This window comes from Hemibagrus wyckioides, linkage group LG13, assembly GCF_019097595.1.
Source record: "Hemibagrus wyckioides isolate EC202008001 linkage group LG13, SWU_Hwy_1.0, whole genome shotgun sequence".
NCBI lineage: Eukaryota > Metazoa > Chordata > Actinopteri > Siluriformes > Bagridae > Hemibagrus > Hemibagrus wyckioides.
The window spans coordinates 3,730,515-3,802,603 of record NC_080722.1 but is presented as its reverse complement, the minus strand read 5'-3'; the positions used below and the strand labels follow the sequence as shown (position 1 = coordinate 3,802,603).

The 72,089-nt window shown below is 37.5% G+C and overlaps 2 protein-coding genes and 2 long non-coding RNA genes across 4 annotated transcripts in view; 3 read left to right on the top strand and 1 right to left on the bottom strand.

Annotated features, from left to right (window-relative positions):
- The first annotated feature begins 17,800 nt into the window (after positions 1–17,800).
- Positions 17,801–19,816, top strand: LOC131364067 (CD226 antigen-like). The gene is made up of 3 exons (XM_058407133.1): positions 17,801–18,201; positions 18,324–18,626; positions 18,929–19,816. Exons 1-3 carry the CDS (start codon positions 17,895–17,897, stop codon positions 19,015–19,017), a joined length of 699 nt encoding a protein of 232 aa, XP_058263116.1. The 5' UTR covers positions 17,801–17,894; the 3' UTR covers positions 19,018–19,816.
- Positions 19,817–27,185: 7,369 nt separating this feature from the next.
- LOC131363290 (uncharacterized) lies at positions 27,186–33,148 on the bottom strand. The gene is made up of 2 exons (XR_009206298.1): positions 33,011–33,148; positions 27,186–28,899 (listed from the first exon to the last, which is right to left on the bottom strand). It is a non-coding gene; the product is annotated as an uncharacterized LOC131363290 (long non-coding RNA).
- On the top strand, positions 30,141–36,720 carry LOC131363291 (uncharacterized). The gene is made up of 3 exons (XR_009206299.1): positions 30,141–30,555; positions 30,809–33,746; positions 34,048–36,720. It is a non-coding gene; the product is annotated as an uncharacterized LOC131363291 (long non-coding RNA).
- A 34,381-nt stretch (positions 36,721–71,101) lies between these two features.
- The window catches only part of LOC131364007 (CD226 antigen-like), a 2,014-nt gene continuing 1,026 nt past the window's right edge, over positions 71,102–72,089 (top strand). The window contains exons 1-2 of the mRNA XM_058407040.1: positions 71,102–71,503; positions 71,626–71,928. Coding sequence (XP_058263023.1) covers positions 71,197–71,503; positions 71,626–71,928 — 610 coding nt within the window. The 5' untranslated portion in view covers positions 71,102–71,196. The remainder of the gene's footprint in view (positions 71,504–71,625; positions 71,929–72,089) is intronic.

The window sequence follows — 72,089 nt, the reverse complement described above, 5'->3', positions numbered from 1 at the left end:
CACTGGTTTGAAGGGGTTTAAATTTGCAGTAATTCTCTGTGAATATTAACACATAATTTACAGTGATTACTACATTGATTAAATTTATAGTAGTATTTTATTCTGGGGACTGAAGGAGACACCGCGTTAATCAGAGCTTCTGTGTTTCATTTTGGACAGAAGGGAGATTCCTCCCATAATGTAGAGTTCACTTACAGTATGTATGAATTAATATTTTTCTCATGCAGGAATATCAATGAATTCAAGCAGCTGCTCAATTTAGAGGTGTGTGTTATATTAAGATAATGTAAAATTACATGACATCCAAAAACACTTAAGTCATGTTGGTCCAATAATCACACTGTAATGTCTTCATGTTCACATCTAAATGTTTCATCAGTCTAATCTAAAGTCTAATCCAATAGTCCAACTCCACAGTAGACCTGCCCTGTTTACTGAGATATTCTAGTTTCAGGTGTATACATTTCATTACACACAAGGTACTGATGGAGTAAAGTTCAGAGTATCACCTAAGCAGCAGTGTACATGTGCTTCTTTCAGAGAAAGTTGTAGTCACTAGTGTGAGATCTTTGTTTAACATTCTCAAAAGTCTGCAGCGTTTGTTTCTGGAACCTGGTGAGTTTTGTCCCTTGGTTCTGTTTGTTTAAACATATACAAACACAGCAATCACACTCAGATCCACACCAAAACACTCAGGCCGAGATCACCTGAACGGGATCACCTGAACGAGATCACCTGAACGAGGATCGATTTCCAAATGAAACAGCTGTAAACTCTGGACAGGAAACTGTTCTGACTGGAGTGTGTCACATGTTCAAAATGTCTATTCTGATCTGTTCTCTGATCTGTTAGTTTACCTGCTGATGGAGCAGTGCCAAGCCTTCATCTTCAGAGAGTCGATGGTGAATAAACCCCTGACCCTCCCATGTAGCTGCTCAGGACATTGTCCAGAGGTTCGGTGGATCCGCTTCATTCCTAAAAGAGCCGTCGTTGCTCCGAGTGGGATGTGTCCCAAACAACAGCATTCACAAAGCAGATATTCAGTGTCAGGAGATACAAGCAGAGGAGATTTCTCCCTGACCATCAGTTCAGTAACCTACAATGATGCCGGCTCCTACATGTGCAGCTGTAACGGACAATCAGTTACTGAAGTAAAGCTGAAAGTTATCGGTAAATGTGCTTGCTGTCATCAGCAGAAAATTCTGTCACTCTTAACATGTCTGTAGTAAAGTATGACCAGCCACACTAAATGCTAAAAGTAATAAGGTGATCTGTTTTTGTTTACCTGGAAGTTCCGACATTTGTAAAGGCTTTGGAGGGGGAGAACGTCACCCTCCCGTGCTACGGAGACACTCGACATGACGTTAAAGATGTAAAATGGATGAAAGATGGACACAGGGTTCTGCTGTACACTCCTGCTAACAGATTGGTGACTACTGAAAGCAAATTTACGATGTCAGTAGAAGGCTTTCTAGACGGTGATCTCTCTCTCCACATCAGTCCAGTTCACCCGTCTGATGCAGGATTATATCAGTGTCTCATCCATGATGAATCTCAGGACGGAGAACCAGGAGCTGTTTTACTGAAGGTAGAAGGTAAATGGATCTCTTATTCTAATGATACTTCCAGACCTTGTACACTGAAAGGTAAAGGTTTTGTTAAGTTACTGTGAACTGAGTGAACATTCCAGTCTAGTGTTTATTTGTAAATGCAGTCCCACTTTGTACTGTTTTGTACTGATGTACTGTATAGTCAGTCTCCATGCATGTCAGGTAGCGTGTTAACATCCAAACAGACACAAAAAATCCCTCTTAGTGTTGACGCTTCTACAGTTTCTCAGTCTACAGCTTTGAATATTTCCTAATAAATAATGTAATTGTTGTTGTTTTTTATCCAGGACTACAATTCACAACCAACAACAGCGCTCAAGTTTCAGTACTGCATGTGCTACTAGGATTGTTCCTCATCACTGTGTGAGAAAGCAGAGACTGATCCAGATTTAATCCAAAGTATGAATTAATATTTGGCTTTTATTTTGTTGTGTCATTGTCCTGTGTGTTTATTGTACTGTATCATGTATAATTGCACTTTATTCGATCTTATGTACTGTTACTTGTTGCACCATGGTCCTGGAGTCATTTTTGTTCCATTAAGTTATATAGCAGTGATGTGCTGTGGGGTTCATGGCTGGTGAGGCACTGTCTCTTACAGAGTCAGATTTACAAATACATGAATTTAATAGAGTAGATTAAATTCACCATTCAGTTGGCTGCTTGCACATTGATTAATGGTTATTTATTACGTCCTGTTTTGAGTGGAGTGGTCATACTGAACGAAGAGGAAACACAGAGGTTCAGAAGAGGTCATTCAGAGGTCCTACATAAAAGGTCTGTTCTTTAACCAGTGTATAATCTGGAAGTGGAGGAGCAGCAGCATTTCATTTTCTTATCAGAAAAGAAGAAATATCACCACAACATCTCTGCTTTATAAAACAACACACTGTGAAGTGTTTTATTTCCATTGTTTAAAAGTGCATATACTGTATTTTACTATGCTTTTATGATGCTGATTGAAGGAACAAAATATTATAATCCTGTACTTAACTGTAAGAGAAACTCTGATTCTGTATACTGTTGTGGTGATATTTGTATCATCTAGGCTGTGTGATTGTCTTTAGTGATTTGCTTATAGTAAAGTGATATAAAGACACAAGAAAAACTGTTTAAATCATATTTTGTATCTGAATAAAATGGAATTGAAATATTTTGAATGAGAACTTGAATACATAAGTAATCACGTAATTTGTTAAGATTGTCCACTAGATGGCAGTAGAATACACAAAAGATTCTAGCCTGCATCATTCGAGTTTGTGTTTTTTTCCTATTTCATTTATTTTTCGAAAAAGCATTCTGAAGATTCAGAATTGATTCCACACAGTGACGGAAATATTGCTAGTCTGGAGATGTTCGGATTGAAAGACATAATTAGACAAAGCTAGAACATAACAGTTAGAAGCTGTTTTTTATTATACATATATTTAATTAACATTGCACTGTTTATTTTATTATATCTCGTTTCCTGTCTTTCCACAAATGTTTCAGAATCGACTCAATTGATTCAGATTCATTGAAATCAATGGAGTCATTTTCTCATTTTGACCATCCTAGTTCAGGTACAATGTCATTAGAGAATGTGGTTCTAAAAGGGTTGGATGTCTCAAATCCGGTCTTGTGAGTTGATTTGAACTTGTTTCCAAATCAGTAAGATTTATTTGGATTTGTACTTGGACTTGTTTTAGTCTTGAGCCTTGATAATTATAAAAATATTCTTTGTGTTGTCTTTTCTTTTGCAAAATGTTTGTCAAGAAGTGAAACTGCTTAATCCCTGAGCAATGTACGAATGAAACCAACTAGTTGATGTGAAGTGTAGACCTCAAAAAGGATTCGATTCTCTTGATCTTTGACTCTTTGACCCTTTCATTTGACTCTTTGATGCTTTCATTTGGTCCTGACTCAGTCTCAGGTAGTTCTGGTCTTAGACTTACCTTCTACAATGCCGTTCTTGACGACAGACATACTTATTATTGTTTATCTATTTGTTATCAAATGTAATAAGATTGAAACTATTTTAAACACAAACTCTTAACGATACCATAATCTTGTGGTACTATTGGCTGAATTTCATATACAGAGATCTGAAATTTGTAACACAAAAGCCTTTAGACAAGCTGGATAAAGTGGGATGTTTTATTCAATTTTGTCAGAAAACACTCATTAATTATCTTTATGACCTCTGGTATGAACACAAAGGAAATAAAGCACAAAACAACAAGGCAGGTTAATGTCCTGGGATGAATATATCATGTGATAATGACTATTATTTGTTAGCTGCTGTTGGTTAGAAGGATATTTACTTCATTGACAGATGAAATAATCTGAAGCAGTGAGTTATGAACTAAATCACGGGTCCAGGATTTTAAACATGGGGGTGGCAAAGGTGTGAATGAATGAATGTCATGGTAACAGTGGACAATCCGTAAGCTAAAAATTTATAATACATTATCATCGTTTGGCACATATTAAAACAAAAATGTACTTGATAATGTTCATTTTTTTATTTTTACAAAAATTAAGCATTATTTAATTGCATAGTTATTCAAATGGTTGTAGGAGAACAAAAATAATACAAACAACAACAGGAGCAGGAAAAAGAGAAGATCAAGCAGGACCACTGGAGGGGGTGCTGGCAGGTGAATCACTGGAGTCTGCTTTGGCATCTGTATTTTGTGCCACTCCTTCCCCATTGTTCTCCTTCCTGTTGTATCACTTGTTTCCCATTAACCTTAATGTGTAGCCCTATTAATAGGGATCCTTGTGTACCTGTCCTCGTTGGTCATTGTTGATTGTTTGGTGTTATGTTACGTCATGTTCATGTTCAGGTTTAGGCCATGTTTTATTCTTTGGTTTTCTGTTTATATTTTAGATTCAGTTAGTGTCATGTCTAGTTAGTCTACCCCATGTCTCGTGTTTATGTTAATAAAGCAGTGCTTCTTTGAATCCCGGGTCTGTCTCCATGGCACTACCACGGAGGTCAGAGTTCGAGCCCTGCACAGGGCAGGGGCGCCCGGACGTGACAAACAGCACCAATATTTCTACTGTAAATGTTTCATAATCTTAATTTTCATCATGTTTTTCAATTATTAAGATATATATATTTCAGTGTCTAGAAATATATATAACTTCAGATATATATATATATATATATATATATATATATATATACACTATATTGCCAAAAGTATTCGCTCACCTGCCTTGACTCGCATATGAACTTAAGTGACATCCCATTCCTAATCCCTAGGGTTCAATATGACGTCGGTCCACCCTTTGCAGCTATAACAGCTTCAACTCTTCTGGGAAGGCTGTCCACAAGGTTTAGGAGTGTGTTTATGGGAATTTTTGACCATTCTTCCAGAAGCGCATTTGTGAGGTCACACACTGATGTTGGACGAGAAGGCCTGGCTCTCAGTCTCTGCTCTAATTCATCCCAAAGGTGTTCTATCGGGTTGAGGTCAGGACTCTGTGCAGGCCAGTCAAGTTCATCCACACCAGACTCTGTCATCCATGTCTTTATGGACCTTGCTTTGTGCACTGGTGCACAGTCATGTTGGAAGAGGAAGGGGCCAGCTCCAAACTGTTCCCACAAAGTTGGGAGCATGGAATTGTCCAAAATGTCTTGGTATGCTTAAGCATTCAGAGTTCCTTTCACTGGAACTAAGGGGCCAAGCCCAGCTCCTGAAAAACAACCCCACACCATAATCCCCCTCCACCAAACTTTACACTTGGCACAATGCAGTCAGACAAGTACCGTTCTCCTGGCAACCGGCAAACTGAGACTCGTCCATCAGATTGCCAGATGGAGAAGCGCGATTCGTCACTCCAGAGAACGCGTCTCCACTGCTCTAGAGTCCAGTGGCGGCGTGCTTTACACCACTGCATCCGACGCTTTGCATTGCACTTGGTGATGTATGGCTTGGATGCAGCTGCTCGGCCATGGAAACCCATTCCATGAAGCTCTCTGCGCACTGTTCTTGAGCTAATCTGAAGGCCACATGAAGTTTGGAGGTCTGTAGCGATTGACTCTGCAGAAAGTTGGCGACCTCTTCGCACTATGCGCCTCAGCATCCGCTGACCCTGCTCCGTCAGTTTACGTGGCCTACCACTTCGTGGCTGAGTTGCTGTCGTTCCCAAACACTTCCACTTTCTTATAATACAGCTGACAGTTGACTGTGGAATATTTAGGAGCGAGGAAATTTCACGACTGGATTTGTTGCACAGGTGGCATCCTATCACAGTTCCACACCGGAATTCACTGAGCTCCTGAGAGCAACCCATTCTTTTACAAATGTTTGTAAAAACAGTCTGCATGCCTAGGTGCTTGATTTTATACACCTGTGGCCATGGAAGTGATTGGAACACCTGATTCTGATTATTTGGATGGGTGAGTGAATACTTTTGGCAATATAGTGTATATATATATATAAATGTGTAAAATCTAGGTTAACATACGTAATCATGATAAAAATGTTTATTTTTTTATTTAAAGGTCCCTATAGGTTTTAGGTAGCCCTGGTGTAACACAGTGGTGGCCTTCACCTAATGCTTGGAAGAGGTATGCAAAATAAAAATACAGTGAAATAAAATAAAGTGAGTACAGCAACTTTAACTGACCTGGCTTCTACATGCACACCTTCAAATGAGAAATAAAAATAACAATGAGAAACCACCTGTATTCCTCTATGACTCTGAGTCTATGACTCTTATGAAGAAAGATCTGAACTGTCATTTAACATTTTTTGCATGTTTTAACAACCTTTTAACGGGAGCACTCAACAACACTCGCCTCTCCTCAGCAAGGCTTCCACCAAGATTTCACCAAAATCCAGACCATACTGCTGAATGAATCAGTCAAAGGGCAGCGCCCGTCCTCAACACTGAATATAAATACACATTACACACATTACTCAGTCCTGACTGCTTAGTAGACGAGATGCTCGAGGAATGGAAAATGGCCCAAGAGGGCCAGAGGATTTCAACACTGTTTTTTTTTTTTTTAATTGTGGTTGTGTAAATTTCCCCAGCACTAATGCTAAGGAGGCACTTTGTGAACTCTTTGGGGCTATTAGTGATCTGCAGAATGCTCACCCTGGTGGATTGTTTATTATCTCCGGAGATTTCAACAATGCAAACATTAGATCTGAGAAGATTTTCAAAATTGTTAACTGAGCTCCCCACCACCAACACAGAGTGACCATTCTCCACTAAACACTGACGGGTCCAACATGGAGATCGTCAAGTTCAAGTTTTAATTCCTTGGTGTTCACCTGGCAGACAACCTCACCTGGTCACTCAACACCAGCTCCATCACCAAGAAAGTCCAACAGCATCTCTTATCTTCCACCTCCCATCCTGACCACCTTCTACAGAGGGACCATCGAGAGCATCCTGGCAAACCGGAGTGAGAGAGAAAATATAATGAGTTTAATGAACTCCTTTTTTAGTAGCAAGACTCTGCAATGATGGGAGGAGTCAGAAAAACGATGGGACTGAATGAAAGTTTATAAAGTTGCATACTATTTGTGTGAATTTGTGTTTATTATTAAACATTACATGAAAATGCTCATGTGAAACGTGTTATTTTTGCTTATCCTCTCTCCCTAATTAGCCCCTGATGTTTCTGGCTCAGCCCCTGATGCTTTAAATCCTAGAAACGCCCCTTGTACAGTCCATCAAAATTTTATCTTTTAACCCATCACACGTTTTTCTTTTAATTTTTATTGGATGTTATGTAATTTTACATTTTCTTTATGTGACACTTTTTTCTCTCTCTTTTAGGAGGTGATAGAGAAGTCCAAAGCAGGAGAAGTCTCATGATCTAGTTCATTATTTTTTTTCTCTCTTTTATTTATTTAAGACAGGCAAATAATACAACAATCAACACACCTCTAAATTGTTCAGCTGCTTGAATTTAGGGCACTAAAACTGTCTAATGGATGTTAATGCTGCAAGAATGATTTCTGCCAGTGGGAAAGCACCTTAAACGGGCTTTACATTAAGAATAATATTAGATTACTTTTAGATTTAATTGACTATAGACTTCTTATCTCAGAAGATATTATGATGTTACTTATTGACTTTTATAAAGTATTCAGTGATATTGAACAGGTAGAAGGTATTAAACATGATCAAAATCAGTGATTATTTTGGCTGTTTTTCCTCAGAAAGTAATTTAAACGCTCGATAATGGCAAACAATAAATACATGATTACAGAGAATTATTTATTTTGTTCATCTATCCTGTTTCCCATTAAGAACCGTGTTGAAATCACCGCCACAAATGACTTCCTTCAGCAGAGTTTTAATTATAATTGATTAATATGTCTTTCAACATTAAAAATTTTTTTTTAAAAAATTGAAACATTCGTTTTTTTTATTTAATCTGCTTTACATCAACTAGAAGAATGATCCAACAACACTGATCAAATATTCTGTGATTCATTACCGGTCCGGAAAAGGAGTCTGTTTAAATACCGCCACCTATTTACTGTTCTACTGAAAGCGGTGAAGGTTTAGAGAAGAAGAAGTCAAAGCATATTTCCACTTCTGGTTTCACTCGTATACCCCAGTGGGAGCAGCAATGTTTCCCGGCAAGTTTTGCATTACATTGTGAAACTGTAAGTTTATTTTATTCTTTTCATGTTTGTTTTGTTAAATAATAATAACGCTTAACAAGTAAATACGGCCAAAATATTGTTATCGCTAGTTATCTTCCTGTGTAGTGATACTGTAAAAATCCGTATTTAACTGTTTTAAGAAGCTCTCAGTTATCTCATAGAGCATTAGTGATAAAGTTTCTGTTTTTCTTTACAGTGCGTCAAATAACTCTGTAGGTCTGCTGTTCTGAAACATCATGAAGTGGTTTTTAAGTCCTGTCTTTCCTGTGATGGGTAAGTGATACTGTTAATAATTCTCTATAAAACACATAATGATGATTAAAACAGAAACAGCAGGAGAGATGGGGAAGAGAGCTGAAACGGAAATACACTACATTCCACAGCAGAGAAGTCTCCACACTCGCGCTGTTCCCGTTCGAGTATTGTGATTACCCACTAATGTTACCTCTATTCAGACCAGATTCCAGTTTCAGTGAATAGCATCAAGAAATCTGGACTGTCCACTGGTTTGAAGGGGTTTATATTTGCAGTAATTCTCTGTGAATATTAACACATAATGTACAGTGATTACTACATTGATTAAATTTATAGTAGTATTTTATTCTGGGGACTGAAGGAGACACCGCGTTAATCAGAGTTTCTGTGTTTCATTTTGGACAGAAGGGAGATTAACATTCTCAAAAGTCTGCACTCTTTGTTTCTGGAACCTGGTGAGTTTTGTCCCTTGGTTCTGTTTGTTTAAACATATACGAACACAGCAATCATGCTCAGATCCACACCAAAACACTCAGGCTGAGATCACCTGAACGGGATCACCTGAACGAGATTACCTGAACGGGATCACCTGAACGAGGTTCGATTTCCAAAAGAAACAGCTGTAAACTCTTGACAGGAAACTGTTCTGAGTCGAGTGTGTCACATGTTCAAAATGTCTATTCTGATCTGTTCTCTGATCTGTTAGTTTACCTGCTGATGGAGCAGTGCCAAGCCTTCATCTTCAGAGAGTCGATGGTGAATAAACCCCTGACCCTAATATCACCAGAGCACCTCTGCTCTATAAAACATCACATTGTGGAGTATATTAATATGCTTTTATGATGCTGATTGAAGGAACAAAATATTATAATCCTGTACTTAACTGTAAGAGAAACTCTGATTCTGTATACTGTTGTGGTGATATTTGTATCATCTAGGCTGTGTGATTGTCTTTAGTGATTTGCTTATAGTAAAGTGATATAAAGACACAAGAAAAACTGTTTAAATCATATTTTGGATCAGAATAAAATTAAATTGAAATATATTGAATGAGAATTTGAATACATAAGTAATCACGTTTGTTAAAAAGTATGTCCACTAGATGGCAGTAGAATACACAAAATTCTAGCTTGCATTATTCATTTAAATCTGTTTTTTCCCCTATTTCATTCATTATTCGGTAAAGCATCATGAGCTAAATCACCTGTTTTTAACAACAAAGAAGTTCTTCATAAGAGGATTATGACTGGGTTATAGAAAGAGCTATTATTTTAACTCACTTCAAGACAGTGAGGATTCAAGAGTCGATTCTGAATCTTCAGACTCGATTCCACACAGTGACGCTATTCGTAAATATTGCTAGTCTGGAGACGTTTAGTTTAAAAGACATAACAGATAGACGCTGTATTATACGTAAATTTAATGAACATTGCGCTGTTTATTTTATTATATATTGTTTCCTGTCTTTCCATAAGTTTGTCGGAACTCAGAGCCCCCTCCGAGTGGACATATCACAGGGTGGAATTTTAGTTTGTATCTATTTCTCTTAGCTTTCCCAATAACCTCCACAATCTATAAAACTTAGCCGAAATAAAAGAGATCTCAGTCAACAGATGAGAAGAAGCGGGTTTCTTTATTCAGTCATGCAGTCAACAACAATGCATATCTGAAGAGAGCAGCTGGTCTCAAAACCCCGAAAAAGTCCCCTCTACTTATACCCCAGGCGCCCCGGGGCGCCTCCCCAGTTCCCCTTATTTTTAGACTAATTTGGAAATTTTTAAGAAAAATAGTGCCTACATATAAGCGCCCACTTCCTTATCAACTTTATTTGAACGCAACCTTTCAAGTTGCTCACACGGATCATCTTGACCTGCCTTCCATAACAATGTGTAAGTACCCTGACCTTTTCTCTGTCATTTTTGACATTTATCTAAGTTGGATGCACTTCTATTTTTAAGTAAGCCTTACCATTATACTGTTTCACATCCTCTGTGCTTCATTGCTATTAGTTACTGATGTTCCAGTGCTGTTGATTACCATACACCAGGTCACGATGCCCTAACAGCCTACTACTGTTATTTCCCTGTAACCTAGCTTACTGCACACACTGTCTTCTCTCACCTTGGTGCTTATTCTGGGCCCTGAAATTTCCCTTTCCTTCTTCCAGTCTCAGTGTGGTTATTACACTAGTACACTAATATTAATGTTTCTGCATGATTATTATAAAGACTATGAGGCTATATCTGATTATAATAGCTATTATTAATCAAAGTTAACTACTTAATCAGTGGCTAAATAATTCTTGATAGATACACACTACTCTTAGGCAGAATATTGCTAAGTCAGAGCTTAGAGCATTGAGTACATTATTACTTAAGCTACTTTTTAGGCTAGGTATATAATTCAAAGCTGGGTATATTATATTTTCTCCGACAAGTTGTTGTGCAGAATCGACTCAACTGATTCATATTCACTCGAATCAGAATCGAAGTCAAGTCCAGAATTTCTCATGTTGAGCAGCCTAGATCAGGTACAATGTCATTAGAGAATGTGGTCATAAAAGTGTTGGATGAGTCAAGTCCAGTCTCGAGCTGTCTTATGTACTGATTTGTATTGATCAATAATATTTATTTGTATTTGTACTTGGACTTGTTTCAGTCTTGAGCCTTGATCTCACCTGAGAGTTTGTAAAAAAAAATATTCTTTGTGTTGTCTTTTCTTTTGCAAAATGTTTGTCAAGAAGTGAAACTACTTAATCCCTGAGCAATGTACGAATGAAGCCAACTAGTTGATGTGAAGTGTAGACCTCAAAAAGGATTCGATTCTCTTGATCTTTGACTCTTTGAGACGCTTTCATTTGGTCCTGACTCGATCTCAGGTAGTTCTGGTCTTGGACTTACCTTCTACAATGCCGTTCTTGACGACAGACATACTTATTATTGTTTATCTATTTGTTATCAAATGTAATAAGATTAAAACTATTTTAAATACGAACTCTTAACAATACCGTAATCTTGTGATACTATTGGGTGAATTTGATATACAGAGATCTGAAATTTGTAACACAAAAGCCTTTAGACAAGCTGGATAAAGTGGGATGTTTTATTCAATTTTGTCAGAAAACACTCATTAATTATCTTTCAATCTTCTGTGACCTGAACACGGTATGAACACAAAGGAGATAAAGCACAAAACAACAAGGCAGGTTAATGTCCTGGGATGAATTTATCATGTGATAATGTAACATGACTATTATTTGTTAGCTGTTGTTGGTTAGAAGGATATTTACTTCATTGACAGATGAAATAATCTTAAGAAATGAGTTATGAACTAAATCACGGGTCCAGGATTTTAAACATGGGGTGGCAAAGGTGTGAATGAATGAATGTCATGGTAACAGTGGACAATCTGTAAGTTAAAAATTTATAATATATTATCATATTAAAACAAACATCTATGAAAACTAAAGATGTGTAATTTATTTAAAGGTGTTGTAGAGACATGAGCTTGTTTATACTTGATGAGGTTCATTTTTTTTATCCATTTGTAACAACATAAGTGTTATATTTGAGAGAATAAAAATATTCTTTACAAAAATTAAGCATTATTTAATTGCATAGTTATTCAAATGGTTGTAGGAGAACAAAAATAAAACAAACAACAACAGGAGCAGGAAAAAGAGAAGATCAAGCAGGACCACTGGAGGGGGTGCTGGCAGGTGAATCACTGGAGTCTGCTTTGGCATCTGTATTTTGTGCCACTCCTTCCCCATTGTTCTCCTTCCTGTTGTATCACTTGTTTCCCATTAACCTTAATGTGTAGCCCTATTAATAGGGATCCTTGTGTACCTGTCCTCGTTGGTCATTGTTGATTGTTTGGTTTTATGTTACGTCATGTTCATGTTCAGGTTTAGGCCATGTTTTATTCTTTGGTTTTCTGTTTATATTTTAGTTTCAGTTAGTGTCATGTCTAGTTAGTCTACCCCATGTCTCGTGTTTATGTTAATAAAGCAGTGCTTCTTTGAATCCCGGGTATGGGTCTGTCTCCATGGCACTACCACGGAGGTCCGAGTTCGAGCCCCGCACAGGGCAGGGGCGCCCGGACGTGACAAACAGCACCAATGTTTCTACTGTAAATGTTTCATGATCTTAATTTTCATCTTGTTTTTCAATTATTAAGATATATATTTGTAGTTATATATATTTCTAGACACTGCAAAGTGCTGCAAAAATGTGTAAAATCTAGGTTAACACACGTAATCATGCTAAAAATGTTTATTTTTTATTTAAAGGTCCCTACAGGTTTTAGGTAGCCCTGGTGTAACACAGTGGTGGCCTTCACCTAATGCTTGGAAGAGGTATGCAAAATAAAAATACAATGAAATAAAATAAAGTGAGTACAGCAACTTTAACTGACGTGGCTTCTACATGCACACCTTCAAATGAGAAATAAAAATAACAATGGACCACATGAGAAACCACCTGTATTCCTCTATGACTCTGAGTCTATGACTCTTATGAAGAAAGATCTGAACTGTCATTTAACATTTTTTGCATGTTTTAACAACCTTTTAACGGGAGCACTCAACAACACTCGCCTCTCCTCAGCAAGGCTTCCACCAAGATTTCACCAAAATCCAGACCATACTGCTGAATGAATCAGTCAAAGGGCAGCGCCCGTCCTCAACACTGAATATAAATACACATTACACACATTACTCAGTCCTGACTGCTTAGTAGACGAGATGCTCGAGGAATGGAAAATGGCCCAAGAGGGCCAGAGGATTTCAACACTGTTTTTTTTTTTTTTAATTGTGGTTGTGTAAATTTCCCCAGCACTAATGCTAAGGAGGCACTTTGTGAACTCTTTGGGGCTATTAGTGATCTGCAGAATGCTCACCCCGATGGATTGTTTATTATCTCCGGAGATTTCAACAATGCAAATCTTAGATCTGAGAAGATTTTCAAAATTGTTAACTGAGCTCCCCACCACCAACACAGAGTGACCATTCTCCACTAAACACTGACGGGTCCAACATGGAGATCGTCAAGTTCAAGTTTTAATTCCTTGGTGTTCACCTGGCAGACAACCTCACCTGGTCACTCAACACCAGCTCCATCACCAAGAAAGTCCAACAGCATCTCTTATCTTCCACCTCCCATCCTGACCACCTTCTACAGAGGGACCATCGAGAGCATCCTGGCAAACCGGAGTGAGAGAGAAAATATAATGAGTTTAATGAACTCCTTTTTTAGTAGCAAGACTCTGCAATGATGGGAGGAGTCAGAAAAACGATGGGACTGAATGAAAGTTTATAAAGTTGCATACTATTTGTGTGAATTTGTGTTTATTATTAAACATTACATAAAAATGCTCTTGTGAAACGTGTTATTCTTGCTTATCCTCTCTCCCTAATTAGCCCCTGATGTTTCTGGCTCAGCCCCTGATGTTTTAAATCCTAGAAACGCCCCTTGTACAGTCCATCAAAATTTTATCTTTTAACCAATCACACGTATTTTTTATTGGATGTTATGTAATTTTACATTTTCTTTATGTGACACTTTTTTCTCTCTCTTTTAGGAGGTGATAGAGAAGTCCAAAGCAGGAGAAGTCTCATGATCGAGTTCATTATTTTTTTCTCTCTTTTATTTATTTAAGACAGGCAAATAATACAACAATCAACACACACCTCTAAATTGATCAGCTGCTTGAATTTAGGGCACTAAAACTGTCTAATGGATGTTAATGCTGCAAGAATGATTTCTGCCAGTGGGAAAGCACCTTAAACGGGCTTTACATTAAGAATAATATTAGATTACTTTTAGATTTAATTGACTATAGACTTCTTATCTCAAGATATTATGATGTTACTTATTGACTTTTATAAAGTATTCAGTGATATTGAACAGGTAGAAGGTATTAAACATGATCAAAATCAGTGATTATTTTGGCTGTTTTTCTTCAGAAAGTAATTTAAACGCTCGATAATGGCAAACAATAAATACATGATTACAGAGAATTATTTATTTTGTTCATCTATCCTGTTTCCCATTAAGAACCGTGTTGAAATTACCGCCACAAATGACTTCCTTCAGCAGAGTTTTAATTATAATTGATTAATATGTCTTTCAACATTAAAATTTTTTTTTTAAAAATTGAAACATTCGTTTTTTTTATTTAATCTGCTTTACATCAACTAGAAGAATGATCCAACAACACTGATCAAATATTCTGTGATTCTTTACCGGTCCGGAAAAGGAGTCTGTTTAAATACCGCCACCTATTTACTGTTCTACTGAAAGCGGTGAAGGTTTAGAGAAGAAGAAGCGCAAATTTCCCCCTCTAGTTTTACTCGTATACCCCAGTGGGAGCAGCAATGTTTCCAGCCACGTTTTACACCTTACATTGTGAAACTGTAAGTTTTTTTTATTCTTTTCATGTTTGTTTTGCTAAATAATAATAACGCTTAACAAGTAAATACGGCCAAAAAATTGTTATTAGTTATCTTCCTGTGTAGTGATATTGTAAAAATCCGTATTTAACTGTTTTAAGAAGCTCTCAGTTATCTCATAGAGCATTAGTGATAAGTTTCTGTTTTTCTTTACAGTGCGTGAAATAACTCTGTAGGTCTGCTGTTCTGAAACAACATCATGAAGTGGTTTTTAAGTCCTGTCTTTCCTGTGATGGGTAAGTGATACTGTTAATAATTCTCTATAAAACACATAATGATGATTCAAACAGATGCGGAGGAGAGCTGATAGGAAAGTCCACTACACACCACAGAGAAGTCTCACACCCTCTCTGTTTCTGTTCGAGTATTGTGATTACCAGACTGTAATACCAGAGGTGGGTAATGAATTACATTTACTTCGTTATATTTACTGGAGTAAGTTTTTTGGGTAACTTGTACTTTTAGAGTATATTTAAAGATGTGTACTTTTGCTCTTACTCAAGTACATTTTAGTGAAAAAGTTTTACTTTTACTTCGCTACATTTGGCGGCGTTCCTTCGTTACTGTCAAATGTTAATAATTAATATGAGATTTTTAAGATAATTAGTTTATATGGCTTGTTCGCAAGTCTCGCGAGACTTTGGAGAGGCTGCTTCGCGAGAGTCTGTTACGGATCTCCTGCTTACGTTTAGCGCGTTCAGAGGAAGATGATGAAGCTGAAGCAGAGGAAGACGTGTGCGAATTAACGGAGGAAGATCAGCCATGACCTCAAGTTCAGTCTATGTTTTCACTCCAAGATGTCAAAAAGAATAGTTTCATAATGCGATGCATGCTGTGTTCACCAAAACCTACTGACATCCCAGAGTCCAAGAATTCCAGCTCCAACCTGAAAAACACGGAGCAGTGTCACAGTTAGGTCTATTTCAACACTATTAATGGTCATTTGGTAACTATGGGCACACTGACCTTATTTTAATACCAGATTTCACACACTGTCCGAATGTTTTTCTTCATATGCCCTCTCGTGCAGGAAATGACCAATATCTTGTGAACCCTACAAACAGCACAGGTTGATGAACAAACCATTGCCATTTCATCTGACAGCAAAGAACTAGTGTTTATAATGACCTTAGAAACTACAATGACCTAATAGTTCCTCATGGTCATTGATTGCTGTTGTAGAAAGGACATTAATCAGCTACAGTTACATTATTTACTCTTTAGTGTCACCCAAATGAGGATGGGTTCCCTTCTGAGCCTGGTTCCTCTCAAGGTTTCTTCCTTTCCATCCCAGGGAGTTTTTCCTTGCCGCCGTCACCACAGGCTTGCTCATTAGGGATAAAATAGTCTAATTATAGAATTTAATAATTTATTCTTATTTCTAGTTAATTAGTTTTTTTTATTTTTTATTATTATTTTTCATTTTCCCCTCCTTTTTCTCTGTTTTCTTCTTTTGTAAAGCTGCTTTGAGACAATGTTCATTGTAAAAGGCGCTATACAAAATAAACTGAATTGAATTGAATTAAACAAACGTTCGTTCTAAATGTCTGGACAATTTCACACCCATTTTCCACAAAACTAAATGTGAAATGTGAAAATAAAGACAGAGTTAACTGTTAGAAAATCACTTGGGTGTGTTTGAGATTTTATTGCAAATGACAGGTCATGTAATGTTAATGTGCCCATCACTGGACTGAGATGTGGCCTTCACTGGACTGAGATAGGCTACTTTACTTCAACCTGTGTTTTATATAAGCAGAACATGGAGAGGTGTGTGAAAGCTCTTCAAGGAGTTTGAATGTCTGGGTTTTCGTTTCATATCAATCAGATCAGAAGTAACTAGCTACTTGGGGAGTTTTTTCATTAGATACTTTTTTACTCTTACTCAAGTAACTATTAAGATTGTTACTTTTACTTTTACTTGAGTAAATATTTCTATAAGTACTTGTACTTTTACTTGAATACAGATTTTGGATACTCTACCCACCTCTGTGTAATACATTAATGTTACCGCTAGAGATCAGATTCAGACCAGATTCCAGTTTCAGTGGATAGCATCAAGAAATCTGGACTGTCCACTAGTTTGAAGGGGTTTAAATTTTCAGTAGTTCTCTGTGATTATTAACACATAATGTACAGTGATTACTACATTGATTAAATTTATAGTAGTATTTTATTCTGGGGACTGAAGGAGACACCGCGTTAATCAGAGCTTCTATGTTTCATTTTGGACAGAAGGGAGATTCCTCCCATAATGTAGAGTTCACTTACAGTATGTATGAATTAATATTTTTCTCATGCATGAATATCAATGAATTCAAGCAGCTGCTCAATTTAGAGGTGTGTGTTATATTAAGATAATGTAAAATTACATGACATCCAAAAACACTTAAGTCATGTTGGTCCAATAATCACACTGTAATGTCTTAGTGTTCACATCTAAATGTTTCATCAGTCTAATCTAAAGTCTAATCCAATAGTCCAACTCCACAGTAGACCTGCCCTGTTTACTGAAAGATATTCTAGTTTCAGGTGTATACATTTCATTACACACAAGGTACTGATGGAGTAAAGTTCAGAGTATCACCTAAGCAGCAGTGTACATGTGCTTCTTTCAGAGAAAGTTGTAGTCACTAGTGTGAGATCTTTCTTTAACATTCTCAAAAGTCTGCAGCGTTTGTTTCTGGAACCTGGTGAGTTTTGTCCCTTGGTTCTGTTTGTTTAAACATATACGAACACAGCAATCACGCTCAGATCCACACCAAAACACTCAGGCCGAGATCACCTGAACGAGATCACCTGAACGAGATCACCTGAACGAGATCACCTGAACGAGGATCGATTTCCAAAAGAAACAGCTGTAAATTCTGGACAGGAAACTGTTCTGACTGGAGTGTGTCACATGTTCAAAATGTCTATTCTGATCTGTTCTCTGATCTGTTAGTTTACCTGCTGATGGAGCAGTGCCAAGCCTTCATCTTCAGAGAGTCGATGGTGAATAAACCCCTGACCCTCCCGTGTAGCTGCTCAGGACATTGTCCAGAGGTTCGGTGGATCCGCTTCATTCCTAAAAGAGCCGTCGTTGCTCAGAGCGGGATGTGTCCCAAACAACAGCATTCACAAAGCAGATATTCAGTGTCAGGAGATACAAGCAGAGGAGATTTCTCCCTGACCATCAGTTCAGTAGCCTACAATGATGCCGGCTCCTACATGTGCAGCTGTAATGGACAATCAGTTACTGAAGTAAAGCTGAAAGTTATCGGTAAGTGTGCTTGCTGTCATCAGCAGAAAATTCTGCCACTCTTAACATGTCTGTAGTAAAGTCTGACCAGCCACACTAAATGCTAAAAGTAAAAAGGTGATTTGTTTTTGTTTACCCGGAAGTTCCGACATTTGTAAAGGCTTTGGAGGGGGAGAACGTCACCCTCCCGTGCTACGGAGACACTCGACATGACGTTAAAGATGTAAAATGGATGAAAGATGGACACAGGGTTCTGCTGTACACTCCTGCTAACAGATCGGTGACTACTGAAAGCAGATTTACGATGTCAGTAGAAGGCTTTCTAGACGGTGATCTCTCTCTCCACATCAGTCCAGTTCACCCGTCTGATGCAGGATTATATCAGTGTCTCATCCATGATGAATCTCAGGACGGAGAACCAGGAGCTGTTTTACTGAAGGTAGAAGGTAAATGGATCTCTTATTCTAATGATACTTCCAGACCTTGTACACTGAAAGTTAAAGGTTTTGTTAAGTTACTGTGAACTGAGTGAACATTCCAGTCTAGTGTTTATTTGTAAATGCAGTCCCACTTTGTACTGTTTTGTACTGATGTACTGTATAGTCAGTCTCCATGCATGTCAGGTAGCGTGTTAACATCCAAACAGACACAAAAATCCCTCTTAGTGTTGACGCTTCTACAGTTTCTCAGTCTACAGCTTTGAACATTTCCTAATAAATAATCTAATTGTTGTTGTTTTTTTATCCAGGGCTACAACAATTCACAACCAACAACAGCGCTCAAGTTTCAGTACTGCATGTGCTACTAGGATTGTTCCTCATCATTTGCACTGTATGAGAAAGCAGAGACTGATCCAGATTTGATCCAAGATATGAATTAATATTCAGCTTTTATTTTGTTGTATTATTGTCCTGTGTGTTTAGTACTGAATAAAATTAAATTAAAATATTTTGAATGAGTATTTGAATATCAAGTAATCACACTAACGTCCAGGTCGTTTTATTTGTTAAAAAAGACTATGTCCACTAGATGGCACTAGAGTACACAAATTCTAGCTTGCATGATTCATTTAAATCTGTTTGATTCTTTTTTCTCGATTTCCTTCGATAAAGCATCATGAAGAGAAATCCCCGGTTTTTTTTCTTTTCTTTTTTTGTTTTTTTTTTTTAAAACAAAAAAGTACTTCATAAAAAGGATTATGTTTGGGTTATAAAAAGAGCCACTATATTAACTCGACTTAGGACAGTTGGGATTCAAGAGTCGACTCAGAATCAGATTCAGAATCGATTACTCACAGTGACGCTATTCGGAAATTTTGCTAGTCTGGAGATGTTCGACTTGAAAGACATCACAGCTAGAACATAACGGTTAGAAGCTGTATTACACGTATATGTAATTAACATTGCAATGTTTATTTTATTAATTCTCGTTCCTGTCTTTCCATGAATTGTTGTGCAGAATCGACTCAAATGATTCAGATTCATTCAAATCAGAATCAGAATCAACTCTCATTTTGACCATCCTAGATCAGGTACAATGTCATTAGAGTATGTGGTTCTAAAAGAGTAAGATTTATTTGTATTTGTACTTGGGCTTGTTTCAGTCTTGACCTTTGATTTATTATAAATTATATATTATTAAATATTCTTTGTGTTGTCTTTTCTTTTGCAAAATGTTTGTCAAGAAGTGAAACTGCTTAATCGCTGAGCAATGTACGAATGAAGCCAACTAGTTGATGTGAAGTGTAGACCTCAAAAAGGATTCGATTCTCTTGATCTTTGACTCTTTGACGCTTTCATTTGACTCTTTGATGCTTTCATTTGGTCCTGACTCGATCTCAGGTAGTTCTGGTCTTAGACTTACCTTCTACAATGCCGTTCTTGACGATAGACGTGCTTATTATTGTTTATCTATTTGTTATCAAATGTAATAAGACTAATGATTTTAAAAACTATTTTAAATACAAACTCTAAATTACACCATGATATAGGTCTTGTGGTACTACCGGCTGAATTTCATATACAGAGATCTGAAATTTGTAACACAAAAGCCTTCTTTTGTGTGAATTCTTTGGGGAACTACAATTACTCATTTAGTGGCTCCAGTTAACACTGAGTGTGAATCACGCTGCCATTTTACCAAGCACATATATGAATATACCAAAAAAAAAATGTTTTGATAGACAACATGTTTCATCATCAGCATGGGTCATTGTTGACTGAAGGGCAGTTGATTACGATTTGATTTTACACCAAAACATACATTTAGATGCCCTTTTTATTCAAGGCATCAACCACTGGACAAATACTAGAATGGATACCGTGTTATAAATCACTAGCATAAAAAACAAAGTTTACACAATTGTGTCTGTAACACTTTTCATAAAAAAGGCCAGAACTCATGCTATGCTTTTGCTACATCTGTGTGAAATATGAAAAACAGAACTTTTTCCTTAGAGATACTTGGAGCTTTCCAATGATATAGTCTGTTGAGATTTTAGGTTTATAAAATGATATTTAGTGTTTTTAATATGAAATAAAGGAGTAGGTGATTTATCTTCATGATGCTTCGCCTCCCCAAGTCACAATACTCTGATACAAAAAGATCAAACTCAAGGTGTAGCACAACATCCCAATTTTATTGTCCTAGCATGGACCCTCAGAATTAAAAAACACTAATTAAAACATCTGTGTGTCAGTAGTAAAAAGCCATAAAAGTAAGAAATCTCCAAGACTCAGAAGGGTTAGGCCTGCTCACATGCACCACCTGTAAGAGAGAAAAGAAAGAAAGAACACTCACAGCATGCACTGCAACCAAACAAATCTTATCTTCACCACTATAGTGCCAACCGTCACAACACAGCCAGCACCACCCCACAGGGATCACCTACACAAAGGAGGCTAAGTGTTGATGCAGGCCCAGCCCTGTACAAAACCACAAAACACTAACAAGTGAGGAGGGAAACCACACAGGTAAAACCACACAAACTACCCACGCACTGTCATATGTGATCTTTTATCGTCATTCCTAACTCCATTTTTGAGAAGAGTTTTGTACATTTCATTGTGAATTTTTTTATTTTTTATGTTTGTTTTGTTAAATAGTAGTAACACTGTAAATAAAGCCACAAACTAACTTTAAATGCGGTTTCAGCCTAGTTGTCTTCCTGTCTGGTGATATTTTATCATCCGGTTTAGTGATATTTTAAAAATCCTTATTTAACTGTTTTAAGAAGTACTGAGTTATCTCCAAGGGTTACTGATTCACAATGCAAGTTGAAAAATGTTCCTCAAAGACTAGCTGGATGCACCAGTGGAAACACTGTGGAACGCGCCTCCTCTCCCCAACAAAACATGACTTATGAAATATGATATGATAAGGAAAAACTAATGCATATTAATTCCAGTTTCGTCGGAACATCCGATCTCTGCCCACTGGACAGAAGTGACAGAACTCAACACTGAATATAAATACACATTACTCAGTCCTGACTGCTTAGTAGACGAGATGCTCGAGGAATGGAAAATGGGGCAAGAGGGCCAGAGGATTTCAACACTGTTTTTTTAAATTGTGTTTGTGTACATTTCCCCAGCACTAATGCTAAGGAGGCACTTTGTGAACTCTTGGGGCTACTATCGGAATGCTCATCCCGACGGATTGTTTATTATCTCCAGAGATTTCAACAATGCAAATCTCAGATCTGAGAAAATTTTCAAAATCAACTGAGATCCCCACCACCAACACAGAGTGACCATTCTCCACTAAACACTGACGGGTCCAACATGGAGATCGTCAAATCCTTGGTGTTCACCTGGCAGAGAACCTCACCTGGTCACTCAACACCAGCTCCATCACCAAGAAAGTCCAACAGCATCTCTACTTCCTGTGAAGGCTGAGCAAGGCTTATCTTCCACCTCCCATCCTGACCACCTTCTACAGAGGGACCATCGAGAGCATCCTGGCAAACCTGAGTGAGAAAGAAAATATAATGAATTTAATGAACTCCTTTATTAGTAACAAGACTCTGAAATGATGGGAGGAGTCAGAAAAACGATAGGATTTTATAAAGTTGCATACTATTTATGTGAATTAGTGTTTATTATTAAACAACATTACATAAAAATGCTCTTGTGAAACGTGTTATTCTTGCTTATCCTCTCTCCCTAATTAGCCCCTGATGTTTCTGGCTCAGCCCCTGATGTTTTAAATCCTAGAAACGCCCCTTGTACAGTCCATCAAAATTTTATCTTTTAACCCATCACACGTTTTTCTTTTAATTTTTATTGGATGCTATGTAATTTTACATTTTCTTTATGTGACACTTTTTTCTCTCTCTTTTAGGAGGTGATAGAGAAGTCCAAAGCAGGAGAAGTCTCATGATCTAGTTCATTATTTTTTTCTCTCTTTTATTTCTTTAAGACAGGCAAATAATACAACAATCAACACACACCTCTAAATTGATCAGCTGCTTGAATTTAGGGCACTAAAACTGTCTAATGGATGTTAATGCTGCAAGAATGATTTCTGCCAGTGGGAAAGCACCTTAAACGGGCTTTACATTAAGAATAATATTAGATTACTTTTAGATTTAATTGACTATAGACTTCTTATCTCAAGATATTATGATGTTACTTATTGACTTTTATAAAGTATTCAGTGATATTGAACAGGTAGAAGGTATTAAACATGATCAAAATCAGTGATTATTTTGGCTGTTTTTCTTCAGAAAGTAATTGAAACGCTCGATAATGGCAAACAATAAATACATGATTACAGAGAATTATTTATTTTGTTCATCTATCCTGTTTCCCATTAAGAACCGTGTTGAAATCACCGCCACACATGACTTCCTTCAGCAGAGTTTTAATTATAATTGATTAATATGTCTTTCAACATTAAAAAAATAAAACATTTAAAACATTCGGGTTTTTTATTTAATCTGCTTTACATCAACTAGAAGAATGATCCAACAACACTGATCAAGTATTCTGTGATTCATTACCGGTCCGGAAAAGGAGTCTAATACCAGGAGTTTAAATACCACCGCGGTGAAGTTAGCCTGATATTCAGACATTAGACAGACATTCGGAAGCGGTAGTTTAGGGACCGTCGACAAATTTCTGTACGACTGAAAAAAAACCCCACTTTCTTGAAATGAAATGAAACAGCCTTTATTTGTCACATATACATTACAGCACAGTGAAATTCTTTCTTCGCATATCCCATCCTTGGAGGTTGGGGTCAGAGCGCAGGGTCAGCCATGATACGGCACCCCTGGAGCAGAGAGGGTTAAGGGCCTTGCTCAAAGGCCCAACAGTGGCAACTTGGCGGTGCTGGAACCCCTGATCTTCCGGTCAACGACCCAGAGCCTTAACCACTTGAGCCACCACTACCCTATTCTTCAATAGCTTTTAAAAATAAAAATTAAATTAAAAATAAAAGAATAGATTTTTTGGGATACAAAGAGGTGTACCTTGTGGGGGTGTCCAAGTAGATTATTTTGGTACTAGTTTGGGGTCACAGGGTCACATGACCTAGAAGCTATTGAAGAAATAGTGTTTTTTAAATAAAAATTAAATTAAAAATAAAAGAAGAGATTTTTTGGAATACAAAGAGGTGTACCTTGGGGTGTCCAAGTAGATTATTTTGGTACTAGATTTGAGTCACAGGGTCACATGACCTAGAAGCTATTGAAGAAATAGTGTTTTTTTTTCAGTCGTACAGAAATTTGTCGACGGTCCCTAAACTACCGCTTCCGAATGTCTGTCTAATGTCTGAATATCAGGCTAACTTCACCGCGGTTTAAATACCGCCACCTATTTACTGTTCTACTGAAAGCGGTGAAGGTGAAGCAAATTTCCCCCTCTAGTTTTACTCGTATACCCCAGTGGGAGCAGCAATGTTTCCTGCCACGTTTTGCACCTTACATTGTGAAACTGTAAGTTTTTTTTTTATTCTTTTCATGTTTGGTTTGTTAAATAATAATAACACTTAACAAGTAAATACGGCCAAAAAATTGTTATCGCTAGTTATCTTCCTGTGTAGTGATATTGTAAAAATCCGTTTTAAAAAGCTCTCAGTTATCTCATAGAGCATTAGTGATAAGTTTCTGTTTTTCTTTCCAGCGCGTGAAATAACTCTGTAGGTCTGCTGTTCTGAAACTACATCATGAAGTGGTTTTTAAGTCCTGTCTTTCCTGTGATGAGTAAGTGATACTGTTTATAATTCTCTATAAAGAGAGCTGATAGGAAAGTCCACTACACACCACAGAGAAGTCTCACACCCACTCTGTTTCTGTTCGAGTATTGTGATTACCAGACTGTAATACCAGAGGTGGGTAATGAATTACATTTACTTCGTTATATTTACTGGAGTAAGTTTTTTGGGTAACTTGTACTTTTAGAGTATATTTAAAGATGTGTACTTTTGCTCTTACTCAAGTACATTTTAGTGAAAAAGTTTTACTTTTACTTCGCTACATTTGGCGGCGTTCCTTCGTTACTGTCAAATGTTAATAATTAATATGAGATTTTTAAGATAATTAGTTTATATGGCTTGTTCGCAAGTCTCGCGAGACTTTGGAGAGGCTGCTTCGCGAGAGTCTGTTACGGATCTCCTGCTTACGTTTAGCGCGTTTAGAGGAAGATGATGAAGCTGAAGCAGAGGAAGACGTGTGCGAATTAACGGAGGAAGATCAGCCATGACCTCAAGTTCAGTCTATGTTTTCACTCCAAGATGTCAAAAAGAATAGTTTCATAATGCGATGCATGCTGTGTTCACCAAAACCTACTGACATCCCAGAGTCCAAGAATTCCAGCTCCAACCTGAAAAACACGGAGCAGTGTCACAGTTAGGTCTATTTCAACACTATTAATGGTCATTTGGTAACTATGGGCACACTGACCTTATTTTAATACCAGATTTCTCACACTGTCCAAATGTTTTTCTTCATATGCCCTCTCGTGCAGGAAATGACCAATATCTTGTGAACCCTACAAACAACACAGGTTGATGAAGAAATGTTCGTTCTAAAAGTCTGGACAATTTCACACCCATTTTCCACAAAACTAAATGTGAAATGTGAAAATAAAGACAGAGTTAACTGTTAGAAAAACACCTGGGTGTGTTTGAGATTTTATTGCAAATGACAGGTCATGTAATGTTAATGTGCCCATCACTGGACTGAGATGTGGCCTTCACTGGACTGAGATAGGCTACTTTACTTCAACCTGTGTTTTATATAAGCAGAACATGGAGAGGTGTGTGAAAGCTCTTCAAGGAGTTTGAAATTCTGGGTTTTCGTTTCATATCAATCAGATCAGAAGTAACTAGCTACTTGAGTAGTTTTTTCATTAGATACTTTTTTACTCTTAAGTAACTATTAAGATTGTTACTTTTACTTTTACTTGAGTAAATATTTCTATAAGTACTTGTACTTTTACTTGAGTACAGATTATGGATACTCTACCCACCTCTGTGTAATACACTGATGTTACCGCTAGAGATCAGATTCAGACCAGATTCCAGTTTCAGTGGATATCATCAAGAAATCTGGACTGTCCACTAGTTTGAAGGGGTTTATATTTGCAGTAATTCTCTGTAAATATTAACACAATGTACAGTGATTACTACATTGATTAAATTTATAGTAGTATTTTATTCTGGGGACTGAAGGAGACACCGCGTTAATCAGAGTTTCTGTGTTTCATTTTGGACAGAAGGGAGATTCCTCCCATAATGTAGAGTTCACTTACAGTATGTATGAATTAATATTTTTCTCATGCAGGAATATCAATGAATTCAAGCAGCTGCTCAATTTAGAGGTGTGTGTTACATTAAGATAATGTAAAATTACATGACATCCAAAAATATTTAAGTCATGTTGGTCCAATAATCACACTGTAATGTCTTAGTGTTCACAACTAAATGTTTCATCAGTCTAATCTAAAGTCTAATCCAATAATCCAGCTCCACAGTAGACCTGCCCTGTTTACTGAGAGATATTCTAGTTTCAGGTGTATACATTTCATTACACACAAGGTACTGATGGAGTAAAGTTCAGAGTATCACCTAAGCAGCAGTGTACATGTGCTTCTTTCAGAGAAAGTTGTAGTCACTAGTGTGAGATCTTTCTTTAACATTCTCAAAAGTCTGCAGCGTTTGTTTCTGGAACCTGGTGAGTTTTGTCCCTTGGTTCTGTTTGTTTAAACATATACAAACACAGCAATCACGCTCAGATCCACACCAAAACACTCAGGCCGAGATCACCTGAACGAGATCACCTGAACGAGGATCGATTTCCAAAAGAAACAGCTGTAAATTCTGGACAGGAAACTGTTCTGACTGGAGTGTGTCATGTTCAAAATGTCTATTCTGATCTGTTAGTTTAGCATCTACCAGAAGTGAAAATAGTAGAATAGTTGAATTTGTCCTGGACACATGGAATTTTGTTCCATTGTATACAAGCTATAAAGAAGAATGAAAATAAACCCCACTTGACTTGATGTGTTTATTTGTGTACTGTACAATAATGATTTATTTTTGTAAAAAATAATTTTTTATTCCGTCAAATATAATAGTTATGTTTTTACAAATGGATAAATAATGAATCTCAAGTATAAACAAGCTCATGTCTCTACAACACCTTTAAATAAATTACACATTTTTAGTTTTCATAGATTTTTGTTTTAATATGTGCCAAACGATGATAATGTATTATAAATTTTTAACTTACGGATTGTCCACTGTTACCATGACATTCATTCATTCACACCTCTGCGACCCAATGTTTAAAATCCTGGACCCGTGATTTAGTTCAAAACTCATTGCTTCAGATTATTTCATCTGTCAGTGAAGTAAATATCCTTCTAACCAACAACAGCTAACAAATAATAGTCATGTTACTGTAACGTCTGGGACCCCCGCCCTATGCGGGGCTCGAACCCAGACGCCCGTGGTGTGTGTGCGCACGCCAGCACACGGTGTAATGAGACCCATGCGCAGGATTCAGCGAAGCACTGCTTTTATTACATTTAAGACGCGACATAGGGAAACAAACGTAACACAAGACATGGCGTGGATAACTAAACAAAACCTAGACCTTAGCTTGGACACGGAACCTAGCAAACAAAAGCCCAACAGAAACCACGCTACAGATAACAATCATGGACAAAGACACAAACACAAGGATCCCTATTTATAGGGGTAGACATTAGGGCTAATGGGATACAGGTGACAATCAGGATAGGAACAATAGGAAGGGCGTAACAAGAGATACACAAAGAAGCAGGCTTCCAAGGTTCACCTTCCAGCGCCCTCTCTGGGCCTGGCAGGGAACTGTCCAGCTGTTCCTGACAGTTACATTATCACATGATAAATTCATCCCAGGACATTAACCTGCCTTGTTGTTTTGTGCTTTATTTCCTTTGTGTTCATACCGTGTTCAGGTCACAGAAGACTGAAAGATAATTAATGAGTGTTTTCTAACAAAATTGAATAAAACATCCCACTTTATCCAGCTTCTCTAAAGGTTTTTGTGTTACAAATTTCAGATCTCTGTATATGAAATTCAGCCAATAGTACCACAAGATCTATATTATGGTGTTGTTTAGAGTTTGTATTTAAAATGTTTTTTTTATTTTATTTTATCTGTCATCAAGAACGCAATTGTAGAAAGTAAGTCCAAGACCAGAACTACCTGAGATCGAGTCAGGACAAAATGAAAGCATCAAAGAGTCAAAGATCAAGAGAATCGAATCCTTTTTGAGGTCTACGCTTCACATCAACTAGTTGGCTTCATTCGTACATTGCTCAGGGATTAAGTAGTTTCACTTCTTGACAACCGTCTTGCAAAAGAAAAGACAACACAAAGAATATTTTTTACAAACTGACCACATACTCTAATGACATTGTACCTGATCTAGGCTGCTCAAAATGAAAAATTCTGGACTTCACTTCGATTCTGATTAGAGTGAATATGAATCAATTGAGTTGATTCTGCACAATAATTTATGGAAAGACAGGAAACGAGATATAATAAAATAAACAGTGTAATATTAATTAAATACACGTAGGCTATAATACAGCTTCTAACTGTTATGTTCTGGATGTTATGTCTTTTAAACTTAACTACTAACTGTAATGGTTTATGAATTCTTGTCACGTATTTTAATTGTTTTTAAATCAGACATCCGTATGCATATCTTTATCAAGGTGATTTGATCATACAGTTATCGATGATTGGCACCTGGTTGAGATTTTCTGTGTAAACAGTGAGGTTTTTCAGAGTCGACTCTTGAATCTCAACTGTCTGGAATCGAGTCAAAATAATATACCTTCATAAAAGGTAATAAATAACCAGTAATCAATGTGTAAGCAGCCAGTTGACTTGTAAATTTAATCTTCTCTATTGAATTATTACAAATAATTATATTACAAATATATTTGTAAATCTGACTCTTACTTGGAAAGTACATAAGATTGCATAAATTGCAAATACAGAACAGTATGAGATGAGTACAGGACAATAAAAACACAGGACAATAAAACAACAAAATAGAAGCTAAACATCCCGCAGTCGTGGATTACATCTGGATCGGTCTCTGCATGTTTTCACAGTGTAAATGATCAGGCTGATGATCCCTCCACAGATGAACAATCCTAGTAGCACATGCAGTACTGAAACTTGAGCGCTGTTGTTGGTTGTGAATTGTTGTAGCCCTGGATAAAAAACAACAACAACAATTAGATTATTTATTAGGAAACGTTCAAAGCTATAGACTGAGAAACTGTAGAAGCGTCAACACTAAGAGGGATTTTTGTGTCTGTTTGGATGTTAACACGCTACCTGACATGCATGGAGACTGACTGTACAGTACATCAGTACAAAACAGTACAAAGTGGGACTGCATTTACAAATAAACACTAGACTGGAATGTCCACTCAGTTCACAGTAACTTAACAAAACTTTTACCTTTCAGTGTCTGGAAGTATCATTAGAATAAGAGATCCATTTACCTTCTACCTTCAGTAAAACAGCTCTAAAAAAGCTTGTAAATCTGCTTTCAGTAGTCACCGATCTGTTAGCAGGAGTGTACAGCAGAACCCTGTGTCCATCTTTCTTCCATTTTACATCTTTAACGTCATGTCGCGTGTCTCCGTAGCACTGGAGGGTGACGTTCTCCCCCTCCAAAGCCTTTACGACTGTTGGAACACCTGAAACTAGAATATCTTTCAGTAAACAGGGCAGGTCTACTGTGGAGTTGGACTACTGGATTAGATTTTAGATTAGACTGATGAAACATTTAGATGTGAACATAAAGACATTACAGTGTGATTATTGGACCAACATGATTTAAGTATTTTTGAATGCCATTTAATTTTACATTATCTTAATATAACACCTTTCTCTCTCTTTTAGGAGGTGATAGAGAAGTCTAAAGCAGGAGAAGCCTCATGTTCAAAATTATTATTTTTTCTTTGTTTTATTTATTTAATACAGGCTAATAATACAACAACCAACACACACAGCTGCTTGAATTCATTGATATTCCTGCATGAGAAAAATATTAATTCATACATACTGTAAATGAACTCTACATTATTTGAGGAATCTCCCTTCTGTCCAAAATGAAACACAGAAACTCTGATTAACGCGGTGTCTCCTTCAGTCCCCAGAATAAAATACTACTATAAATGTAGTCAATGTAGTAATCACTGTACATTATGTGTTAATATTAACAGAAAGTTATTGCAAATATAGTCGCTGCTGTTATCTGTCCGAATGAAACCCATTCAGACCAGTGGACAGTCCAGATTTTTTTTAAACAGATGATAAGGTGAAGATGCTATGGTAACTAGAAACTCTTACATGGTATAACACAGTTAGGGTAATACACAATAGCGCTACCTGAAGGAGGTGGCATTCGAACCGGGTCTGTGTGGATGGGAGGGGGACTTGAATTATTTGTGATTTTTTGGTAAAAAAGTACAAAACAGGCGCATATAAATCTTTGCTTTCTTCCTTTCTTTCTTTTCTCTTCCTTCCCCTTCTTCCCCATTTTTTTCCTTTCTTCCCCACCCGAAACAGACTATTGTTCCCCAGGTTCACCAGCTTTGGCTCTGTAAAGGCAACGCGCGCGTTGTATAACAGTATAACAGAAACCGGACTTAATGACTTAAACGACTTTTTCGTGACGTTGGTTTAGAATAGCCGCATGGACCAATCACCACGGCCATCTCGTAAAAGAAGGGGCGGGAGTTTAGTCTTGGCTGTTCTGATTGGTCGAGATTGTTTGCACACGCGCGCTTACCCATTCGAGAAGTCATATATGAACTTATTCAGAAGAAACTCCTCCTCGAGACACCAACTCCACTGTATTAAACATTTTGTACCTTACATTGTGAATCGCTAAGTTTTATTTTCTTTTTATGTTTGTTTTGTTAAATGGTATTAACACTTAACAAGTAAATAAAGCCACAAACTAACTTTACCGCTGTGAAGTTAATCCGTTTTCAGCTTATTTATCTTCCTGTGTAGTGATATTGTAAAAATCCGTATTTAACTGTTTTAAGAAGCTCTCAGTTATCTCATAGAGCATTAGTGATAAGTTTCTGTTTTTCTTTACAGCGCGTGAAATAACTCTGTAGGTCTGCTGTTCTGAAACTACATCATGAAGTGGTTTTTAAGTCCTGTCTTTCCTGTGATGAGTAAGTGATACTGTTTATAATTCTCTATAAAACACATGATGATGAGAGATTAAAACAGAAACTGCAGGAGAGATGCGGAAGAGAGATAACACGGAAATACACCACATTACACAGCAGAGAAGTCTCCACACTCGCGCTGTTCCCGTTCGAGTATTGTGATTACCAGACTGTAATACATTAATGTTACCTCTATTCAGACCAGATTCCAGTTTCAGTGGATAGCATCAAGAAATCTGGACTGTCCACTGGTTTGAAGGGGTTTATATTTGCAGTATTTTCTGTAAATATTAACACATAGTGTACAGTGATTACAACATGGACTACATTTATAGTAGCATTATTTCAGGGGACTGAAGGAGACACCGCGTTAATCATTTTGGACGGAAGGGAGATTCCTCCCATAATGTAGAGTTCACTTACAGTATGTATGCATCAGTGGCGGACCGTGCATTTCACACCTAGACCTTCACTGGTGTCCTTCCTGAATTAATCGGCAATAGATACTAACCAACCGTTAAATAAGTAAAAAAGAAATTAGGCTACAGTATTTCACACCTCACGAGGAATAGTCAATTTTATTACGGTTACTTTTCTCAAAAAAAGTCATTCTTGATGCCGTATGCAGCAAACTGCAATCTCCGGAGGATGCAGCATCCGAAATGAGACACAGTGAATATAGAAACACTGTATAACAGTGCGCTGTGTCACAGGCTCTTGTAGTGAACATGAATAAAATTACATTACGAATAGCAAAAAAAACAAACAAAAACAAATTAACACAATTCAGTCTAACAAGTCACCTTTCACTGCAGCAAAAAATCCCATAGTCCACCCCGGGATCTGGAATGAAGGCAAACTGTTTGTTTTGTGCAAAAGAAAACCCAAAAGCATAAATGGTTCTTGAAAAGCTTACCAACTATTCTGAAGAATCAAAAGGATTTTCTTGAAAAGTCCGCCTTGAAAATGCATTTGTAAGGATGTCCGCGACCAAATCGGTTTCTTCTCCTCTTTCAGGCATTGTGACTTAAAATGTATTATTTAGTTTGTGCGGTTATCCAATCAAAGGACTGGAAATTGCCGACGTAAACGTATACCTGCTAGATGGTCCCAGTGACGCCAACTCGAAATCTGATTGGTTAATGGATCTGTTTCATTGACACTTATTTTAAGCTACGGGCGCCTGCACTTTTAATTCTGAAAGCCTTACGGCAGATTTTCACTCTGGGAATACATGATGTCAGCCACTAGCTGAAATATGATTGGATAAATACTCATCATAAATATACACTACTGGAAGCAGCGCAACCAAGAGAAAACCTATGTAGAGAATAGACTATTGGGAATAATTTAATACACATTCATGGAAAAATATTTTAATTATATTAAAATGCAAGTCAGTGATTCAGATCACTGCTGTTTAGGCCAGCAGAGAAGGCCTTGCTAGCCCTGACGGTCCGCCACTGGTATGCATTAATATTTTTCTCATGCATGAATATCAATGAATTCAAGCAGCTGCTCAATTCAGAGGTGTGTGTTATATTAAGATAATGTAAAATTACATGACATCCAAAAATACTTAAGTCATGTTGGTCCAAAAATCACACTGTAATGTCTTTCGTTTCACATCTAAATGTTTCCTCAGTCTAATCTAAAGTCTAATCCAATAGTCCAGCTGCACAGTAGACCTGCCCTGTTTACTGAAAGATATTCTAGTTTCAGGTGTATACATTTCATTACACACAAGGTACTGATGGAGTAAAGTTCAGAGTATCACCTAAGCAGCAGTGTACATGTGCTTCTTTCAGAGAAAGTTGTAGTCACTAGTGTGAGATCTTTGTTTAACATTCTCAAAAGTCTGCAGCGTTTGTTTCTGGAACCTGGTGAGTTTTGTCCCTTGGTTCTGTTTGTTTAAACATATACGAACACAGCAATCACGCTCAGATCCACACCAAAACACCCAGGCCGAGATCACCTGAACGAGATCACCTGAACGAGATCACCTGAACGAGGATCGATTTCCAAAAGAAACAGCTGTAAATTCTGGACAGGAAACTGTTCTGACTCGAGTGTGTCACATGTTCAAAATGTCTATTCTGATCTGTTCTCTGATCTGTTAGTTTACCTGCTGATGGAGCAGTGCCAAGCCTTCATCTTCAGAGAGTCGATGGTGAATAAACCCCTGACCCTCCCGTGTAGTTGCTCAGGAAATTGTCCAGAGGTTCGGTGGATCCGCTTCATTCCTAAAAGAGCCGTCGTTGCTCCGAGTGGGATGTGTCCCAAACAACAGCATTCATAAAGCAGATATTCAGTGTCAGGAGATACAAGCAGAGGAGATTTCTCCCTGACCATCAGTTCAGTAGCCTACAATGATGCCGGCTCCTACATGTGCAGCTGTAATGGACAATCAGTTACTGAAGTAAAGCTGAAAGTTATCGATAAATGTGCTTGCTGTCATCAGCAGAAAATTGTCACTCTTAACATGTCTGTAGTAAAGTCTGACCAGCCACACTAAATGCTAAAAGTAATAAGGTGATCTGTTTTTGTTTACCCGGAAGTTCCGACATTTGTAAAGGCTTTGGGGGGAGAGAACGTCGCCCTCCCGTGCTACGGAGACACTCGACATGACGTTAAAGATGTAAAATGGATGAAAGATGGACACAGGGTTCTGCTGTACACTCCTGCTAACAGATCGGTGACTACTGAAAGCAGATTTACGATGTCAGTAGCAGGCTTTCTAGACGGTGATCTCTCTCTCCACATCAGTCCAGTTCACCCGTCTGATGCAGGATTATATCAGTGTCTCATCCATGATGAATCTCAGGACGGAGAACCAGGAGCTGTTTTACTGAAGGTAGAAGGTAAATGGATCTCTTATTCTAATGATACTTCCAGACCTTGTACACTGAAAGTTAAAGGTTTTGTTAAGTTACTGTGAACTGAGTGAACATTCCAGTCTAGTGTTTATTTGTAAATGCAGTCCCACTTTGTACTGTTTTGTACTGATGTACTGTATAGTCAGTCTCCATGCATGTCAGGTAGCGTGTTAACATCCAAACAGACACAAAAATCCCTCTTAGTGTTGACGCTTCTACAGTTTCTCAGTCTACAGCTTTGAATATTTCCTAATAAATAATCTAATTGTTGTTGTTTTTTATCCAGGACTACAATTCACAACCAACAACAGCGCTCAAGTTTCAGTACTGCATGTGCTATTAGGATTGTTCATCATCATTTACATTGTGTTAGAAAGCAGAGACTGATCCAGATTTAATCCAAAGTATGAATTAATATTTGGCTTTTATTTTGTTGTGTCATTGTCCTGTGTGTTTATTGTACTGTATCATGTATAATTGCACTTTATTCGATCTTATGTACTGTTACGTGTTGCACCATGGTCCTGGAGTCATTTTTGTTCCATTAAGTTATATACTTGTAGCAGTGACCTGCTGTGGGGTTCGTGACTGGTGAGGCACTGTCTCTTACAGAGTCAGATTTACAAATACATGAATTTAATAGAGTAGATTAAATTCACCATTCAGTTGGCTGCTTGCACATTGTTTAATGGTTATTTATTACGTCCTGTTTTGAGTGGAGTGGTCATACTGAACGAAGAGGAAACACAGAGGTTCAGAAGAGGTCATTCAGAGGTCCTAGATAAAAGGTCTGTTCTTTAACCAGTGTATAATCTGGAAGTGGAGGAGCAGCAGCATTTCATTTTCTTATCAGAAAAGAAGAAATATCACCACAACATCTCTGCTTTATAAAACAACACACTGTGAAGTGTTTTATTTCCATTGTTTAAAAGTGCATATACTGTATTTTACTATGCTTTTATGATGCTGATTGAAGGAACAAAATATTATAATCCTGTACTTAACTGTAAGAGAAACTCTGATTCTGTATACTGTTGTGGTGATATTTGTATCATCTAGGCTGTGTGATTGTCTTTAGTGATTTGCTTATAGTAAAGTGATATAAAGACACAAGAAAAACTGTTTAAATCATATTTTGTATCTGAATAAAATGGAATTGAAATATTTTGAATGAGAACTTGAATACATAAGTAATCACGTAATTTGTTAAGATCGTCCACTAGATGGCAGTAGAATACACAAAAGATTCTAGCCTGCATCATTCGAGTTTGTGTTTTTTTCCTATTTCATTTATTTTTCGAAAAAGCATTCTGAAGATTCAGAATTGATTCCACACAGTGACGGAAATATTGCTAGTCTGGAGATGTTCGGATTGAAAGACATAATTAGACAAAGCTAGAACATAACAGTTAGAAGCTGTTTTATATTATACATATATTTAATTAACATTGCACTGTTTATTTTATTATATCTCGTTTCCTGTCTTTCCACAAATGTTTCAGAATCGACTCAATTGATTCAGATTCATTGAAATCAATGGAGTCATTTTCTCATTTTGACCATCCTAGTTCAGGTACAATGTCATTAGAGAATGTGGTTCTAAAAGGGTTGGATGTCTCAAATCCGGTCTTATGAGTTGATTTGAACTTGTTTCCAAATCAGTAAGATTTATTTGGATTTGTACTTGGACTTGTTTTAGTCTTGAGCCTTGATAATTATAAAAATATTCTTTGTGTTGTCTTTTCTTTTGCAAAATGTTTGTCAAGAAGTGAAACTGCTTAATCCCTGAGCAATGTACGAATGAAACCAACTAGTTGATGTGAAGTGTAGACCTCAAAAAGGATTCGATTCTCTTGATCTTTGACTCTTTGACGCTTTCATTTGACTCTTTGATGCTTTCATTTGGTCCTGACTCAGTCTCAGGTAGTTCTGGTCTTAGACTTACCTTCTACAATGCCGTTCTTGACGACAGACATACTTATTATTGTTTATCTATTTGTTATCAAATGTAATAAGATTGAAACTATTTTAAACACAAACTCTTAACGATACCATAATCTTGTGGTACTATTGGCTGAATTTCATATACAGAGATCTGAAATTTGTAACACAAAAGCCTTTAGACAAGCTGGATAAAGTGGGATGTTTTATTCAATTTTGTCAGAAAACACTCATTAATTATCTTTATGACCTCTGGTATGAACACAAAGGAAATAAAGCACAAAACAACAAGGCAGGTTAATGTCCTGGGATGAATATATCATGTGATAATGACTATTATTTGTTAGCTGCTGTTGGTTAGAAGGATATTTACTTCATTGACAGATGAAATAATCTGAAGCAGTGAGTTATGAACTAAATCACGGGTCCAGGATTTTAAACATGGGGTGGCAAAGATGTGAATGAATGAATGTCATGCTAACAGTGGACAATCTGTAAGCTAAAAATTTATAATACATTATCATCGTTTGGCACATATTAAAACAAAAATGTATGAAAACTTTAAAGATGTGTAATTTATTAAAAGGTGTTGCAGAGACATGAGCTTGTTTATACTTGATAATGTTCATTTTTTTATTTTTACAAAAATTAAGCATTATTTAATTGCATAGTTATTCAAATGGTTGTAGGAGAACAAAAATAATACAAACAACAACAGGAGCAGGAAAAAGAGAAGATCAAGCAGGACCACTGGAGGGGGTGCTGGCAGGTGAATCACTGGAGTCTGCTTTGGCATCTGTATTTTGTGCCACTCCTTCCCCATTGTTCTCCTTCCTGTTGTATCACTTGTTTCCCATTAACCTTAATGTGTAGCCCTATTAATAGGGATCCTTGTATACCTGTCCTCGTTGGTCATTGTTGATTGTTTGGTGTTATGTTACGTCATGTTCATGTTCAGGTTTAGGCCATGTTTTATTCTTTGGTTTTCTGTTTATATTTTAGATTCAGTTAGTGTCATGTCTAGTTAGTCTACCCCATGTCTCGTGTTTATGTTAATAAAGCAGTGCTTCTTTGAATCCCGGGTCTGTCTCCATGGCGCTACCACGGAGGTCAGAGTTCGAGCCCCGCACAGGGCAGGGGCGCCCGGACGTGACAAACAGCACCAATATTTCTACTGTAAATGTTTCATAATCTTAATTTTCATCATGTTTTTCAATTATTAAGATATATATATTTCAGTGTCTAGAAATATATATAACTTCAGATATATATATATATATATATATATATATATATATATATATATATATATATATATATATATATATATATATATATATATACACTATATTGCCAAAAGTATTCGCTCACCTGCCTTGACTCGCATATGAACGTAAGTGACATCCCATTCCTAATCCATAGGGTTCAATATGACGTCGGTCCACCCTTTGCAGCTATAACAGCTTCAACTCTTCTGCGAAGGCTGTCCACAAGGTTTAGGAGTGTGTTTATGGGAATTTTTGACCATTCTTCCAGAAGCGCATTTGTGAGGTCAGACACTGATGTTGGACGAGAAGGCCTGGCTCTCAGTCTCTGCTCTAATTCATCCCAAAGGTGTTCTATCGGGTTGAGGTCAGGACTCTGTGCAGGCCAGTCAAGTTCATCCACACCAGACTCTGTCATCCATGTCTTTATGGACCTTGCTTTGTGCACTGGTGCACAGTCATGTTGGAAGAGGAAGGGGCCAGCTCCAAACTGTTCCCACAAAGTTGGGAGCATGGAATTGTCCAAAATGTCTTGGTATGCTGAAGCATTCAGAGTTCCTTTCACTGGAACTAAGGGGCCAAGCCCAGCTCCTGAAAAACAACCCCACACCATAATCCCCCTCCACCAAACTTTACACTTGGCACAATGCAGTCAGACAAGTACCGTTCTCCTGGCAACCGGCAAACTGAGACTCGTCCATCAGATTGCCAGATGGAGAAGCGCGATTCGTCACTCCAGAGAACGCGTCTCCACTGCTCTAGAGTCCAGTGGCGGCGTGCTTTACACCACTGCATCCGACGCTTTGCATTGCACTTGGTGATGTATGGCTTGGATGCAGCTGCTCGGCCATGGAAACCCATTCCATGAAGCTCTCTGCGCACTGTTCTTGAGCTAATCTGAAGGCCACATGAAGTTTGGAGGTCTGTAGCGATTGACTCTGCAGAAAGTTGGCGACCTCTTCGCACTATGTGCCTCAGCATCCGCTGACCCCGCTCCGTCAGTTTACGTGGCCTACCACTTCGTGGCTGAGTTGCTGTCGTTCCCAAACACTTCCACTTTCTTATAATACAGCTGACAGTTGACTGTGGAATATTTAGGAGCGAGGAAATTTCACGACTGGATTTGTTGCACAGGTGGCATCCTATCACAGTTCCACACCGGAATTCACTGAGCTCCTGAGAGCGACCCATTCTTTTACAAATGTTTGTAAAAACAGTCTGCATGCCTAGGTGCTTGATTTTATACACCTGTGGCCATGGAAGTGATTGGAACACCTGATTCTGATTATTTGGATGGGTGAGCGAATACTTTTGGCAATATAGTGTATATATATATAAATGTGTAAAATCTAGGTTAACACACGTAATCATGATAAAAATGTTTATTTTTTTATTTAAAGGTCCCTACAGGTTTTAGGTAGTCCTGGTGTAACACAGTGGCGGCCTTCACCTAATGCTTGGAAGAGGTATGCAAAATAAAAATACAGTGAAATAAAATAAAGTGAGTACAGCAACTTTAACTGACCTGGCTTCTACATGCACACCTTCAAATGAGAAATAAAAATAACAATGGACCACATGAGAAACCACCTGTATTCCTCTATGACTCTGAGTCTATGACTCTTATGAAGAAAGATCTGAACTGTCATTTAACATTTTTTGCATGTTTTGACAACCTTTTAACGGGAGCACTCAACAACACTCGCCTCTCCTCAGCAAGGCTTCCACCAAGATTTCACCAAAATCCAGACCATACTGCTGAATGAATCAGTCAAAGGGCAGCGCCCGTCCTCAACACTGAATATAAATACACATTACACACATTACTCAGTCCTGACTGCTTAGTAGACGAGATGCTCGAGGAATGGAAAATGGCCCAAAAGGGCCAGAGGATTTCAACACTGTTTTTTTTTTTTTTTTAATTGTGGTTGTGTAAATTTCCCCAGCACTAATGCTAAGGAGGCACTTTGTGAACTCTTTGGGGCTATTAGTGATCTGCAGAATGCTCACCCTGGTGGATTGTTTATTATCTCCGGAGATTTCAACAATGCAAATATTAGATCTGAGAAGATTTTCAAAATTGTTAACTGAGCTCCCCACCACCAACACAGAGTGACCATTCTCCACTAAACACTGACGGGTCCAACATGGAGATCGTCAAGTTCAAGTTTTAATTCCTTGGTGTTCACCTGGCAGACAACCTCACCTGGTCACTCAACACCAGCTCCATCACCAAGAAAGTCCAACAGCATCTCTTATCTTCCACCTCCCATCCTGACCACCTTCTACAGAGGGACCATCGAGAGCATCCTGGCAAACCGGAGTGAGAGAGAAAATATAATGAGTTTAATGAACTCCTTTTTTAGTAGCAAGACTCTGCAATGATGGGAGGAGTCAGAAAAACGATGGGACTGAATGAAAGTTTATAAAGTTGCATACTATTTGTGTGAATTTGTGTTTATTATTAAACATTACATAAAAATGCTCATGTGAAACGTGTTATTTTTGCTTATCCTCTCTCCCTAATTAGCCCCTGATGTTTCTGGCTCAGCCCCTGATGTTTTAAATCCTAGAAACGCCCCTTGTACAGTCCATCAAAATTTTATCTTTTAACCCATCACACGTTTTTCTTTTAATTTTTATTGGATGTTATGTAATTTTACATTTTCTTTATGTGACACTTTTTTCTCTCTCTTTTAGGAGGTGATAGAGAAGTCCAAAGCAGGAGAAGTCTCATGATCGAGTTCATTATTTTTTTCTCTCTTTTATTTATTTAAGACAGGCAAATAATACAACAATCAACACACACCTCTAAATTGATCAGCTGCTTGAATTTAGGGCACTAAAACTGTCTAATGGATGTTAATGCTGCAAGAATGATTTCTGCCAGTGGGAAAGCACCTTAAACGGGCTTTACATTAAGAATAATATTAGATTACTTTTAGATTTAATTGACTATAGACTTCTTATCTCAAGATATTATGATGTTACTTATTGACTTTTATAAAGTATTCAGTGATATTGAACAGGTAGAAGGTATTAAACATGATCAAAATCAGTGATTATTTTGGCTGTTTTTCTTCAGAAAGTAATTTAAACGATCGATAATGGCAAACAATAAATACATGATTACAGAGAATTATTTATTTTGTTCATCTATCCTGTTTCCCATTAAGAACCGTGTTGAAATTACCGCCACAAATGACTTCCTTCAGCAGAGTTTTAATTATAATTGATTAATATGTCTTTCAACATTAAAAAAATAAAAAATTTAAACATTCGTTTTTTTTTATTTAATCTGCTTTACATCAACTAGAAGAATGATCCAACATCACTGATCAAGTATTCTGTGATTTATTACCGGTCCGGAAAAGGAGTCTGTTTAAATACCGCCACCTATTTACTGTTTTACTGAAAGCGGTGAAGGTTTAGAGAAGAAGAAGCGCAAATTTTCCACTTCTAGTTTTACTCGTATACCCCAGTGGGAGCAGCAATGTTTCCAGCCACGTTTTACACCTTACATTGTGAAACTGTAAGTTTATTTTATTCTTTTCATGTTTGTTTTGCTAAATAATAATAACACTTAACAAGTAAATACGGCCAAAAAATTGTTATTAGTTATCTTCCTGTGTAGTGATACTGTAAAAATCCGTATTTAACTGTTTTAAGAAGCTCTCAGTTATCTCATAGAGCATTAGTGATAAGTTTCTGTTTTTCTTTACAGCGCGTGAAATAACTCTGTAGGTCTGCTGTTCTGAAACTACATCATGAAGTGGTTTTTAAGTCCTGTCTTTCCTGTGATGGGTAAGTGATACTGTTAATAATTCTCTATAAAACACATAATGATGATTAAAACAGAAACTGCAGGAGAGATGCGGAGGAGAGCTGATAGGAAAGTCCACTACACACCACAGAGAAGTCTCACACCCACTCTGTTTCTGTTCGAGTATTGTGATTACCAGACTGTAATACCAGAGGTGGGTAATGAATTATATTTACTTCGTTATATTTACTGGAGTAAGTTTTTTGGGTAACTTGTACTTTTAGAGTATATTTAAAGATGTGTACTTTTGCTCTTACTCAAGTACATTTTAGTGAAAAAGTTTTACTTTTACTTCGCTACATTTGGCGGCGTTCCTTCGTTACTGTCAAATGTTAATAATTAATATGAGATTTTTAAGATAATTAGTTTATATGGCTTGTTCGCAAGTCTCGCGAGACTTTGGAGAGGCTGCTTCGCGAGAGTCTGTTACGGATCTCCTGCTTATGTTTAGCGCGTTTAGAGGAAGATGATGAAGCTGAAGCAGAGGAAGACGTGTGCGAATTAACGGAGGAAGATCAGCCATGACCTCAAGTTCAGTCTATGTTTTCACTCCAAGATGTCAAAAAGAATAGTTTCATAATGCGATGCATGCTGTGTTCACCAAAACCTACTGACATCCCAGAGTCCAAGAATTCCAGCTCCAACCTGAAAAACACGGAGCAGTGTCACAGTTAGGTCTATTTCAACACTATTAATGGTCATTTGGTAACTATGGGCACACTGACCTTATTTTAATACCAGATTTCACACACTGTCCGAATGTTTTTCTTCACATGCCCTCTCGTGCAGGAAATGACCAATATCTTGTGAACCCTACAAACAACACAAGTTGATGAACAAACCATTGCCATTTCATCTGACAGCAAAGAACTAGTGTTTATAATGACCTTAGAAACTACAATGACCTAATAGTTCCTCATGGTCATTGATTGCTGTTGTAGAAAGGACATTAATCAGCTACAGTTACATTATTTACTCTTTAGTGTCACCCAAATGAGGATGGGTTCCCTTCTGAGCCTGGTTCCTCTCAAGGTTTCTTCCTTTCCATCCCAGGGAGTTTTTCCTTGCCGCCGTCACCACAGGCTTGCTCATTAGGGATAAAATAGTCTAATTATAGAATTTAATAATTTATTCTTATTTCTAGTTAATTAGTTTTTTTTATTTTTTATTATTATTTTTCATTTTCCCCTCCTTTTTCTCTGTTTTCTTCTTTTGTAAAGCTGCTTTGAGACAATGTTCATTGTAAAAGGCGCTATACAAAATAAACTGAATTGAATTGAATTGAACAAACGTTCGTTCTAAATGTCTGGACAATTTCACACCCATTTTCCACAAAACTAAATGTGAAATGTGAATGTGAAAATAAAGACAGAGTTAACTGTTAGAAAATCACTTGGGTGTGTTTGAGATTTTATTGCAAATGACAGGTCATGTAATGTTAATGTGCCCATCACTGGACTGAGATGTGGCCTTCACTGGACTGAGATAGGCTACTTTACTTCAACCTGTGTTTTATATAAGCAGAACATGGAGAGGTGTGTGAAAGCTCTTCAAGGAGTTTGAAATTCTGGGTTTTCTTTCATATCAATCAGATCAGAAGTAACTAGCTACTTGAGTAGTTTTTTCATTAGATACTTTTTTACTCTTACTCAAGTAACTATTAAGATTGTAACTTTTACTTTTACTTGAGTAAATATTTCTATAAGTACATGTACTTTTACTTGAATACAGATTTTGTACTCTACCCACCTCTGTGTAATACATTAATGTTACCGCTAGAGATCAGATTCAGACCAGATTCTAGTTTCAGTGGATATCATCAAGAAATCTGGACTGTCCACTGGTTTGAAGGGGTTTAAATTTGCAGTAGTTCTCTGTGATTATTAACACATAATTTACAGTGATTACTACATTGATTAAATTTATAGTAGTATTTTATTCTGGGGACTGAAGGAGACACCGCGTTAATCAGAGCTTCTATGTTTCATTTTGGACAGAAGGGAGATTCCTCCCATAATGTAGAGTTCACTTACAGTATGTATGAATTAATATTTTTCTCATGCAGGAATATCAATGAATTCAAGCAGCTGCTCAATTTAGAGGTGTGTGTTATATTAAGATAATGTAAAATTACATGACATCCAAAAACACTTAAGTCATGTTGGTCCAATAATCACACTGTAATGTCTTTATGTTCACATCTAAATGTTTCATCAGTCTAATCTAAAGTCTAATCCAATAGTCAAACTCCACAGTAGACCTGCCCTGTTTACTGAAAGATGTTCTAGTTTCAGGTGGAGTAAAGTTCAGAGTATCACCTAAGCAGCAGTGTACATGTGCTTCTTTCAGAGAAAGTTGTAGTCACTAGTGTGAGATCTTTGTTTAACATTCTCAAAAGTCTGCAGCGTTTGTTTCTGGAACCTGGTGAGTTTTGTCCCTTGGTTCTGTTTGTTTAAACATATACGAACACAGCAATCATGCTCAGATCCACACCAAAACACTCAGGCCAAGATCACCTGAACGGGATCACCTGAACGAGGATCGATTTCCAAAAGAAACAGCTGTAAATTCTGGACAGGAAACTGTTCTGACTCGAGTGTGTCACATGTTCAAAATGTCTATTCTGATCTGTTCTCTGATCTGTTAGTTTACCTGCTGATGGAGCAGTGCCAAGCCTTCATCTTCAGAGAGTCGATGGTGAATAAACCCCTGACCCTCCCATGTAGTTGCTCAGGACATTGTCCAGAGGTTCGGTGGATCCGCTTCATTCCTAAAAGAGCCGTCGTTGCTCCGAGTGGGATGTGTCCCAAACAACAGCATTCATAAAGCAGATATTCAGTGTCAGGAGATACAAGCAGAGGAGATTTCTCCCTGACCATCAGTTCAGTAGCCTACAATGATGCCGGCTCCTACATGTGCAGCTGTAATGGACAATCAGTTACTGAAATAAAGCTGAAAGTTATCGGTAAATGTGCTTGCTGTCATCAGCAGAAAATTCTGCCACTCTTAACATGTCTGTAGTAAAGTCTGACCAGCCACACTAAATACTAAAAGTAATAAGGTTATCTGTTTTTGTTTACCCGGAAGTTCCGACATTTGTAAAGGCTTTGGGGGGAGAGAACGTCACCCTCCCGTGCTACGGAGACACTCGACATGACGTTAAAGATGTTAAATGGAAGAAAGATGGACACAGGGTTCTGCTGTACACTCCTGCTAACAGATCGGTGACTACTGAAAGCAGATTTACGATGTCAGTAGAAGGCTTTCTAGACGGTGATCTCTCTCTCCACATCAGTCCAGTTCACCCGTCTGATGCAGGATTATATCAGTGTCTCATCCATGATGAATCTCAGGACGGAGAACCAGGAGCTGTTTTACTGAAGGTAGAAGGTAAATGGATCTCTTATTCTAATGATACTTCCAGACCTTGTACACTGAAAGTTAAAGGTTTTGTTAAGTTACTGTGAACTGAGTGAACATTCCAGTCTAGTGTTTATTTGTAAATGCAGTCCCACTTTGTACTGTTTTGTACTGATGTACTGTATAGTCAGTCTCCATGCATGTCAGGTAGCGTGTTAACATCCAAACAGACACAAAAAATCCCTCTTAGTGTTGACGCTTCTACAGTTTCTCAGTCTACAGCTTTGAATATTTCCTAATAAATAATGTAATTGTTGTTGTTTTTTATCCAGGACTACAATTCACAACCAACAACAGCGCTCAAGTTTCAGTACTGCATGTGCTACTAGGATTGTTCATCATCATTTACATTGTGTTAGAAAGCAGAGACTGATCCAGATTTAATCCAAAGTATGAATTAATATTTGGCTTTTATTTTGTTGTGTCATTGTCCTGTGTGTTTATTGTACTGTATCATGTATAATTGCACTTTATTCGATCTTATGTACTGTTACTTGTTGCACCATGGTCCTGGAGTCATTTTTGTTCCATTAAGTTATATAGCAGTGATGTGCTGTGGGGTTCATGGCTGGTGAGGCACTGTCTCTTACAGAGTCAGATTTACAAATACATGAATTTAATAGAGTAGATTAAATTCACCATTCAGTTGGCTGCTTGCACATTGATTAATGGTTATTTATTACGTCCTGTTTTGAGTGGAGTGGTCATACTGAACGAAGAGGAAACACAGAGGTTCAGAAGAGGTCATTCAGAGGTCCTACATAAAAGGTCTGTTCTTTAACCAGTGTATAATCTGGAAGTGGAGGAGCAGCAGCATTTCATTTTCTTATCAGAAAAGAAGAAATATCACCACAACATCTCTGCTTTATAAAACAACACACTGTGAAGTGTTTTATTTCCATTGTTTAAAAGTGCATATACTGTATTTTACTATGCTTTTATGATGCTGATTGAAGGAACAAAATATTATAATCCTGTACTTAACTGTAAGAGAAACTCTGATTCTGTATACTGTTGTGGTGATATTTGTATCATCTAGGCTGTGTGATTGTCTTTAGTGATTTGCTTATAGTAAAGTGATATAAAGACACAAGAAAAACTGTTTAAATCATATTTTGTATCTGAATAAAATGGAATTGAAATATTTTGAATGAGAACTTGAATACATAAGTAATCACGTAATTTGTTAAGATTGTCCACTAGATGGCAGTAGAATACACAAAAGATTCTAGCCTGCATCATTCGAGTTTGTGTTTTTTTCCTATTTCATTTATTTTTCGAAAAAGCATTCTGAAGATTCATAATTGATTCCACACAGTGACGGAAATATTGCTAGTCTGGAGATGTTCGGATTGAAAGACATAATTAGACAAAGCTAGAACATAACAGTTAGAAGCTGTTTTATATTATACATATATTTAATTAACATTGCACTGTTTATTTTATTATATCTCGTTTCCTGTCTTTCCACAAATGTTTCAGAATCGACTCAATTGATTCAGATTCATTGAAATCAATGGAGTCATTTTCTCATTTTGACCATCCTAGTTCAGGTATAATGTCATTAGAGAATGTGGTTCTAAAAGGGTTGGATGTCTCAAATCCGGTCTTATGAGTTGATTTGAACTTGTTTCCAAATCAGTAAGATTTATTTGGATTTGTACTTGGACTTGTTTTAGTCTTGAGCCTTGATAATTATAAAAATATTCTTTGTGTTGTCTTTTCTTTTGCAAAATGTTTGTCAAGAAGTGAAACTGCTTAATCCCTGAGCAATGTACGAATGAAACCAACTAGTTGATGTGAAGTGTAGACCTCAAAAAGAATTCGATTCTCTTGATCTTTGACTCTTTGACGCTTTCATTTGACTCTTTGATGCTTTCATTTGGTCCTGACTCAGTCTCAGGTAGTTCTGGTCTTAGACTTACCTTCTACAATGCCGTTCTTGACGACAGACATACTTATTATTGTTTATCTATTTGTTATCAAATGTAATAAGATTGAAACTATTTTAAACACAAACTCTTAACAATACCATAATCTTGTGGTACTATTGGCTGAATTTCATATACAGAGATCTGAAATTTGTAACACAAAAGCCTTTAGACAAGCTGGATAAAGTGGGATGTTTTATTCAATTTTGTCAGAAAACACTCATTAATTATCTTTATGACCTCTGGTATGAACACAAAGGAAATAAAGCACAAAACAACAAGGCAGGTTAATGTCCTGGGATGAATATATCATGTGATAATGACTATTATTTGTTAGCTGCTGTTGGTTAGAAGGATATTTACTTCATTGACAGATGAAATAATCTGAAGCAGTGAGTTATGAACTAAATCACGGGTCCAGGATTTTAAACATGGGGTGGCAAAGGTGTGAATGAATGAATGTCATGGTAACAGTGGACAATCTGTAAGCTAAAAATTTATAATACATTATCATCGTTTGGCACATATTAAAACAAAAATGTATGAAAACTTTAAAGATGTGTAATTTATTAAAAGGTGTTGCAGAGACATGAGCTTGTTTATACTTGATAATGTTCATTTTTTTATTTTTACAAAAATTAAGCATTATTTAATTGCATAGTTATTCAAATGGTTGTAGGAGAACAAAAATAATACAAACAACAACAGGAGCAGGAAAAAGAGAAGATCAAGCAGGACCACTGGGGGGGGTGCTGGCAGGTGAATCACTGGAGTCTGCTTTGGCATCTGTATTTTGTGCCACTCCTTCCCCATTGTTCTCCTTCCTGTTGTATCACTTGTTTCCCATTAACCTTAATGTGTAGCCCTATTAATAGGCATCCTTGTGTACCTGTCCTCGTTGGTCATTGTTGATTGTTTGGTGTTATGTTACGTCATGTTCATGTTCAGGTTTAGGCCATGTTTTATTCTTTGGTTTTCTGTTTATATTTTAGATTCAGTTAGTGTCATGTCTAGTTAGTCTACCCCATGTCTCGTGTTTATGTTAATAAAGCAGTGCTTCTTTGAATCCCGGGTCTGTCTCCATGGCACTACCACGGAGGTCCGAGTTCAAGCCCCGCACAGGGCAGGGGCGCCCGGACGTGACAAACAGCACCAATATTTCTACTGTAAATGTTTCATAATCTTAATTTTCATCATGTTTTTCAATTATTAAGATATATATATTTCAGTGTCTAGAAATATATATAACTTCAGATATATATATATATATATATATATATATATATATATATATATATATATATATATATATATATATATATATACACTATATTGCCAAAAGTATTCGCTCACCTGCCTTGACTCGCATATGAACGTAAGTGACATCCCATTCCTAATCCATAGGGTTCAATATGACGTCGGTCCACCCTTTGCAGCTATAACAGCTTCAACTCTTCTGGGAAGGCTGTCCACAAGGTTTAGGAGTGTGTTTATGGGAATTTTTGACCATTCTTCCAGAAGCGCATTTGTGAGGTCACACACTGATGTTGGACGAGAAGGCCTGGCTCTCAGTCTCTGCTCTAATTCATCCCAAAGGTGTTCTATCGGGTTGAGGTCAGGACTCTGTGCAGGCCAGTCAAGTTCATCCACACCAGACTCTGTCATCCATGTCTTTATGGACCTTGCTTTGTGCACTGGTGCACAGTCATGTTGGAAGAGGAAGGGGCCAGCTCCAAACTGTTCCCACAAAGTTGGGAGCATGGAATTGTCCAAAATGTCTTGGTATGCTGAAGCATTCAGAGTTCCTTTCACTGGAACTAATGGGCCAAGCCCAGCTCCTGAAAAACAACCCCACACCATAATCCCCCTCCACCAAACTTTACACTTGGCACAATGCAGTCAGACAAGTACCGTTCTCCTGGCAACCGGCAAACTGAGACTCGTCCATCAGATTACCAGATGGAGAAGCGCGATTCGTCACTCCAGAGAACACGTCTCCACTGCTCTAGAGTCCAGTGGTGGCGTGCTTTACACCACTGCATCCGACGCTTTGCATTGCACTTGGTGATGTATGGCTTGGATGCAGCTGCTCGGCCATGGAAACCCATTCCATGAAGCTCTCTGCGCACTGTTCTTGAGCTAATCTGAAGGCCACATGAAGTTTGGAGGTCTGTAGCGATTGACTCTGCAGAAAGTTGGCGACCTCTTCGCACTATGTGCCTCAGCATCCGCTGACCCCGCTCCGTCAGTTTACGTGGCCTACCACTTCGTGGCTGAGTTGCTGTCGTTCCCAAACACTTCCACTTTCTTATAATACAGCTGACAGTTGACTGTGGAATATTTAGGAGCGAGGAAATTTCACGACTGGATTTGTTGCACAGGTGGCATCCTATCACAGTTCCACACCGGAATTCACTGAGCTCCTGAGAGCGACCCATTCTTTTACAAATGTTTGTAAAAACAGTCTGCATGCCTAGGTGCTTGATTTTATACACCTGTGGCCATGGAAGTGATTGGAACACCTGATTCTGATTATTTGGATGGGTGAGCGAATACTTTTGGCAATATAGTGTATATATATATAAATGTGTAAAATCTAGGTTAACATACGTAATCATGCTAAAAATGTTTATTTTTTATTTAAAGGTCCCTACAGGTTTTAGGTAGCCCTGGTGTAACACAGTGGTGGCCTTCACCTAATGCTTGGAAGAGGTATGCAAAATAAAAATACAGTGAAATAAAATAAAGTGAGTACAGCAACTTTAACTGACCTGGCTTCTACATGCACACCTTCAAATGAGAAATAAAAATAACAATGGACCACATGAGAAACCACCTGTATTCCTCTATGACTCTGAGTCTATGACTCTTATGAAGAAAGATCTGAACTGTCATTTAACATTTTTTGCATGTTTTAACAACCTTTTAACGGGAGCACTCAACAACACTCGCCTCTCCTCAGCAAGGCTTCCACCAAGATTTCACCAAAATCCAGACCATACTGCTGAATGAATCAGTCAAAGGGCAGCGCCCGTCCTCAACACTGAATATAAATACACATTACACACATTACTCAGTCCTGACTGCTTAGTAGACGAGATGCTCGAGGAATGGAAAATGGCCCAAAAGGGCCAGAGGATTTCAACACTGTTTTTTTTGTTTTTTTAATTGTGGTTGTGTAAATTTCCCCAGCACTAATGCTAAGGAGGCACTTTGTGAACTCTTTGGGGCTATTAGTGATCTGCAGAATGCTCACCCTGGTGGATTGTTTATTATCTCCGGAGATTTCAACAATGCAAATATTAGATCTGAGAAGATTTTCAAAATTGTTAACTGAGCTCCCCACCACCAACACAGAGTGACCATTCTCCACTAAACACTGACGGGTCCAACATGGAGATCGTCAAGTTCAAGTTTTAATTCCTTGGTGTTCACCTGGCAGACAACCTCACCTGGTCACTCAACACCAGCTCCATCACCAAGAAAGTCCAACAGCATCTCTTATCTTCCACCTCCCATCCTGACCACCTTCTACAGAGGGACCATCGAGAGCATCCTGGCAAACCGGAGTGAGAGAGAAAATATAATGAGTTTAATGAACTCCTTTTTTAGTAGCAAGACTCTGCAATGATGGGAGGAGTCAGAAAAACGATGGGACTGAATGAAAGTTTATAAAGTTGCATACTATTTGTGTGAATTTGTGTTTATTATTAAACATTACATAAAAATGCTCATGTGAAACGTGTTATTTTTGCTTATCCTCTCTCCCTAATTAGCCCCTGATGTTTCTGGCTCAGCCCCTGATGTTTTAAATCCTAGAAACGCCCCTTGTACAGTCCATCAAAATTTTATCTTTTAACCCATCACACGTTTTTCTTTTAATTTTTATTGGATGTTATGTAATTTTACATTTTCTTTATGTGATACTTTTTTCTCTCTCTTTTAGGAGGTGATAGAGAAGTCCAAAGCAGGAGAAGTCTCATGATCTAGTTCATTATTTTTTTCTCTCTTTTATTTATTTAAGACAGGCAAATAATACAACAATCAACACACACCTCTAAATTGATCAGCTGCTTGAATTTAGGGCACTAAAACTGTCTAATGGATGTTAATGCTGCAAGAATGATTTCTGCCAGTGGGAAAGCACCTTAAACGGGCTTTACATTAAGAATAATATTAGGTTACTTTTAGATTTAATTGACTATAGACTTCTTATCTCAAGATATTATGATGTTACTTATTGACTTTTATAAAGTATTCAGTGATATTGAACAGGTAGAAGGTATTAAACATGATCAAAATCAGTGATTATTTTGGCTGTTTTTCCTCAGAAAGTAATTGAAACGCTCGATAATGGCAAACAATAAATACATGATTACAGAGAATTATTTATTTTGTTCATCTATCCTGTTTCCCATTAAGAACCGTGTTGAAATCACCGCCACAAATGACTTCCTTCAGCAGAGTTTTAATTATAATTGATTAATATGTCTTTCAACATTAAATTTTTTTTTTAAAAAATTGAAACATTCGTTTTTTTTATTTAATCTGCTTTACATCAACTAGAAGAATGATCCAACAACACTGATCAAATATTCTGTGATTCTTTACCGGTCCGGAAAAGGAGTCTAATACCAGGAGTTTAAATACCACCGCGGTGAAGTTAGCCTGATATTCAGACATTAGACAGACATTCGGAAGCGGTAGTTTAGGGACCGTCGACAAATTTCTGTACGACTGAAAAAAAACCCCACTTTCTTGAAATGAAATGAAACAGCCTTTATTTGTCACATATACATTACAGCACAGTGAAATTCTTTCTTCGCATATCCCATCCTTGGAGGTTGGGGTCAGAGCGCAGGGTCAGCCATGATACGGCACCCCTGGAGCAGAGAGGGTTAAGGGCCTTGCTCAAAGGCCCAACAGTGGCAACTTGGCGGTGCTGGAACCCCTGATCTTCCGGTCAACGACCCAGAGCCTTAACCACTTGAGCCACCACTACCCTATTCTTCAATAGCTTTTAAAAATAAAAATTAAATTAAAAATAAAAGAATAGATTTTTTGGGATACAAAGAGGTGTACCTTGTGGGGGTGTCCAAGTAGATTATTTTGGTACTAGTTTGGGGTCACAGGGTCACATGACCTAGAAGCTATTGAAGAAATAGTGTTTTTTAAATAAAAATTAAATTAAAAATAAAAGAAGAGATTTTTTGGAATACAAAGAGGTGTACCTTGGGGTGTCCAAGTAGATTATTTTGGTACTAGATTTGAGTCACAGGGTCACATGACCTAGAAGCTATTGAAGAAATAGTGTTTTTTTTTCAGTCGTACAGAAATTTGTCGACGGTCCCTAAACTACCGCTTCCGAATGTCTGTCTAATGTCTGAATATCAGGCTAACTTCACCGCGGTTTAAATACCGCCACCTATTTACTGTTCTACTGAAAGCGGTGAAGGTGAAGCAAATTTCCCCCTCTAGTTTTACTCGTATACCCCAGTGGGAGCAGCAATGTTTCCTGCCACGTTTTGCACCTTACATTGTGAAACTGTAAGTTTTTTTTTATTCTTTTCATGTTTGGTTTGTTAAATAATAATAACACTTAACAAGTAAATACGGCCAAAAAATTGTTATCGCTAGTTATCTTCCTGTGTAGTGATATTGTAAAAATCCGTTTTAAAAAGCTCTCAGTTATCTCATAGAGCATTAGTGATAAGTTTCTGTTTTTCTTTCCAGCGCGTGAAATAACTCTGTAGGTCTGCTGTTCTGAAACTACATCATGAAGTGGTTTTTAAGTCCTGTCTTTCCTGTGATGAGTAAGTGATACTGTTTATAATTCTCTATAAAGAGAGCTGATAGGAAAGTCCACTACACACCACAGAGAAGTCTCACACCCACTCTGTTTCTGTTCGAGTATTGTGATTACCAGACTGTAATACCAGAGGTGGGTAATGAATTACATTTACTTCGTTATATTTACTGGAGTAAGTTTTTTGGGTAACTTGTACTTTTAGAGTATATTTAAAGATGTGTACTTTTGCTCTTACTCAAGTACATTTTAGTGAAAAAGTTTTACTTTTACTTCGCTACATTTGGCGGCGTTCCTTCGTTACTGTCAAATGTTAATAATTAATATGAGATTTTTAAGATAATTAGTTTATATGGCTTGTTCGCAAGTCTCGCGAGACTTTGGAGAGGCTGCTTCGCGAGAGTCTGTTACGGATCTCCTGCTTATGTTTAGCGCGTTTAGAGGAAGATGATGAAGCTGAAGCAGAGGAAGACGTGTGCGAATTAACGGAGGAAGATCAGCCATGACCTCAAGTTCAGTCTATGTTTTCACTCCAAGATGTCAAAAAGAATAGTTTCATAATGCGATGCATGCTGTGTTCACCAAAACCTACTGACATCCCAGAGTCCAAGAATTCCAGCTCCAACCTGAAAAACACGGAGCAGTGTCACAGTTAGGTCTATTTCAACACTATTAATGGTCATTTGGTAACTATGGGCACACTGACCTTATTTTAATACCAGATTTCTCACACTGTCCGAATGTTTTTCTTCATATGCCCTCTCGTGCAGGAAATGACCAATATCTTGTGAACCCTACAAACAACACAGGTTGATGAAGAAATGTTCGTTCTAAAAGTCTGGACAATTTCACACCCATTTTCCACAAAACTAAATGTGAAATGTGAAAATAAAGACAGAGTGAACTGTTAGAAAAACACCTGGGTGTGTTTGAGATTTTATTGCAAATGACAGGTCATGTAATGTTAATGTGCCCATCACTGGACTGAGATGTGGCCTTCACTGGACTGAGATAGGCTACTTTACTTCAACCTGTGTTTTATATAAGCAGAACATGGAGAGGTGTGTGAAAGCTCTTCAAGGAGTTTGAAATTCTGGGTTTTCGTTTCATATCAATCAGATCAGAAGTAACTAGCTACTTGAGTAGTTTTTTCATTAGATACTTTTTTACTCTTAAGTAACTATTAAGATTGTTACTTTTACTTTTACTTGAGTAAATATTTCTATAAGTACTTGTACTTTTACTTGAGTACAGATTATGGATACTCTACCCACCTCTGTGTAATACACTGATGTTACCGCTAGAGATCAGATTCAGACCAGATTCCAGTTTCAGTGGATATCATCAAGAAATCTGGACTGTCCACTAGTTTGAAGGGGTTTATATTTGCAGTAATTCTCTGTAAATATTAACACAATGTACAGTGATTACTACATTGATTAAATTTATAGTAGTATTTTATTCTGGGGACTGAAGGAGACACCGCGTTAATCAGAGTTTCTGTGTTTCATTTTGGACAGAAGGGAGATTCCTCCCATAATGTAGAGTTCACTTACAGTATGTATGAATTAATATTTTTCTCATGCAGGAATATCAATGAATTCAAGCAGCTGCTCAATTTAGAGGTGTGTGTTACATTAAGATAATGTAAAATTACATGACATCCAAAAATATTTAAGTCATGTTGGTCCAATAATCACACTGTAATGTCTTAGTGTTCACAACTAAATGTTTCATCAGTCTAATCTAAAGTCTAATCCAATAATCCAGCTCCACAGTAGACCTGCCCTGTTTACTGAGAGATATTCTAGTTTCAGGTGTATACATTTCATTACACACAAGGTACTGATGGAGTAAAGTTCAGAGTATCACCTAAGCAGCAGTGTACATGTGCTTCTTTCAGAGAAAGTTGTAGTCACTAGTGTGAGATCTTTCTTTAACATTCTCAAAAGTCTGCAGCGTTTGTTTCTGGAACCTGGTGAGTTTTGTCCCTTGGTTCTGTTTGTTTAAACATATACAAACACAGCAATCACGCTCAGATCCACACCAAAACACTCAGGCCGAGATCACCTGAACGAGATCACCTGAACGAGGATCGATTTCCAAAAGAAACAGCTGTAAATTCTGGACAGGAAACTGTTCTGACTGGAGTGTGTCACATGTTCAAAATGTCTATTCTGATCTGTTCTCTGATCTGTTAGTTTACCTGCTGATGGAGCAGTGCCAAGCCTTCATCTTCAGAGAGTCGATGGTGAATAAACCCCTGACCCTCCCGTGTAGTTGCTCAGGAAATTGTCCAGAGGTTCGGTGGATCCGCTTCATTCCTAAAAGAGCCGTCGTTGCTCAGAGTGGGATGTGTCCCAAACAACAGCATTCACAAAGCAGATATTCAGTGTCAGGAGATACAAGCAGAGGAGATTTCTCCCTGACCATCAGTTCAGTAGCCTACAATGATGCCGGCTCCTACATGTGCAGCTGTAATGGACAATCAGTTACTGAAGTAAAGCTGAAAGTTATCGATAAATGTGCTTGCTGTCATCAGCAGAAAATTGTCACTCTTAACATGTCTGTAGTAAAGTCTGACCAGCCACACTAAATGCTAAAAGTAATAAGGTGATCTGTTTTTGTTTACCCGGAAGTTCCGACATTTGTAAAGGCTTTGGGGGGAGAGAACGTTGCCCTCCCGTGCTACGGAGACACTCGACATGACGTTAAAGATGTAAAATGGATGAAAGATGGACACAGGGTTCTGCTGTACACTCCTGCTAACAGATCGGTGACTACTGAAAGCAGATTTACGATGTCAGTAGCAGGCTTTCTAGACGGTGATCTCTCTCTCCACATCAGTCCAGTTCACCCGTCTGATGCAGGATTATATCAGTGTCTCATCCATGATGAATCTCAGGACGGAGAACCAGGAGCTGTTTTACTGAAGGTAGAAGGTAAATGGATCTCTTATTCTAATGATACTTCCAGACCTTGTACACTGAAAGTTAAAGGTTTTGTTAAGTTACTGTGAACTGATTGAACATTCCAGTCTAGTGTTTATTTGTAAATGCAGTCCCACTTTGTACTGTTTTGTACTGATGTACTGTATAGTCAGTCTCCATGCATGTCAGGTAGCGTGTTAACATCCAAACAGACACAAAAAATCCCTCTTAGTGTTGACGCTTCTACAGTTTCTCAGTCTACAGCTTTGAATATTTCCTAATAAATAATGTAATTGTTGTTGTTTTTTATCCAGGGCTACAACAATTCACAACCAACAACAGCGCTCAAGTTTCAGTACTGCATGTGCTACTAGGATTGTTCCTCATCACTGTGTGAGAAAGCAGAGACTGATCCAGATTTAATCCAAAGTATGAATTAATATTTGGCTTTTATTTTGTTGTGTCATTGTCCTGTGTGTTTATTGTACTGTATCATGTATAATTGCACTTTATTCGATCTTATGTACTGTTACTTGATGCACCATGGTCCTGGAGTCATTTTTGTTCCATTAAGTTATATAGCAGTGATGTGCTGTGGGGTTCATGGCTGGTGAGGCACTGTCTCTTACAGAGTCAGATTTACAAATACATGAATTTAATAGAGTAGATTAAATTCACCATTCAGTTGGCTGCTTGCACATTGTTTAATGGTTATTTATTACGTCCTGTTTTGAGTGGAGTGGTCATACTGAACGAAGAGGAAACACAGAGGTTCAGAACAGGTCATTCAGAGGTCCTACATAAAAGGTCTGTTCTTTAACCAGTGTATAATCTGGAAGTGGAGGAGCAGCAGCATTTCATTTTCTTATCAGAAAAGAAGAAATATCACCACAACATCTCTGCTTTATAAAACAACACACTGTGAAGTGTTTTATTTCCATTGTTTAAAAGTGCATATACTGTATTTTACTATGCTTTTATGATGCTGATTGAAGGAACAAAATATTATAATCCTGTACTTAACTGTAAGAGAAACTCTGATTCTGTATACTGTTGTGGTGATATTTGTATCATCTAGGCTGTGTGATTGTCTTTAGTGATTTGCTTATAGTAAAGTGATATAAAGACACAAGAAAAACTGTTTAAATCATATTTTGTATCTGAATAAAATGGAATTGAAATATTTTGAATGAGAACTTGAATACATAAGTAATCACGTAATTTGTTAAGATCGTCCACTAGATGGCAGTAGAATACACAAAAGATTCTAGCCTGCATCATTCGAGTTTGTGTTTTTTTCCTATTTCATTTATTTTTCGAAAAAGCATTCTGAAGATTCAGAATTGATTCCACACAGTGACGGAAATATTGCTAGTCTGGAGATGTTCGGATTGAAAGACATAATTAGACAAAGCTAGAACATAACAGTTAGAAGCTGTTTTTTATTATACATATATTTAATTAACATTGCACTGTTTATTTTATTATATCTCGTTTCCTGTCTTTCCACAAATGTTTCAGAATCGACTCAATTGATTCAGATTCATTGAAATCAATGGAGTCATTTTCTCATTTTGACCATCCTAGTTCAGGTACAATGTCATTAGAGAATGTGGTTCTAAAAGGGTTGGATGTCTCAAATCCGGTCTTGTGAGTTGATTTGAACTTGTTTCCAAATCAGTAAGATTTATTTGGATTTGTACTTGGACTTGTTTTAGTCTTGAGCCTTGATAATTATAAAAATATTCTTTGTGTTGTCTTTTCTTTTGCAAAATGTTTGTCAAGAAGTGAAACTGCTTAATCCCTGAGCAATGTACGAATGAAACCAACTAGTTGATGTGAAGTGTAGACCTCAAAAAGGATTCGATTCTCTTGATATTTGACTCTTTGACCCTTTCATTTGACTCTTTGATGCTTTCATTTGGTCCTGACTCAGTCTCAGGTAGTTCTGGTCTTAGACTTACCTTCTACAATGCCGTTCTTGACGACAGACATACTTATTATTGTTTATCTATTTGTTATCAAATGTAATAAGATTGAAACTATTTTAAACACAAACTCTTAACGATACCATAATCTTGTGGTACTATTGGCTGAATTTCATATACAGAGATCTGAAATTTGTAACACAAAAGCCTTTAGACAAGCTGGATAAAGTGGGATGTTTTATTCAATTTTGTCAGAAAACACTCATTAATTATCTTTATGACCTCTGGTATGAACACAAAGGAAATAAAGCACAAAACAACAAGGCAGTTTAATGTCCTGGGATGAATATATCATGTGATAATGACTATTATTTGTTAGCTGCTGTTGGTTAGAAGGATATTTACTTCATTGACAGATGAAATAATCTGAAGCAGTGAGTTATGAACTAAATCACGGGTCCAGGATTTTAAACATGGGGGTGGCAAAGGTGTGAATGAATGAATGTCATGGTAACAGTGGACAATCCGTAAGCTAAAAATTTATAATACATTATCATCGTTTGGCACATATTAAAACAAAAATGTACTTGATAATGTTCATTTTTTTATTTTTACAAAAATTAAGCATTATTTAATTGCATAGTTATTCAAATGGTTGTAGGAGAACAAAAATAATACAAACAACAACAGGAGCAGGAAAAAGAGAAGATCAAGCAGGACCACTGGAGGGGGTGCTGGCAGGTGAATCACTGGAGTCTGCTTTGGCATCTGTATTTTGTGCCACTCCTTCCCCATTGTTCTCCTTCCTGTTGTATCACTTGTTTCCCATTAACCTTAATGTGTAGCCCTATTAATAGGGATCCTTGTGTACCTGTCCTCGTTGGTCATTGTTGATTGTTTGGTGTTATGTTACGTCATGTTCATGTTCAGGTTTAGGCCATGTTTTATTCTTTGGTTTTCTGTTTATATTTTAGATTCAGTTAGTGTCATGTCTAGTTAGTCTACCCCATGTCTCGTGTTTATGTTAATAAAGCAGTGCTTCTTTGAATCCCGGGTCTGTCTCCATGGCACTACCACGGAGGTCAGAGTTCGAGCCCTGCACAGGGCAGGGGCGCCCGGACGTGACAAACAGCACCAATATTTCTACTGTAAATGTTTCATAATCTTAATTTTCATCATGTTTTTCAATTATTAAGATATATATATTTCAGTGTCTAGAAATATATATAACTTCAGATATATATATATATATATATATATATATATATACACTATATTGCCAAAAGTATTCGCTCACCTGCCTTGACTCGCATATGAACTTAAGTGACATCCCATTCCTAATCCCTAGGGTTCAATATGACGTCGGTCCACCCTTTGCAGCTATAACAGCTTCAACTCTTCTGGGAAGGCTGTCCACAAGGTTTAGGAGTGTGTTTATGGGAATTTTTGACCATTCTTCCAGAAGCGCATTTGTGAGGTCACACACTGATGTTGGACGAGAAGGCCTGGCTCTCAGTCTCTGCTCTAATTCATCCCAAAGGTGTTCTATCGGGTTGAGGTCAGGACTCTGTGCAGGCCAGTCAAGTTCATCCACACCAGACTCTGTCATCCATGTCTTTATGGACCTTGCTTTGTGCACTGGTGCACAGTCATGTTGGAAGAGGAAGGGGCCAGCTCCAAACTGTTCCCACAAAGTTGGGAGCATGGAATTGTCCAAAATGTCTTGGTATGCTTAAGCATTCAGAGTTCCTTTCACTGGAACTAAGGGGCCAAGCCCAGCTCCTGAAAAACAACCCCACACCATAATCCCCCTCCACCAAACTTGGTGCATTGGCACAATGCAGTCAGACAAGTACCGTTCTCCTGGCAACCGGCAAACTGAGACTCGTCCATCAGATTGCCAGATGGAGAAGCGCGATTCGTCACTCCAGAGAACGCGTCTCCACTGCTCTAGAGTCCAGTGGCGGCGTGCTTTACACCACTGCATCCGACGCTTTGCATTGCACTTGGTGATGTATGGCTTGGATGCAGCTGCTCGGCCATGGAAACCCATTCCATGAAGCTCTCTGCGCACTGTTCTTGAGCTCATCTGAAGGCCACATGAAGTTTGGAGGTCTGTAGCGATTGACTCTGCAGAAAGTTGGCGACCTCTTCGCACTATGCGCCTCAGCATCCGCTGACCCTGCTCCGTCAGTTTACGTGGCCTACCACTTCGTGGCTGAGTTGCTGTCGTTCCCAAACACTTCCACTTTCTTATAATACAGCTGACAGTTGACTGTGGAATATTTAGGAGCGAGGAAATTTCACGACTGGATTTGTTGCACAGGTGGCATCCTATCACAGTTCCACACCGGAATTCACTGAGCTCCTGAGAGCAACCCATTCTTTTACAAATGTTTGTAAAAACAGTCTGCATGCCTAGGTGCTTGATTTTATACACCTGTGGCCATGGAAGTGATTGGAACACCTGATTCTGATTATTTGGATGGGTGAGTGAATACTTTTGGCAATATAGTGTATATATATATAAATGTGTAAAATCTAGGTTAACATACGTAATCATGATAAAAATGTTTATTTTTTTATTTAAAGGTCCCTATAGGTTTTAGGTAGCCCTGGTGTAACACAGTGGTGGCCTTCACCTAATGCTTGGAAGAGGTATGCAAAATAAAAATACAGTGAAATAAAATAAAGTGAGTACAGCAACTTTAACTGACCTGGCTTCTACATGCACACCTTCAAATGAGAAATAAAAATAACAATGGACCACATGAGAAACCACCTGTATTCCTCTATGACTCTGAGTCTATGACTCTTATGAAGAAAGATCTGAACTGTCATTTAACATTTTTTGCATGTTTTAACAACCTTTTAACGGGAGCACTCAACAACACTCGCCTCTCCTCAGCAAGGCTTCCACCAAGATTTCACCAAAATCCAGACCATACTGCTGAATGAATCAGTCAAAGGGCAGCGCCCGTCCTCAACACTGAATATAAATACACATTACACACATTACTCAGTCCTGACTGCTTAGTAGACGAGATGCTCGAGGAATGGAAAATGGCCCAAGAGGGCCAGAGGATTTCAACACTGTTTTTTTTTTTTTTTAATTGTGGTTGTGTAAATTTCCCCAGCACTAATGCTAAGGAGGCACTTTGTGAACTCTTTGGGGCTATTAGTGATCTGCAGAATGCTCACCCTGGTGGATTGTTTATTATCTCCGGAGATTTCAACAATGCAAACATTAGATCTGAGAAGATTTTCAAAATTGTTAACTGAGCTCCCCACCACCAACACAGAGTGACCATTCTCCACTAAACACTGACGGGTCCAACATGGAGATCGTCAAGTTCAAGTTTTAATTCCTTGGTGTTCACCTGGCAGACAACCTCACCTGGTCACTCAACACCAGCTCCATCACCAAGAAAGTCCAACAGCATCTCTTATCTTCCACCTCCCATCCTGACCACCTTCTACAGAGGGACCATCGAGAGCATCCTGGCAAACCGGAGTGAGAGAGAAAATATAATGAGTTTAATGAACTCCTTTTTTAGTAGCAAGACTCTGCAATGATGGGAGGAGTCAGAAAAACGATGGGACTGAATGAAAGTTTATAAAGTTGCATACTATTTGTGTGAATTTGTGTTTATTATTAAACATTACATGAAAATGCTCATGTGAAACGTGTTATTTTTGCTTATCCTCTCTCCCTAATTAGCCCCTGATGTTTCTGGCTCAGCCCCTGATGCTTTAAATCCTAGAAACGCCCCTTGTACAGTCCATCAAAATTTTATCTTTTAACCCATCACACGTTTTTCTTTTAATTTTTATTGGATGTTATGTAATTTTACATTTTCTTTATGTGACACTTTTTTCTCTCTCTTTTAGGAGGTGATAGAGAAGTCCAAAGCAGGAGAAGTCTCATGATCTAGTTCATTATTTTTTTTCTCTCTTTTATTTATTTAAGACAGGCAAATAATACAACAATCAACACACCTCTAAATTGATCAGCTGCTTGAATTTAGGGCACTAAAACTGTCTAATGGATGTTAATGCTGCAAGAATGATTTCTGCCAGTGGGAAAGCACCTTAAACGGGCTTTACATTAAGAATAATATTAGATTACTTTTAGATTTAATTGACTATAGACTTCTTATCTCAGAAGATATTATGATGTTACTTATTGACTTTTATAAAGTATTCAGTGATATTGAACAGGTAGAAGGTATTAAACATGATCAAAATCAGTGATTATTTTGGCTGTTTTTCCTCAGAAAGTAATTTAAACGCTCGATAATGGCAAACAATAAATACATGATTACAGAGAATTATTTATTTTGTTCATCTATCCTGTTTCCCATTAAGAACCGTGTTGAAATCACCGCCACAAATGACTTCCTTCAGCAGAGTTTTAATTATAATTGATTAATATGTCTTTCAACATTAAAATTTTTTTTTAAAAATTGAAACATTCGGGTTTTTTATTTAATCTGCTTTACATCAACTAGAAGAATGATCCAACAACACTGATCAAATATTCTGTGATTCTTTACCGGTCCGGAAAAGGAGTCTGTTTAAATACCGCCACCTATTTACTGTTCTACTGAAAGCGGTGAAGGTTTAGAGAAGAAGAAGTCAAAGCATATTTCCACTTCTAGTTTTACTCGTATACCCCAGTGGGAGTAACAATGTTTCCCGGCAAGTTTTGCATTACATTGTGAAACTGTAAGTTTATTTTATTCTTTTCATGTTTGTTTTGTTAAATAATAATAACACTTAACAAGTAAATACGGCCAAAAAATTGTTATCGCTAGTTATCTTCCTGTGTAGTGATATTGTAAAAATCCGTATTTAACTGTTTTAAGAAGCTCTCAGTTATCTCATAGAGCATTAGTGATAAAGTTTCTGTTTTTCTTTACAGTGCGTCAAATAACTCTGTAGGTCTGCTGTTCTGAAACATCATGAAGTGGTTTTTAAGTCCTGTCTTTCCTGTGATGGGTAAGTGATACTGTTAATAATTCTCTATAAAACACATAATGATGATTAAAACAGAAACAGCAGGAGAGATGGGGAAGAGAGCTGAAACGGAAATACACTACATTCCACAGCAGAGAAGTCTCCACACTCGCGCTGTTCCCGTTCGAGTATTGTGATTACCCACTAATGTTACCTCTATTCAGACCAGATTCCAGTTTCAGTGAATAGCATCAAGAAATCTGGACTGTCCACTGGTTTGAAGGGGTTTATATTTGCAGTAATTCTCTGTGAATATTAACACATAATGTACAGTGATTACTACATTGATTAAATTTATAGTAGTATTTTATTCTGGGGACTGAAGGAGACACCGCGTTAATCAGAGTTTCTGTGTTTCATTTTGGACAGAAGGGAGATTAACATTCTCAAAAGTCTGCACTCTTTGTTTCTGGAACCTGGTGAGTTTTGTCCCTTGGTTCTGTTTGTTTAAACATATACGAACACAGCAATCATGCTCAGATCCACACCAAAACACTCAGGCTGAGATCACCTGAACGGGATCACCTGAACGAGATTACCTGAACGGGATCACCTGAACGAGGATCGATTTCCAAAAGAAACAGCTGTAAACTCTTGACAGGAAACTGTTCTGAGTCGAGTGTGTCACATGTTCAAAATGTCTATTCTGATCTGTTCTCTGATCTGTTAGTTTACCTGCTGATGGAGCAGTGCCAAGCCTTCATCTTCAGAGAGTCGATGGTGAATAAACCCCTGACCCTAATATCACCAGAGCACCTCTGCTCTATAAAACATCACATTGTGGAGTATATTAATATGCTTTTATGATGCTGATTGAAGGAACAAAATATTATAATCCTGTACTTAACTGTAAGAGAAACTCTGATTCTGTATACTGTTGTGGTGATATTTGTATCATCTAGGCTGTGTGATTGTCTTTAGTGATTTGCTTATAGTAAAGTGATATAAAGACACAAGAAAAACTGTTTAAATCATATTTTGGATCAGAATAAAATTAAATTGAAACATATTGAATGAGAATTTGAATACATAAGTAATCACGTTTGTTAAAAAGTATGTCCACTAGATGGCAGTAGAATACACAAAATTCTAGCTTGCATTATTCATTTAAATCTGTTTTTTCCCCTATTTCATTCATTATTCGGTAAAGCATCATGAGCTAAATCACCTGTTTTTAACAACAAAGAAGTTCTTCATAAGAGGATTATGACTGGGTTATAGAAAGAGCTATTATTTTAACTCACTTCAAGACAGTGAGGATTCAAGAGTCGATTCTGAATCTTCAGACTCGATTCCACACAGTGACGCTATTCGTAAATATTGCTAGTCTGGAGACGTTTAGTTTAAAAGACATAACAGATAGACGCTGTATTATACGTAAATTTAATGAACATTGCGCTGTTTATTTTATTATATATTGTTTCCTGTCTTTCCATAAGTTTGTCGGAACTCAGAGCCCCCTCCGAGTGGACATATCACAGGGTGGAATTTTAGTTTGTATCTATTTCTCTTAGCTTTCCCAATAACCTCCACAATCTATAAAACTTAGCCGAAATAAAAGAGATCTCAGTCAACAGATGAGAAGAAGCGGGTTTCTTTATTCAGTCATGCAGTCAACAACAATGCATATCTGAAGAGAGCAGCTGGTCTCAAAACCCCGAAAAAGTCCCCTCTACTTATACCCCAGGCGCCCCGGGGCGCCTCCCCAGTTCCCCTTATTTTTAGACTAATTTGGAAATTTTTAAGAAAAATAGTGCCTACATATAAGCGCCCACTTCCTTATCAACTTTATTTGAACGCAACCTTTCAAGTTGCTCACACGGATCATCTTGACCTGCCTTCCATAACAATGTGTAAGTACCCTGACCTTTTCTCTGTCATTTTTGACATTTATCTAAGTTGGATGCACTTCTATTTTTAAGTAAGCCTTACCATTATACTGTTTCACATCCTCTGTGCTTCATTGCTATTAGTTACTGATGTTCCAGTGCTGTTGATTACCATACACCAGGTCACGATGCCCTAACAGCCTACTACTGTTATTTCCCTGTAACCTAGCTTACTGCACACACTGTCTTCTCTCACCTTGGTGCTTATTCTGGGCCCTGAAATTTCCCTTTCCTTCTTCCAGTCTCAGTGTGGTTATTACACTAGTACACTAATATTAATGTTTCTGCATGATTATTATAAAGACTATGAGGCTATATCTGATTATAATAGCTATTATTAATCAAAGTTAACTACTTAATCAGTGGCTAAATAATTCTTGATAGATACACACTACTCTTAGGCAGAATATTGCTAAGTCAGAGCTTAGAGCATTGAGTACATTATTACTTAAGCTACTTTTTAGGCTAGGTATATAATTCAAAGCTGGGTATATTATATTTTCTCCGACAAGTTGTTGTGCAGAATCGACTCAACTGATTCATATTCACTCGAATCAGAATCGAAGTCAAGTCCAGAATTTCTCATGTTGAGCAGCCTAGATCAGGTACAATGTCATTAGAGAATGTGGTCATAAAAGTGTTGGATGAGTCAAGTCCAGTCTCGAGCTGTCTTATGTACTGATTTGTATTGATCAATAATATTTATTTGTATTTGTACTTGGACTTGTTTCAGTCTTGAGCCTTGATCTCACCTGAGAGTTTGTAAAAAAAAAAATTCTTTGTGTTGTCTTTTCTTTTGCAAAATGTTTGTCAAGAAGTGAAACTACTTAATCCCTGAGCAATGTACGAATGAAGCCAACTAGTTGATGTGAAGTGTAGACCTCAAAAAGGATTCGATTCTCTTGATCTTTGACTCTTTGAGACGCTTTCATTTGGTCCTGACTCGATCTCAGGTAGTTCTGGTCTTGGACTTACCTTCTACAATGCCGTTCTTGACGACAGACATACTTATTATTGTTTATCTATTTGTTATCAAATGTAATAAGATTAAAACTATTTTAAATACGAACTCTTAACAATACCGTAATCTTGTGATACTATTGGGTGAATTTGATATACAGAGATCTGAAATTTGTAACACAAAAGCCTTTAGACAAGCTGGATAAAGTGGGATGTTTTATTCAATTTTGTCAGAAAACACTCATTAATTATCTTTCAATCTTCTGTGACCTGAACACGGTATGAACACAAAGGAGATAAAGCACAAAACAACAAGGCAGGTTAATGTCCTGGGATGAATTTATCATGTGATAATGTAACATGACTATTATTTGTTAGCTGTTGTTGGTTAGAAGGATATTTACTTCATTGACAGATGAAATAATCTTAAGAAATGAGTTATGAACTAAATCACGGGTCCAGGATTTTAAACATGGGGTGGCAAAGGTGTGAATGAATGAATGTCATGGTAACAGTGGACAATCTGTAAGTTAAAAATTTATAATATATTATCATATTAAAACAAACATCTATGAAAACTAAAGATGTGTAATTTATTTAAAGGTGTTGTAGAGACATGAGCTTGTTTATACTTGATGAGGTTCATTTTTTTTATCCATTTGTAACAACATAAGTATTATATTTGAGAGAATAAAAATATTCTTTACAAAAATTAAGCATTATTTAATTGCATAGTTATTCAAATGGTTGTAGGAGAACAAAAATAAAACAAACAACAACAGGAGCAGGAAAAAGAGAAGATCAAGCAGGACCACTGGAGGGGGTGCTGGCAGGTGAATCACTGGAGTCTGCTTTGGCATCTGTATTTTGTGCCACTCCTTCCCCATTGTTCTCCTTCCTGTTGTATCACTTGTTTCCCATTAACCTTAATGTGTAGCCCTATTAATAGGGATCCTTGTGTACCTGTCCTCGTTGGTCATTGTTGATTGTTTGGTTTTATGTTACGTCATGTTCATGTTCAGGTTTAGGCCATGTTTTATTCTTTGGTTTTCTGTTTATATTTTAGTTTCAGTTAGTGTCATGTCTAGTTAGTCTACCCCATGTCTCGTGTTTATGTTAATAAAGCAGTGCTTCTTTGAATCCCGGGTCTGTCTCCATGGCGCTACCACGGAGGTCCGAGTTCAAGCCCCGCACAGGGCAGGGGCGCCCGGACGTGACAAACAGCACCAATATTTCTACTGTAAATGTTTCATAATCTTAATTTTCATCATGTTTTTCAATTATTAAGATATATATTTGTAGTTATATATATTTCTAGACACTGCAAAGTGCTGCAAAAATGTGTAAAATCTAGGTTAACACACGTAATCATGCTAAAAATGTTTATTTTTTATTTAAAGGTCCCTACAGGTTTTAGGTAGCCCTGGTGTAACACAGTGGTGGCCTTCACCTAATGCTTGGAAGAGGTATGCAAAATAAAAATACAGTGAAATAAAATAAAGTGAGTACAGCAACTTTAATTGACGTGGCTTCTACATGCACACCTTCAAATGAGAAATAAAAATAACAATGGACCACATGAGAAACCACCTGTATTCCTCTATGACTCTGAGTCTATGACTCTTATGAAGAAAGATCTGAACTGTCATTTAACATTTTTTGCATGTTTTAACAACCTTTTAATGGGAGCACTCAACAACACTCGCCTCTCCTCAGCAAGGCTTCCACCAAGATTTCACCAAAATCCAGACCATACTGCTGAATGAATCAGTCAAAGGGCAGCGCCCGTCCTCAACACTGAATATAAATACACATTACACACATTACTCAGTCCTGACTGCTTAGTAGACGAGATGCTCGAGGAATGGAAAATGGGCCAAGAGGGCCAGAGGATTTCAACACTGTTTTGTTTTTTTTTAATTGTGGTTGTGTAAATTTCCCCAGCACTAATGCTAAGGAGGCACTTTGTGAACTCTTTGGGGCTATTAGTGATCTGCAGAATGCTCACCCCGATGGATTGTTTATTATCTCCGGAGATTTCAACAATGCAAATCTTAGATCTGAGAAGATTTTCAAAATTGTTAACTGAGCTCCCCACCACCAACACAGAGTGACCATTCTCCACTAAACACTGACGGGTCCAACATGGAGATCGTCAAGTTCAAGTTTTAATTCCTTGGTGTTCACCTGGCAGACAACCTCACCTGGTCACTCAACACCAGCTCCATCACCAAGAAAGTCCAACAGCATCTCTTATCTTCCACCTCCCATCCTGACCACCTTCTACAGAGGGACCATCGAGAGCATCCTGGCAAACCGGAGTGAGAGAGAAAATATAATGAGTTTAATGAACTCCTTTTTTAGTAGCAAGACTCTGCAATGATGGGAGGAGTCAGAAAAACGATGGGACTGAATGAAAGTTTATAAAGTTGCATACTATTTGTGTGAATTTGTGTTTATTATTAAACATTACATAAAAATGCTCATGTGAAACGTGTTATTTTTGCTTATCCTCTCTCCCTAATTAGCCCCTGATGTTTCTGGCTCAGCCCCTGATGTTTTAAATCCTAGAAACGCCCCTTGTACAGTCCATCAAAATTTTATCTTTTAACCAATCACACGTATTTTTTATTGGATGTTATGTAATTTTACATTTTCTTTATGTGACACTTTTTTCTCTCTCTTTTAGGAGGTGATAGAGAAGTCCAAAGCAGGAGAAGTCTCATGATCGAGTTCATTATTTTTTTCTCTCTTTTATTTATTTAAGACAGGCAAATAATACAACAATCAACACACACCTCTAAATTGATCAGCTGCTTGAATTTAGGGCACTAAAACTGTCTAATGGATGTTAATGCTGCAAGAATGATTTCTGCCAGTGGGAAAGCACCTTAAACGGGCTTTACATTAAGAATAATATTAGATTACTTTTAGATTTAATTGACTATAGACTTCTTATCTCAAGATATTATGATGTTACTTATTGACTTTTATAAAGTATTCAGTGATATTGAACAGGTAGAAGGTATTAAACATGATCAAAATCAGTGATTATTTTGGCTGTTTTTCTTCAGAAAGTAATTTAAACGCTCGATAATGGCAAACAATAAATACATGATTACAGAGAATTATTTATTTTGTTCATCTATCCTGTTTCCCATTAAGAACCGTGTTGAAATCACCGCCACAAATGACTTCCTTCAGCAGAGTTTTAATTATAATTGATTAATATGTCTTTCAACATTAAAAAAATAAAAAATTTAAACATTCGTTTTTTTTTATTTAATCTGCTTTACATCAACTAGAAGAATGATCCAACAACACTGATCAAATATTCTGTGATTCTTTACCGGTCCGGAAAAGGAGTCTGTTTAAATACCGCCACCTATTTACTGTTCTACTGAAAGCGGTGAAGGTTTAGAGAAGAAGAAGCGCAAATTTCCCCCTTCTAGTTTTACTCGTATACCCCAGTGGGAGCAGCAATGTTTCCAGCCACGTTTTACACCTTACATTGTGAAACTGTAAGTTTATTTTATTCTTTTCATGTTTGGTTTGTTAAATAATAATAACACTTAACAATTAAATACGGCCAAAAAATTGTTATTAGTTATCTTCCTGTGTAGTGATATTGTAAAAATCCGTATTTAACTGTTTTAAGAAGCTCTCAGTTATCTCATAGAGCATTAGTGATAAGTTTCTGTTTTTCTTTCCAGCGCGTGAAATAACTCTGTAGGTCTGCTGTTCTGAAACAACATCATGAAGTGGTTTTTAAGTCCTGTCTTTCCTGTGATGGGTAAGTGATACTGTTTATAATTCTCTATAAAACACATAATGATGATTCAAACAGAACCTGCAGGAGAGATGCGGAGGAGAGCTGATAGGAAAGTCCACTACACAACACAGAGAAGTCTCACACCCACTCTGTTTCTGTTCGAGTATTGTGATTACCAGACTGTAATACCAGAGGTGGGTAATGAATTACATTTACTTCGTTATATTTACTGGAGTAAGTTTTTTGGGTAACTTGTACTTTTAGAGTATATTTAAAGATGTGTACTTTTGCTCTTACTCAAGTACATTTTAGTGAAAAAGTTTTACTTTTACTTCGCTACATTTGGCGGCGTTCCTTCGTTACTGTCAAATGTTAATAATTAATATGAGATTTTTAAGATAATTAGTTTATATGGCTTGTTCGCAAGTCTCGCGAGACTTTGGAGAGGCTGCTTCGCGAGAGTCTGTTACGGATCTCCTGCTTACGTTTAGCGCGTTTAGAGGAAGATGATGAAGCTGAAGCAGAGGAAGACGTGTGCGAATTAACGGAGGAAGATCAGCCATGACCTCAAGTTCAGTCTATGTTTTCACTCCAAGATGTCAAAAAGAATAGTTTCATAATGCGATGCATGCTGTGTTCACCAAAACCTACTGACATCCCAGAGTCCAAGAATTCCAGCTCCAACCTGAAAAACACGGAGCAGTGTCACAGTTAGGTCTATTTCAACACTATTAATGGTCATTTGGTAACTATGGGCACACTGACCTTATTTTAATACCAGATTTCACACACTGTCCGAATGTTTTTCTTCATATGCCCTCTCGTGCAGGAAATGACCAATATCTTGTGAACCCTACAAACAACACAAGTTGATGAACAAACCATTGCCATTTCATCTGACAGCAAAGAACTAGTGTTTATAATGACCTTAGAAACTACAATGACCTAATAGTTCCTCATGGTCATTGATTGCTGTTGTAGAAAGGACATTAATCAGCTACAGTTACATTATTTACTCTTTAGTGTCACCCAAATGAGGATGGGTTCCCTTCTGAGCCTGGTTCCTCTCAAGCTTTCTTCCTTTCCATCCCAGGGAGTTTTTCCTTGCCGCCGTCACCACAGGCTTGCTCATTAGGGATAAAATAGTCTAATTATAGAATTTAATAATTTATTCTTATTTCTAGTTAATTAGTTTTTTTTATTTTTTATTATTATTTTTCATTTTCCCCTCCTTTTTCTCTGTTTTCTTCTTTTGTAAAGCTGCTTTGAGACAATGTTCATTGTAAAAGGCGCTATACAAAATAAACTGAATTGAATTGAATTGAATTGAACAAACGTTCGTTCTAAATGTCTGGACAATTTCACACCCATTTTCCACAAAACTAAATGTGAAATGTGAATGTGAAAATAAAGACAGAGTTAACTGTTAGAAAATCACTTGGGTGTGTTTGAGATTTTATTGCAAATGACAGGTCATGTAATGTTAATGTGCCCATCACTGGACTGAGATGTGGCCTTCACTGGACTGAGATAGGCTACTTTACTTCAACCTGTGTTTTATATAAGCAGAACATGGAGAGGTGTGTGAAAGCTCTTCAAGGAGTTTGAAATTCTGGGTTTTCGTTTCATATCAATCAGATCAGAAGTAACTAGCTACTTGAGTAGTTTTTTCATTAGATACTTTTTTACTCTTACTCAAGTAACTATTAAGATTGTAACTTTTACTTTTACTTGAGTAAATATTTCTATAAGTACTTGTACTTTTACTTGAATACAGATTTTGGATACTCTACCCACCTCTGTGTAATACATTAATGTTACCGCTAGAGATCAGATTCAGACCAGATTCCAGTTTCAGTGGATAGCATCAAGAAATCTGGACTGTCCACTGGTTTGAAGGGGTTTAAATTTTCAGTAGTTCTCTGTGATTATTAACACATAATTTACAGTGATTACTACATTGATTAAATTTATAGTAGTATTTTATTCTGGGGACTGAAGGAGACACCGCGTTAATCAGAGCTTCTATGTTTCATTTTGGACAGAAGGGAGATTCCTCCCATAATGTAGAGTTCACTTACAGTATGTATGAATTAATATTTTTCTCATGCATGAATATCAATGAATTCAAGCAGCTGCTCAATTTAGAGGTGTGTGTTATATTAAGATAATGTAAAATTACATGACATCCAAAAACACTTAAGTCATGTTGGTCCAATAATCACACTGTAATGTCTTCATGTTCACATCTAAATGTTTCATCAGTCTAATCTAAAGTCTAATCCAATAGTCCAGCTCCACAGTAGACCTGCCCTGTTTACTGAAAGATATTCTAGTTTCAGGTGTATACATTTCATTACACACAAGGTACTGATGGAGTAAAGTTCAGAGTATCACCTAAGCAGCAGTGTACATGTGCTTCTTTCAGAGAAAGTTGTAGTCACTAGTGTGAGATCTTTCTTTAACATTCTCAAAAGTCTGCAGCGTTTGTTTCTGGAACCTGGTGAGTTTTGTCCCTTGGTTCTGTTTGTTTAAACATATACGAACACAGCAATCACGCTCAGATCCACACCAAAACACTCAGGCCGAGATCACCTGAACGAGATCACCTGAACGAGATCACCTGAACGAGGATCGATTTCCAAAAGAAACAGCTGTAAATTCTGGACAGGAAACTGTTCTGACTGGAGTGTGTCACATGTTCAAAATGTCTATTCTGATCTGTTCTCTGATCTGTTAGTTTACCTGCTGATGGAGCAGTGCCAAGCCTTCATCTTCAGAGAGTCGATGGTGAATAAACCCCTGACCCTCCCGTGTAGTTGCTCAGGAAATTGTCCAGAGGTTCGGTGGATCCGCTTCATTCCTAAAAGAGCCGTCGTTGCTCAGAGTGGGATGTGTCCCAAACAACAGCATTCACAAAGCAGATATTCAGTGTCAGGAGATACAAGCAGAGGAGATTTCTCCCTGACCATCAGTTCAGTAGCCTACAATGATGCCGGCTCCTACATGTGCAGCTGTAATGGACAATCAGTTACTGAAGTAAAGCTGAAAGTTATCGGTAAGTGTGCTTGCTGTCATCAGCAGAAAATTCTGTCACTTTTAACATGTCTGTAGTAAAGTCTGACCAGCCACACTAAATGCTAAAAGTAAAAAGGTGATTTGTTTTTGTTTACCCGGAAGTTCCGACATTTGTAAAGGCTTTGGAGGGGGAGAACGTCACCCTCCCGTGCTACGGAGACACTCGACATGACGTTAAAGATGTAAAATGGATGAAAGATGGACACAGGGTTCTGCTGTACACTCCTGCTAACAGATCGGTGACTAATGAAAGCAGATTTACGATGTCAGTAGAAGGCTTTCTAGACGGTGATCTCTCTCTCCACATCAGTCCAGTTCACCCGTCTGATGCAGGATTATATCAGTGTCTCATCCATGATGAATCTCAGGACGGAGAACCAGGAGCTGTTTTACTGAAGGTAGAAGGTAAATGGATCTCTTATTCTAATGATACTTCCAGACCTTGTACACTGAAAGTTAAAGGTTTTGTTAAGTTACTGTGAACTGAGTGAACATTCCAGTCTAGTGTTTATTTGTAAATGCAGTCCCACTTTGTACTGTTTTGTACTGATGTACTGTATAGTCAG

Coding starts and splice junctions, on each gene's coding strand:
- LOC131364067 (XM_058407133.1), top strand. CDS start 17,895: ATGGAGCAGTGCCAAGCCTTCATCTTCAGAGAGTCGATGGTGAATAAA. Junction 18,202..18,323: donor AGTAAAGCTGAAAGTTATCG/GTAAGTGTGCTT, acceptor TTTACCCGGAAG/TTCCGACATTTGTAAAGGCT. Junction 18,627..18,928: donor TGTTTTACTGAAGGTAGAAG/GTAAATGGATCT, acceptor TTTTTTATCCAG/GGCTACAACAATTCACAACC.